Source organism: Pinus tabuliformis, chromosome 2_2 (genome assembly GCF_031772625.1).
Source record: "Pinus tabuliformis cultivar Carrire ecotype Pingquan chromosome 2_2, CPIR1, whole genome shotgun sequence".
In the NCBI taxonomy this organism is placed as follows: domain Eukaryota; kingdom Viridiplantae; phylum Streptophyta; class Pinopsida; order Pinales; family Pinaceae; genus Pinus; species Pinus tabuliformis.
The window spans coordinates 423,894,740-423,966,828 of record NC_142300.1 but is presented as its reverse complement, the minus strand read 5'-3'; positions in this window follow the sequence as shown (position 1 = coordinate 423,966,828).

The following is a 72,089-nucleotide window of genomic DNA, read 5'->3' as shown; positions in this document are numbered from 1 at the left end:
TCAAGAATGAATGAGAATAGAAATTACAATCGTTTGGCCGGAAGATTTGATAACCGCAGAAATTTCTTCAATGGACAATGCTTTTCTTGCCATAACTTTGGTCACAAAGCAGCTCAATGTGTTGCATATAAAACGATCATGACTAGAGAAGCTCAAAAACAAAGAAGTATGACCGGGATTACAAAAAGGACCTATAACAACTTTTTGGTTCTTGAAAATGAAGTTGAATGTTCTATTTGCAATAACTTTGGTCATGAAGATTCTGAATGCAGGAGCAGGTTTCAGCAGACAAAGGAACAAGCCTCAAGCACCAAACATGGAGAATAAAGGAACCACAAACAGAAAGATGTGGGATAGCATTTTATGCAGAGGGACAGGAAAATCTATGGTACATTGACAGTGGATGTTCGAAGCATATGACAGGTGATAAAGAAAAACTTGAATCATATTCTGCTCTAGAAAAAGGAAAGAAAGTTTCTTTTGGAAATGATACTCCTGCAACTATAAAAGGAAAAGGCACTGCTCAGTTAAAAGAAAAGGTCAAAGCTGGAAATGTTTTGTATGTTGATGGATTGAAACATAATCTTCTAAGTGTCAGCCAGATGTGTGATCAAAGAACCGAGGTGATATTCAGATCAAATGGATGTCTTGTTTGTGTTCTTGATACAGGTAAAACAGTGATCAAAGGTAAAAGAACTCCAAATAATCTATACATATTTGAAGAAGGACAACAACAATGCTATCTGAGCAAGGATGATGAGCACTGGTTATGGCACCGGAGGTTGGGGCATCTAAGCTTTTCACAAATAAGGAAAGCATGCAAATATCAGGCAGTTCGTGGTCTTCCAGATGTCAAAGTTCAAGACAACACCATATGCAAATCATGTCAGTTTGGAAAGCAAACCAGAACTACCTTTCTGGAAAAGGAAGGATCAGCTAGCATGCCTCTTGAGCTAGTACATACAGATACATGTGGTCCATTCAGGAAAAGGACACCTCGAGGAGAAGAATACTTGATATTATTCATTGTCGATTTCTCCAGGTTTGTCTGGTTAGGACTTATGAAGCACAAAGATGAAGCATTCCAAAAATTCAAATCCTTTAAAGCCTTGGTTGAAAATGAATCAGGATACAAAATTAAGTGTCTTAGATCCGACAGAGGTGGGGAGTTTACCTCAAATGAATTTTTCGATTTCTGTGAAGAACATGGGATAAGAAGAGAATTCTCTACAGCTAGAACTCCTCAGCAAAATGGAGTGGTGGAAAGAATGAACAGAACTGTCCAACAAATGGCTCGTGCTATGCTTGATGAATCTGGAACTCCCGCAACTTTCTGGGGTGAAGCAGCACATGCTGCGGTTATTATTCTCAACAAAACAAATGTCCGAGTGAACAGCACTCAAACCCCTCATGAGCTCTGGTATGGTGAGACTCCTTCCGTAAAGCACTTTAAAATCTTTGGGAGCAAATGCTATATTAAAAATACTGATGAGCAACTTGGCAAACTTGAACCTAGAGCAGATGAAGGCATCCTTCTTGGTTATTCTCCACACAGCAAAGCATACAAGTGCTATAATAAAAGACTTGGAAGAATTGTTGACAGCATTGATGTAGTGGTTGATGAGAAGGGATACATTCCTAGGCAAGTAAATCATGAAGATATCGAAGAAGATGAAGGCCATCCTCAAAGACAGAATGATGAAGAAGAAGAACCTCAAGAAGAACCAGAGGAGCAGATAAGGATAGAAGAGAAGATTGCATCCAGATATGTTCAGAAGAATCATCCAGAATCTCAGATTTTGGGATAGAAAGAAGCAGGTGTACAAACAAGAAGAACAATTGCAGAAGCTTCAAGCTATTTGGCATTACTCTCTTCCACTGAACCACAAAATGTGAAAGAGGCATGCAAAGATGAATGTTGGGTCAAAGCAATGGATGAAGAACTTGAGCAGATCGAAAAGAACAACACTTGGGAGCTGGTTCCTAGACCAAAGGATAAGAATGTTATAGGAACAAAATGGGTCTTCAAAAATAAATTGAATGAAAATGGAGAAGTAATTAGAAACAAGGCCAGACTTGTTTGTAAAGGGTATGCGCAGCAAGAAGGAATAGATTTTGAAGAAACTTTTGCTCCTGTTGCAAGACTTGAGGCCATCCGAATGTTCCTTGCTCTCTCAAGCTTTCAAAACTTCAAAGTATTTCAAATGGACGTGAAATCAGCCTTTCTGAATGGAGACTTGGAAGAAGAAGTATACATTGAGCAACCAGATGGTTTCATTCTTGGAAATGATCCAAATCTTGTATGCAGATTGAAAAAGGCTCTCTATGGCCTCAAACAAGCTCCAAGGGCTTGGTACTATCGTTTGGACAAATATCTTCATCAACAAGGTTTTTCAAAAGGATCAGCAGACAACAATCTTTATATAAAAGTTGAAAATGACAAATTGCTGATACTTGTTGTGTATGTAGATGACATTATCTTTGGCAGCAATGAAGAAGCTATGAGTCAAAGCTTTGCCTTGGTGATGCAGGAAGAATTCGAAATGTCCTTGCTGGGAGAACTGACATATTTTCTTGGTTTGCAAATCCAACAAAATGAAGGAGGAATCTTCTTGTCTCAAACCAAGTATCTCAAGCAAATTTTGAAGAAATATGGTATGGAAGAAGCAAAACCAGTATGTACACCCATGGTCACAGGATATAGCCTCAGTGCAAATGATGAATCAGCAACAGTACATCAACCAACCTACAGATCTATGATTGGAAGTCTACTTTATTTGACAGGTACCCGACCAGACATCATGCATGCAGTGGGAATAGTTGGAAGATTTCAGGCAAATCCAAAGGAAACTCATCTTCAGGCAGTAAAGAGAATCTTCAAATATCTTCAAGGGACTCAAAATTATGGCTTATGGTATCCTAGAGATACAGATCTCACACTTCATGCTTATACTGATGCAGATTGGGCCAGAAGCGTGGATGACAGGAAGAGCACAAGTGGTGGTGCATTCTTTATGGGTTCCAGATTAGTATCTTGGTTCAGCAAGAAACAGAGTTCGATTGCCTTGTCTACAGCTGAAGCAGAATATGTTGCTGCTGCATCTTGCTGCACTCAACTCCTTTGGATGATGCAGACCTTGCAGGATTTTCAAATCACTTGTACACCACCCATCTCCATCTTATGTGATAATACAAGTGCAATCAGCATTTCAAAGAACCCAGTCATGCATTCAAAAACCAAGCACATACCAATCAAGTATCACTTTCTCCGGGAACAAGTGCTTGAACAAAAGGTCAAGTTGGAGTATGTTCCTTCTAAGGAACAGGTTGCTGATATACTCACCAAACCATTGCCTAGGGAGACCTTTGAATACCTCAGGCAAAAGCTGGGGGTTGCTGATGCATCATATTGTTGTTGAATCTCTTTTGATTGTTGGTTGTACGCAAGGTTCATCTGAAGTATATGCCTACATGTGCTGGGTTGCGGATTGGTCAAAGATCGAATGACACAGGTTCAGGGGGAGCATATCATGCATTGTTAGCATTATGGAGGAAGTACATAAGGAGATCATGGATGCTGGTCTGAATATTGCTGCAATTCGTCTCTATCTCTTTCATGGTCATGGATTATGGTTCTTCTTTGCAGATCTGGTTTATAGTCAGGGGGAGCATGTTCTTAGGGGGAGCATAACCCTTTGCCCTTGATGTCAAAGGGGGAGAGTGATTGGTTGTTGTTGCCATCAAGTCCAAAGGGGGAGATTGTTGGCATTATGATACATATGTTGTACTTGATGGCAACCCACTCATCTCAGATAATAAATTATAGTGTAGAGAAACGTTCACGCACTTATATGCAGAGAAAAGTTTATTTCATGTAGAGAAAAGTTCACGCACTTTTATGCAGAGAAAAGTTTATTTCATGTAGAGAAAAAGTTCACGCACTTTCATGCAAGGAAAAGCGCGTATATGTTGGAGAAATTACCTTTGGTCCATGGTAGTTAGTCCTTGGTATTTGAACCTATGAGGAAAAGCGTGTATATGTTGGAGAACTTACCTTTGGTCCATGGTAGTTAGTCCTTGGTATTTGAACCTATGAGGAAAAGCGCGTATATGTTGGAGAACTTACCTTTGGTCCATGGTAGTTAGTCCTTGGTATTTGAACCTATGGTTTTGGACCATGGTACGCACTTTCATGCAAGGAAAAGCGCGTATATGTTGGAGAACTTACCTTTGGTCCATGGTAGTTAGTCCTCAGTTTTTGATCCTATGGTTTTTGCCTGTGGTATTGCATCCAAAAGTGTTGATCTCACGTACTTTCATGGTTGGTTCATGGTATTAGTCCAACAGTTTTTTGATCCTATGGTTTTGGCCCGTGGTATTGTGAGAGGCCTAAGACTATAAAAGAGGAAGGAGATCATTTGGCAAAGCATCTTCTGAATTATCCTATATCTGATAAAGTGCTAGATCTGGAATATTGTGATTGGGTTTTGGTGCAGATCTAGATCTGAATGAAGAAGGAACCTGAGCGTAAGGAGAAGGATAAGTTCTATTGATGGGTCAAAATCTTAAGGCTGGAATAGTGGTATCTCTATATGATTTTGATCTGTGATATGTGGCATACGCTTGATCTATAAATCTAATAATCTGGGTCTGAATTATTGATGCATGTTTTATTTTACACATGTTATGATCTGGGTATGTCTGATGTAACAACTGCAAAGTTATAAGGAAATATTTGCAGATCTATATGCGGGTTGGCTTTGGTGAAATCAGAGATTGATGATGCAAGTGTAGTTGATGGGTTTTTGATGTTCTTGGATCCAGTTTGAAAATTTATGAAAAGTGGTCCTTGAAAGAAAATAAGTAGAGAGTTGTAGCTCTCTGCAGGTTGCAGCCTGCGTACTGGTAAAGGACTGCACCAGTACAAAACCATTGTAAAAGGAGTTTCTAATTTGAAAGAAGATAGAGACATATTGCAGCAGGTGGTTTTCACCCACATTGGGTTTCCACCTTACATCTTGTGTTCTTTGGTGTGACTATCTGTTTTCTTTGTTCATGCTCATTATTTTATGGTACTGACATGCAAAAATAATTCAAAGAATAAATAAGGAAGATTTATTAAAAGAACTTGATAATACTGATTCACCCCCCTCTCAGTATTATTTCCAACATGTAGATGGTAAGCTATTAATTATTGTACTTTATGTCGATGATCTGATTTTGATAGGTGATGATCAGTTAATCAAGTCTTGCAAGAAGGATCTTGCAAGAGAGTTTGAGATGAAGGACATGGGCCTCATGCACTACTTTGTAGGCATGGAGGTGTGGCAGAGAGATGGGGAAGTATTTGTTTCTCAAGGCAAGTATGCCAATGAGATACTGAGGCGCTTCCACATGGATATGTGCAAGCCCATGGAGACTCCTCTAGCGGGTAACTGGAGGAAGGAGGATGCTACTTCAGGTGAGGTAGTCGCTACTACAGTTTATCGGCAGCTTGTGGGTTCACTGATGTGTCTAGTGAACACATGACCAGATTTGTGCTTTGCGGTGAACCAGAGTCAAGCTATGGTTCAGCCAACCAAGTTATTTTGGAAGGTGGCAAATCATGTGCTGAGATATCTCAGAGGCACTACACAGTATGGATTATGGTACTGGCGGATGGAGGGAGTGAAGCTCCAAGGCTTCACAAATGCAAATTGGGTAGGTAGTCCGTCAGATAGGAAGAGCACTTCTGGAGGGATCTTCAACCTTGGGTCAGCTGCAGTTTCTTGGTATAGCCGGAAAAAGAGATTAGTTCCACTTAGCTCAGCGGAGGCAGCATTCATGGCAGCGAGTTAGGCTGCATGTGTGGCCATCTAGATGCAGAAGATCCTAGTGGGATTGTTTGGTCAGATAATGGATTCGATGGTGATTTATTGTGATAATCAGAGTTCCATTAAACTCTTTGAGAATCCAGTGTTTCATGACAGGTCCAAGCATATAGATATCCGCTATCATCATCTACGAGATTGTGTGGTCAAGAGGATCATGATGTTGTGGTATATTTCGATCAAGGAACAGGATGCAAATATTTTGACAAAGTCATTGTCAAAGGGAATGTTTGAGTTCCATAGAGACAGGATCAGGGTTGCTGATAATGCCTTTCTTTTTGAGAGGGAGTGTTGAAAAGTGTGCAACAAGAAATGCTAAATTTAGAATGTTCTAAAAATAGACCTGCTAAAAATAGCATGTCTAAAAATAGCCTTTCTAAAAAGAGCAGTTTGGCCAGTGAGGTCATTGGCCACATTGGGTGAGAGGTGAAACTGCTAAAAATAGAAAGTTCTAAAAATAGCATTTCTAGGTCCCTTCCTATTTATAGCAGTCCCTAGTCTATCTATAGGAAGTAAAGTTAATTTTGGTCTTAACAGCAGTTGGAAATATTAATTAATTAATTCAGTTGAGTTAATTAGTTAAGGAAATTCGAATTTGAAGTCTTTGTGAGAATGCACATGATTTGTCTGACTGATTGAGGAATTTATCCTTAATTTCCTCCATTGATTGAGGGAATAAGTATGAGTTCTATAATGAGAGAATCAATTGACTTAGTTCTAACTAGTCAAGTCTAGTTAGATTATTTTAACAAGTTGTTAAAATAATAAAATATAGTTTGTTAATGCTTGCATGCATGTGACAACTATTATTTTAGATAACTGAGGATTCACTCATGGATAAGTGTTGCATGTCAGTTCTATCAGAGACCCAGTTGCGAACAGATGTGGGACAATGTACTATCAGATGCTTGACTATTTCTAGCAAGTAGTTTTTGCATGGTTGAGGAACTAGTGTCCTCAAGGATTGCGTAGTTGGACCATTGGTTAATTTGGTATGTTTGGAATTAATAGCATATGCTTTTGCTATTATTTCCTAAGCAAACTATGCAAGGACCATAGGTAAAGCCTATATAAATAGGGCTTGGTTGGTTCATGAGACATATCTTTCATAGTTCATTGAGAACTCAATAGCTTGAGAGCTAATTCTTTTTGTATTGTGAAGAGGATTTCCACTTGATTGATAATACATGGTTGGGGTTTTATACTGGTGCTTTCCCCTGGATATATCTTGTGTTAGTTGTGATTAATTCTCTTGATCAGTTATGCATGTTTCTACTTGATGTTGCTCATGAATTCGATTATGCTTCCGCTTAATGTTTTGTAGAAGTAGAACAAGTATTATGCTTTAGGACATTGCATATATCGGTTTGTTCTACAGGTGAAATTTCTATAGCTAAAACTCAAGAGATTGTGTTTGAGCCTATCTACCAGCAAAGCATTTTGAGCCTTTCCTTTTCCATTAATAAGGGTAACAGTTCCTTTTCCAGCAATTTTGGCATATCCACTTCCAAAGGATACATTTCCTTCCTTTTTGTTCAATGAGACAAACTTCCTTTTGTAACTTGTCATATGTTTGGAGCATCCACTCTAGAAACCAATGATTTTCATCACTGTCAGCACATAGAGCTAGGCCACATTTATATGTATTGGGATTCTCATTTTTTGATTCTCTTCTTTTGAGGGGGCAATTTTGTTCATTATGTCCAATATCATTACATAATAAACAAATGGGATCAAAATTGGACAATGGATCAAAAGAGTTATAGGTCTTGATTTTTCCTTGCCCTTTGAGACCATATGGTTTGTTTGTTTGATTCTTCAGTTTTGGTGTTTCATTCTTACGAGCCATGCATTGTTTAGCTTGATGACCAAAATTTTTACAATAATAAGAATGCCCAAAAAAGATATTTTTGTACCTGTTGTAATAGCCGTGATTTGAATCAACATTCTTTCTTGGAGTTACCCTCTCTTCATTCTTCGGATTTGAGATGGGCCTTTGATCAAATGATATTTCTTCTTTTGGGTTGTTGGAAAATATGTCATCATAGCTTTTCACATTATCCTTAGTACTTGATTATTGTCCTTTAAAACCCATCCCAGATTTGTCATGTTGAGGTTTTTGAGAACTTACGACAATGTCAAGTGTTTGAGAGATTTCCCAACTCTTTTTTACTTGCTCCAATTCCTTCCTCAGAGATGCTATTTCAGCTTCAAGATCTTCACAAATTTCTTCCTTTTCTTAGCTTATTTTTCAAGAGATATTCCCTTCTTTTTTCTACCTTGAGAGAAATGATTTTATCTCGTAATTTCTCATTTTCTTCAATGACACTCATTAACAATTCATCTACATTTCCTTATAGTCCTGAATCATCATCATTTGTGAATTCCATGAATAATTGTTCTTGGCTTCCAGCATAGTCATTTTCTTCATCTGATTCATCATTACCTCCTTTGCGATGAGGGAAATGATTAGTTGATGTCATTTTGATGAATACAAATTAATCTTCATCATACTCGTCTTGCTTAAAGAAGAAATTCTTCTTATTAAACCCTTTCCTTTTGTATACTATCCTCATAGAATCCTCCTCCTCATCACTATCATGCTTATGAGGACATTTTGTGGCATAATGACCTATTCTTCCACATTTGAAACAAATAAGAGGGTACTTACCTTTTAGCTTGGATCCTTTCTTTAGTCTTCATACAAATTGTGCCAATTTGGATTCAACATCGGTGTCATCATTGTTGGTATTCAATCCTTTCCCTCTTTTTGATTTTTAGGTCTTGAATGCTACATCTTTGGAACTTGGGATTCCTTTTCTCATCTCATAAGCAATGAGGATTCCATGAAGTTCATCCATCTTGAGAGTATCTAGGTCCTTAATTTATTCTATAGCACTTACCTTGGAGTCAAATCTATCAGGGAGAGATCTTAAGACCTTTTGAACAATAGTGTTTTCTTCAATCTTTTCTCCCAATCCTTTAAGAGAGTTGACCAATTCAACTACTCAGAGAAAGTATGATGCAATATCTTCTTCATCATCCATTTTCAGACTTTCAAATTTCCTTCTATGATTTTGAAGCTTTGCCTTCTAAATTTTGGAGTCCCCATCGTATAAGCTAACCAACTTATCCCATACTTCTTTGGTCGAGTCACAATTCATGAATTTTGTAAATTCAGAATCAGTGATTCTGCTAGTGATGGAATTTAAGGCTTTTGTATTTGCAATGTAAGCTTTTCTTTCATCTTGATCAGTTGGAAGAGTGGAAGGAGCAGTGTACCCATTCAAAACCGAATGCCAAACTTCAGGTCCAAGGGACATTAAGTAGTAGGACATTCTTTTTTTCCAAACAACAAAATTTGTGCCATCGAACAAAGGAACCCTTCCTGACACTTCTTTATTTTTCATTGTGACTAAGAATTCTTCTTCTAGCTATTAGGCTGATTATGAAGACGCTGGCTCTGATACCAAATTGTTGGAAATATTGAGAGTGGGGCGAATCAATATTTTCTTTCAATTGTTATTATTTCCAGTTAGATTTTTCACAATTTAATTAGGGAAACGTGTAAGAATAATTTTTATTGAGTATGAAAGAATAAATACAGTGTATGATAATTGCTCCCAAGCACCAACTTAGTTTCAATGAGGCTCCGACCTCTAGGGCTTCGACCCTATCTTATCCAAGGCTCCAACATTGCGTTTAGGAGCACCAACTCCAAGGACACCAATCTTGTTGTATTTCTTTAATAGAGAATATGAGAAGTTATTACTTGTCTGTCCATGACATAATTCTTCACTGTTCAATAAGTTTTCCAAAGAATTCACTGTTTAATTACTTCCAAGAGACTTTATAGGTCAATTAAAAAAAAAACTTCAGTGTTTAAACATTTTCCACATACTTCATTGTTCAATCATTCTGCTTCACTGTGTCATCCTAAATTTCGGGCTTCACTTAATTATCTTTGTTGAAGAGAAAGTTCTTCACCGTCCAAAGAAGGATTATGGAAAATACTATGTTACTATTCAACCAACAGTCTAGTCCTTGTTGTCTCTTTTTAGAATGCTGAGAGACACCCTTACAACTTGATAACTATGAGATAAAAATGATATACCCAAATCACAGTCTGAGGTTGAATCACTGTTTTTGTCTTACTACAGAAAAATCCGAGTTATTTAGATAATCCCTGGTCTGTGTATAACAAATTATTTAGCAACAAAGATTAGTGTATAGTCATTGCAATTTCAGTATATAAAAGGATCATTGTTATGTATTAAATTCGAGAAGCAGTTTTGTAACAAGCTCGAGAAAACCAATCTGAGAATGAAACTGTAGTGAAGTCAATCTGGAACAATCACCACATCCAAAAAAATAGTCTCACCAATTGACATATAATGTTGTTCTCTCCCTGATAGTTCACTAGATGTGAACCTATAACTTCTTGTGTTATATGTTTGTTTCTTTTTAATCTAATTTGAGTATTTTCATTCTGTTTTCCAACAAATCGTATATATATACTATACCAATCATGATTTTTTTTATATAGCTAACAAGATGCTGGAATGGAGCCGACAGATGGTTTTGATGAAAACGATACATAATTCGTAATGGATGATTGTTGACGGTGATGTGTGGGGATCATAACATAAAATGGATGCTAATATGAAGACCATTTTTATTTATGTGAGTTTAATATAAAGTTTTGTTATATCATATATAAATATAACATATATTTTTTATATAAGTATATGTATATATATGTATATATATATATATGTCAAGTGATTACTGTCCTCTTTTTTTTGGTTTTATTTTGGTCCATCCCTCAAAGGTCAAGGCATATTTTTGAAGGATTTTTCATTAAGACCATTTCATCAAATTAGGGTTAGGGTTTTCTTTCAACAAAGGCTAGGGTTTAGTAAAGCTAGTGTTAGGGTTTCATAGTTTTAGGATTAGAGTAACATAGTCTAGTTTTAGGATTATCTATCACAAGAATATTTGCCAATTTGTCATCTCGATAATGCCATATTGACATCAATGACAACCTATATTAACAAGATAGCCTTTTTTGGGTATTTTGAAGTGATTGTAGTAGGTTTTAGAAGAATTTGAGCATTGTAAACACATATTTTTACACTTTTGAGTATAATAGAGAGGCCCAAGCCATTGGAAGATGGACAAAAAAAAATTAGCCCAAGAGGGGTGAACTCCTTTATCATGTGCATTTGTAATGTGTTTTTTATGATGTTCTATACATGTTTATGATGTTGTTCAGTTTTTGGTTTATGTTAAATTCGTCATAAAATTAACATAAAAACTCTTCATTTTACTTGCAAAAAAATTGATGAATCCTTAAGCACAATCAAAGAATTTTGTTTATAATATGAGCAATATTTTAGCACTACAAACTAATATTCTAAATCAAATCACATAGCCACCACCCAGAACCAAAGACAATGGGTGAAACAAACCTACAACAAGTGTAGAAATCACACTATATCCCAACGTCCCTAACAAAATGTGAGATCAACCTACTAGAGATAAGGATCACACTCTACTCTGTTAACACCCAGGTTGTTCCCTATGACTCCCAAGGGAATACGGCCGGGGTAACCACTAACCAATCTTTTGATCACTGTTTCTAGCCAAACTGTGATCAGAGAGGGCTCTCTCTTTATGATTTGTATTTGTTATGATAGTGTTTTTAGGCTAGGTATTATGCACAGGTTTTGTTTATGTTTTGGTTGAAGAGTTTCTTTCAGGTCTTGTGATATAATGTTCAAAGAGTCAAATATCATTGGGCAATGGAGTCTATGGCTACAGGTGTCTAGAAACCTTGAGGTGAATTGGTGAAACTTACAGGGCCATTTGGATACTTCATACAACAAAATTTTTGATTTATAACATGAACAGGTGAAAAAACCAGTGAAAGCAATTAAGAATTTTCACTAAAGTATTTAAGTATTTCCACCAAACTAGGTATGAGAAACGGATAGATGTCTCAAGGGCAAAACTTGAATCCCTGGGAATGTCTATCACTGCAAAAGATATAGTTTTAAAGTGCAGCAATTAAGAATTACACTTCATTCACTGTATCTGAAGAAAACATGGATAATAGCTCAGATTGAGTTCAGGGTAATCAGTGATTAAATCCTGGGACTATTCTTCTACTTTGCTATTAAGCGTAAAACATTTAAATAATAAAAGAGAACAAAAGACTCGAAAACATGTAACACAGAGATTTAAGAAAGACTTATTGTTTTATGAAACAGTCTGGAATCCTGCAACATTCACCATTCATCACAATGCATCAAGGTACGCCAAGCTTTGGAAATTCCATTCACCCTTTGTATTATTTCTCTGAGAATTTTACAGCAAGTGAGATCTCCAAAATGAAAATAACAACAACCCCTTAAGCTTATGTGCGGGGCGAATATATACATACGATTTTTACAAAAATATCTGAGTTCTAAGTTATCTCAGACTTAATGTTCTCACCAACTTTTGAGATATTATTATCAGAAATTTATTACAGCATTGAATACAAAATAAAGGCGTCTTGATGTTCTGTCAGAAGATATTTTGGCCTTTGGGAGCTGCTAAGTCGGTTGGGATACTTTGATCAAATGCTGGAGAACCCGACTTTATGGCTCGTGCGCTGTATTTTTGGTCTGCCACCTGTGATTGTGATTGCTGCTGTGGTGAGTAAATAGCCCTGCTGAGTTGGCTCAGCATCTGTCTTTTCCTTGTGGAGTTATCCACCAAAATTCTGCCTGTGCATGACTGCTCAAAAACTGGAGAAAATTAACGCTCATGGGTTCTGGCTTGATAAAATTATCTGTGTCAAATTCCTCCATACTTCCTGTGTGGGCAATTGGTGTTTTATGATTGCCTCCATAGTTTCATCTGCTTCTGTATACTTAAAGAAATTTGGTGGTGTATCAAACAGGTGATCAATTTCATTCATAATAAAAAACAGGTTATCCACCCTATCATACAAATTCTGCCCTGATGCTGGCCCTGTTTCTGCTGAGGTACTGGGCTGTTTTGCAATTTGTGCTGCAGCATGGGCATCAACCCTTTTGATGTAATTTTCCAGGGTAAGCAGTCTTCCTACACTGCTTAATATGCTGGGGAGGCCTCTGTTTTGTAATGCCAGGAATCTGTCCAGGAATTTGTTGATTTCGGTCTGCATATCCTGTGTTCTCCTCTCCAGCGTTCCAACTAGGCTTCTTAGTGTCAGGACTCTTTTAACTACTGAGATTGTTTCAGTCCTGTTAGTAATTCCCATGGTAGCTAGTTGAGAGCTAGTTTTGTTATTTAAAATATTGATCATTCTGCTGGCAGCATCTGGCATGTGGCCAAGGCTTGCTCTAGCTCTGTGTATTTCCCTGTTTGCCTTTGTAATGAGTACTATTTGCTCATCCATAGTCTCAATATACTGCCACTGATTGGTGATGGACCGACCAATGTTACCCCAGAGGACTGCTTTTAACTCTGCTGTTACCTTTTCTAGTGTGAGCTCCTTTTCAAGTTCAGTTATCCTCTTCTTTAGAACTTTTATTTCTCTTTCCTTTGCAGCCTCACTCTGCTTGCTCTTATCAAGTCTTTCATTTACTTTAGTCAAAGATTTTTTGACTTCATCAAGCTCTTTCATTTGAGCCTCAAGAACTTGGATTTCGGCTTGCAGCCTCTGCATATCCAGACTAGGAGTCTGCTCTGTTGTTGGTGTAGCTGTTGCTGTAGTTGGTGCTGTAGGCCCTGTCTGTTGAGGAGGAGGAGTAGTTGTTGGAGGGGCTTCCTCAAGATTGATTATTTCAGGAGGAGGCTGGGAGGTTTGGCCCTCTTCTTTTTGCTTTAATGCTGTCTGTAGTGCTGCCTTTGCAGCTTCTGATTCTCCTAGCTTGTCTTGAGTCCGAACTAGCTCCTTGTACAGGGATATCATTAGATCTGTAGCATCCTTTTCCTGCCTTTGCTGGGCAACCTCATCTGTTTGTGGATGGATGGTAGCTGGGAGCTTGATTTTCTTTCTTAAGGCCGCCATGTCTGCATCCCTTAGCTTCAACAGTTCTTGGATACCTTTAACATCTTTAGGATCATGTCCTATTTCTATGATTACATCTTCCAAGGACTTGATTCTGTTGTCCTTGGCTTGTGATGATGCTCTCTCCAATTCCAGCTGAGAGGCTGTATTATCAAGGCTGCTCTTCAATTTGTAGTTTTCCAATGTTTCATCTGCCAAGGAGGCATACACCATTTCACCAGTTTGTTTATGCAATTCGATTTTATCCATAGGGTGTATGTCTTTAGCCAGGACCTCCATGTTGGTCCTTAGGTAATCCGAGGTAGATTGGGGATGCAGAGTTGTGGGCATGAAGTGACTCATGATCATTTTGCCTTCACTTACATCAAAGGCAGACATGAGTCTTTGCTGATTGGTGGGAGCCAGGTTCAGCAAATGATTGTACAGCTGTACTTTAATAGGATCACTCCTCCTTTTAATGTCAATAAATTGCTGTTTGATGCTTACCTGTCCTTCTTTGTGCTGGCTGGAGGAGCTGACCTCTCCTCCTATAGCTCTATCATGTTCATGCTGGAATGAACTGGCTGAAACTTCTCCGCTGGGTGGGCCCATGCCCATTGCTTGTCTAATTGCTATGTCATCCTCTGGAAAGTCATTTAATCTTTGTCTTTTCTCTCCCTGATTGATGGATGAAGTCAGGGGAGTCTCTCTATCTCTTTTCCTGGTTAAGTCCTCCTTTTGTGGGGTTTGGAGGACCGAGGTATCAAAAGTAGTTTCTGCCCCAGGAGGCACTATTTTCTGAGCCTGTTGCTCAGTGGAACTTGGAGCATCAATCACTTTTTCTTGCTGCAAGGGCTGCTGTTTATTATATTGTACCTCTTCTTGCTGCTGCCCTTGTTCCTGCTGCTCCATCTCTTCTTGCTGTTGTAGCAATGTCTCCACTTGTTCTTCTGTCAATGGAGGTGGCTGTTCCACCTGCTTCCCTTTATCTTTGCTTGCTGTCTGCGGTGCCTTCTCGGCAGTTTGCTGCTGTGTTGTTGATGATGTAGTAGCTGCTCCAAGCTGCTTTTTGTATGAGAGGGGAACCTGTCCACAAGTTTCTAAGTCAGCTTCCTTTTGCATATTTCTAGCCTCTCTCTCAAGTAGCTCTTCATTAGTAATCTCCTCCTCTAGGGTACCTTCTTCCCAATTTGATGCATTGGCATACTGTTCAATCTCAGGTTGTCTCTTGTGTGCATAGCTACCCAATTTGTATTTTATCCTCCTGAGGGAGACAAAATGATTGGGGTCATAGGGTATCCATTCAAAACTAGTTTGCAGTCTGAGGCCCTCCAGGATATTGTCTGCCTCCTTCCACCCCTCCTCTTTTCTGTTGTATAGGAAAGGACCCAGCTGGCTCCTTACTTTTAACTGTGACTTTTTGTTCTTGCTCTGAAAATGGAGGTAGTCTGAGTTCCCAAACTGTCTGAAATATTCCAAGGCAAAAAGCCTCATGGGGACATACCTTGGCAACCTAAAAGGGTACAACTCACAGCCATATATCCTGATGACTGTGTGGTTTTGGTAGAGGTACCAATTACCAATGCTGTAGGACTTATTCAAATGGAGAATTCTCCTCATGTCATCAGTTAGTCTAGGAGGAGGAGTACCATGCAATACTGTCATGGCTGGATAAATGAATAAGTCAATGAACTCAGAGTATGTGTAAGGGGATACAGAGGTATGATGAAAAACAGAGGTCCAGAACACAACTGACCTTGGACTTCCCTGGGCATTGAGTTGCTTCAAAGGAAAAGAGAATGTGGCTGGCTGATAAAACAAGAATAGGTGGTATATGTATGAGGTATACCTGAATAGTCTTTCCCTCTTCAAGTTCATAAACTGGTCATGGATTTTATCTGCAATGTATGTGGCATAATCATAATGTACAGCTGGGGGCTTACCAGGAGAGAATAGAGACAGCATTGCCATTATGCTTTCATCCACATCCTCCATTCCCTTGAATCCTAGGGCATAGCTGATCAAATCCACTAACATCCTGCCCAATTCATTCAAGTACTGATATCCAATAGGAGGAGTTCTGATGGATTCAGAGCCTGGTTTTACAAACAGCTGATTGATTTTAATGAGTTGGTCACTTGACAGCTTGCTCCCTCTCTTTATCAAATTCTGCATATGGAGGGGGGTCAATTGCTTGGCAGTATGGAAGTGCAGCATCTCATTTATACTCTCTGGGGTGATGTGGAACAGGACTGAGCCTGTGGGGCTGATGACAGCTCTTTGGTTTGGGTCATAGCATTCCTGGCAGCTGTAGACCAACTCTGGCATAGGATTTACCTGGGGGAGGTTGTAGATGGGCAAGTTTGAGTCCCAAATCCCAAAGATGTCTACTCCACTCAGGTGCTGGGCTTTCAACTCATTCATCATCTGGATATTATATTTGGAGCCCATAAGAAACCAGTCCAGCATTTGATAATCCATATCTCCCAGGGCTTTCCATGCCAATTCCTGGTGAGGAGCGTTGAGGGGCTTGATATTCAGAGCAATAGGAGTGTCCATGGTTTTCTTTAAGCTCAACAACTCTAAGTAAATGGCTCAAAAGGACCAACACAGAACAGAGGTGCTTTTGTAAAAACAGTGTTGAGTTTCAGGTATCAGAGCAGGAAATTATACAATAGCAATTGAAATACTGTTTATATCAGGAATCAAGGCTACTGTGTGGTCTCACTATGTTCTCTTCAATAGGTGAATTCTGCAAACAAGAGTCTTTCGGGAATGCGCAGGCAATACCTCTTTTTTAGTGAAAATACGGGCAACAAGGCTCAGCTGGCGTTTTTGGACTTCATAATTACAAATGGGGTATATGCAGAGGGAAATGGCCGGTGAAATTATGAGTTTTATCTTTTCTCTAGCCCTCTGAGTAATTTTACTTTCAACTGCAGGCGTATGGAGGATAGAAAACGAGAAATACCTGGTAATTTACGAACAGAGGTCGTGTACGCGTGCAAGGTTGATGCTGTGGAGGTCGCCTTGGTCAACTGAGCAGGTTGGCAGAGTTTTTAGGACGTAAACGGTCATGCAGAGAAAACAGTAGAGAAACGCGCAAAAAATGGGAAAAATAGGCGTTTTTTGGCTTAATATGGGCTTTTTTTATGATTTTGGCGCTTTTTAGTGATGACGTCAGCATGACGTCATTGGCGGGTCAAGGTCAAGTGACGTCAGCTGACGTCATCGGGTGACGTGGCGGTATGCTGTTGGTCCATGGGGGATGGTGCGGTGGCAGCCACGTCAACGGCGAGGTGGACGAATAACGGAGACAAGGACAAGCGGACATGACGTGGCGATGTACTACTGGAAAACAGTTGGCGGTTAGGACCGTAGCGGTTACGGTTAAGGCTAGCCGCTACGGTCTCTCGGGGCGGTTTAGGTACGGTCCCAGAAATGTCAGACCCGGCTCCGAGAGCCTTCATTGTGCGACGCGTGGACTGGCCCTGACGTGACGCAACGTCACTTTCTCGGGCGTTAACTGTCCGCTGCGGGGGCTGCTCCGATATTATTGTGGATCGTCGGATCCTCGGGACCTGATCCGACGGTGGGCGGAGCAACAACGTACTCGGAGTATATGCGCGGGCGGAAGACTTTGGGTTGTGGGTTTTTTGCAAGGTTTTCAATGTATTCGAGTTAGTATTGGACCCCCGCGCTAATGCTTGGAATAAAGGCTAAAAAGGGGGGTTTTGGACCTTGGCAATCTTTGCAGAGAGGGTTTATGGGTACAAAGGGGTTCTTATGGGGATTTTAATACAAATGAAGGTTTGAAAGGTAAGTTGGGCTTTTGCAAGGGGGAGTGGGGTGGGACAGGTTCACCAAAGTGACCAGAGGTCATTTTGGTTCCTTTTTTAAGAACATATGGCTATAATGCCAAAGGAAGGGGTATTTATAAGATTTGGGACTTTATACACCATAGTGTTAGTATTATTAGGGGAAGGGTAAGATAGGGGAGCTATATAGTAAAATTAGAGGTTAATATGAATGAGGGGAGCAAATGAAGGGGATCTTACTGAGTTTATCTGAAATTGATTTAGTTTAGAGACTAGATAAAAATAAAAGGTTTTTAGACAAGAAATGTGGCTTCTGAATGAACTAGAACCACCATAAAACCATGATCTCTCCATGAATCTTAGCTGAAAAAAGGGAATGTTAGTAATGGAGTGAAGGGGGAAAAGGAGGTTAGTCATGCTCCTTGCTGCAATTTGATGGAATTAACCACTTTGTCCATTGACAGATTTTGCCTTGGCAAAACACCTTTTGACATATGTGCAATGGTGAAAATACCCTTTCTGCAACCACAACTGCTTACCCAGCTATTTTCCTAGCATTTTTTGCTTCTCCTTGGAGGGTGCATTTGGACTTGCAAACCCTTACTTGCCTTTTCTTTTCTTTGGCTTTTTCTTTATTCTTTTCTATCTACTTCTACCCTTATCTCTTCCAAGGTCCCAGATTAGGCTGTTGGGATCCTTTTCTTCTCTACCTAAACTAGTTGTCTGCCAAGATTAAGCAGTTTGGACAGACTCCTTTCTCTATTCTATAACTCAAAATTGAAACATGGCATGATCTAGGTTAAACTGTTGAATCATCCACCAAAATTGAAATAAGGTCATCAATATTTGAAACACTTTACACACCTCTTGTTCTCTAGGAAATATGGGATCTTTGTGATATCAAAGCAGAGCATATTTGGACTTTCCTTGGCCAATCATGAAATATGAAACCTATTGGTATAGGTATCCAATAGTGGCTCCACATGGGGATGGTTTTTCTTTTGAAAGACCAAGAACAGCAGGTCAGACTGCCTTCTTCTTTGACTGCCCATCTCAATCTTTGAAATTTGCTGCAAAAATGTGTCAAAATTGTGTGCTTCTTTCTTGGAAGACCTCTGATTCTATTTGCCTCTTGCTGGTTGGTGAATCACTTGGAAAACTGTATTTTACAATCTAAAACAGAAAACTATATGTACATCCGCATATATACAATGAATCCTTAGTTTCTACTCATGGAAATAGTCAAAGTAGTGCTTCAGCATCCTGCCATTGACAGGACCTTCATCCAAGTCAGTTTCAGTCAGACTTTTAAGGAAGTAAGTGTTGTTACCTTGTACTGCTTGGACAGCAAATGGTCCTCTCCATAAAGAATCAAATTTCCCATGTTTCCCTTTCTCTTCTCTTCTTGCATCCCACTTTAAGACTTTGTCCCCCACATTGAAATCTTCTGCTTTGGTTCTTCTATCAAAGGCCTTTTTCAATTTTTCTTGTAATGTCTGCACTCTGCTGAAAACTTGTTCTCTGGTCTGCTATAAACAAATTATCTGATTGATCCTCCTTTGCATATCATTTGGCTCTGCTTGACTTTCTTGCAGAAGCTTCATAACAGGCACTCCTAGTGATGATGGAAACTTGGCCTCTAGTCCATAGACTAGCTCATATGGGCTGGTCCCAATTGATCTTTTTGTTGTTAGTCTATCTGCCCATAAAGCATTTACTAGTTTCTTATGCCAGTTCTTTTTGTTCTCTTCCAACACTTTCTTTATGATATTTATTAAACTTTTGTTTGATGATTCAGCAAGGCCATTTCCTTGAGGATAGTAAGCAGTAGAATGGCCCAAAGTTATGTGAAACTTATGGCAGAAGTTCACCATTTTCTTAGATCTGAAGGCAGCAGCGTTGTCTGTTATTATCTTGTCCGGACAGCCAAATCTAGCCAGTATATTGTTTTCCAAAAACTGAATAATTACTGAATCATTTGCTTGTCTGCATGGGGCAGCTTCAATCCACTTGGTGAAGTAGTCTGTTGCTGTTAGAATCCATCTGTGTTGCCCTGAAGATGAGGGATGAATTTCCCCAATGAAATCCAAGCCCCATTGTTGGAAAGGTCTTTCTGTTGCAATGGGCTTCAAAGGAAGTGGCAGCAACTGTCTTTTGCCTTCAAACAGTTGGCATTTGTGGCATGAGGTTGTAAATTTCTTAACATCAGAGAACATGGTGGGCCAGTAATAACCAGCCCTCAATATCTTGTCCACAGTGGACTTCCAGTACAAATGTCCACCACAGTCTCCAGCATGGAAATCTTGCATGATATTGTTAGTTTCATTCTCTATTAGACAGTGCAGCAGTATACCTTCATGGTTTTTCCAAAGTAAATTTCCATCTATCACACAAAATCTAGATGTTTTCATTTTTAGGAACCTACACTTAGTTCTGGACAGTCCTGGGGGAGCACACAGGTTTTGTAACACATAGCAGATATCAGAGTACCAAGGAGATTGTTCAAAGGCTACATTGATCTTTGGAGTCGCCAGCTCTGTTTCACTGTCCAGTTGATTGATATCTAAGGCTTGGAAATTTGCTTCTGTCATTAGTTTGGCCAAACCTTGCCCTTTTATCAGCTTTGTAGGTTTTATTTCGATGTCAAATTCTAGTATATTGGCAATCCATTTTCCTCTCCTGCCTTCTAAGTTTTCCTGGGTGAGAATGTCTTTGACAATAGGACTTGGTACATAAGCCACAACATGGGAGTAAAGGATGTAAATCCTAAAGTCTTTAATAGCTTTGATCAAGGCATAAGCTTGTTTCTCCATAATTTGGTACTTTAGAGGGGCATCTCTGAGAGCTCTGCTGAAAAAGGCAATAGGCTTCTCATTCCCTTGGTCATCTTTCTGTAATAAAACAGCAGCAATAGTATGCTGGGAGGCAAAAGAGAAAATGATAAAGTCTCTGTCAAACTGAGGATTAGTTAACACTGGGGTTCGAGTCAAGGCCAATTTTATACTTTCAAAGGCTTGTTTTGTTTCAACAGTCCATTTGACCTTTGAATCTTTCTTTAGCATATTGTTTAGTAATCTGATTAATTCTGCTAAATTTGGGATAAACCTTCTTAAAAAGTTGATTTTCCCTAAGAATCCTTGCAATTCCTTGACATTCCTTGGGTGAGGCATTTGTAGGATAGCTTGTATCCTATCTGGATCAATTCTTATGCCATCTTTTGAAATAATGTGTCCTAAGAGTTTCCCTTCTTCCAAGCCAAATAATGACTTCTTGGGGTTTAAGGAAATGCCATATTTCCTGCATGTTATGAAAATCTGTCTCAAATGTTTCAAGTGTTCTTGGTCAGATTTTGAAAAGGGTGTAAGATCATCTAAGTAAATGACCAAGAAGTCATGAATCTCTTTTGCAAAAGCAATGTCCATTGCTCTTTGAAACGTTGCCCCTGCATTTTTCAATCCAAAGGGCATTTTCACATACTTGAAAGTTCCCCATGGGGTTGTAAATGCAGTTTTGTCTTGGTCATCAGGGTGTACTAGGATCTGATTGAAGCCTGAGAATCCATCAAGCAATGATATCCTTGAAGCCCCTACTACTCTTTGAAGAATATGATCCATTTTGGGTAACGGGTAGTTATCTTTGAGTGATACTTGATTCAAATTCCTTAAGTCTACACAAAGTCTAATCTCACCGGTTTTCTTTCTTGTAGGGACCAAATTTGAAATCCACTCAGAGAACCTGATTGGTGCTATGATACCAGCTTTGAACATTTTATGTAATTCTTTTTCAATAGAAGGAAGGAGCACAGGATTGATCCTTCTCAATTTCTGTTTGAATGGTTTTTGATTAGGCTTGAGGGGAATGGTGTGCTGGATGACAGAAGTATCATAGGACTTTAGATCCTCATATCCCCAAGCAAAAACATCTTGAAATTCTTTAAAGAGATCAATGTATTTGGGCTTTTGATCAGGGGGCAAAGAAGCAGATAGTTTTATTATTTTGGGCTTGTCAATAGTACCAATGTTGCATTCTTCAACTGCTGCATCCAATGGCTGCATCTTTGGCTTCCTAGGGACATCATTTGAATCAAAAATGTCCTCTAGTGGGGTAAGGCCTACTGGAAGGAAATTGTCTTTGAGTTGTATGATTTCAACTTCAGCGTTGCTCATCTCTTCACAGTCAATTTGGTGAATTTGCTGAATGTTTTCATTGCTGAAAATGGTTGGACTCAGTAATTGTTTTGCTGTTCTAGGTGACATTGGGTGAGCAGACTGTTGAAACTGTATTTGTGATGGACTTGCTCCATCAAGTATTTGTGATTGACTTGCTGATTCAAGTATTTGTGATTGACTTGCTCCATCAATATCAATATTTAATCCTGTGAACTCTTGTTGCAAGGTTAAAAAATTGTTTATTTGCATGTCATCCTCAAATACTTGCCATTCTTTGACATTGTTTGGAATAGAAGGTCTGTATTTGACCTCGGCTGTGAAACAGTTATTGGGTTCTAGTGGGAATTTGAAGGTGCTGGCAAATGTTGCCAAGCTGTGTGCATGGAGATTGTGGCCCCTTGAAATTTTTGTGATAACAAACTCAGAGAAGGTCTCTAATATTTCAATTACAGCAGACCTGTAGGACCTCAATCTTTTGTCATTGGTGACAAAATTTCCTTTCACTTGTTGAATTACTAGATCAGAGTCTCCCATGATGGAGAGTCTAGGTGCTTGTAATGACTTTGCTAGTTTGAGGCCTAGCAACAGAGCTTCGTATTCTGCCATGTTGTTAGTGCATCTAAAATTCAATCTATAAGCCCTGCCTTCTGCATAATCTTTCTCTTTGTTATGTATCCACACTCCAGCTCCTGCCCCTAACTTGTTAACTGAGCCATCAAATTCTAGGACCCACAGGATATCTTGCTGAAAAGGAGGTTTAACAATCTGTTCATGGGATGGCCATGTAAGCCGGAGTTGGGGTTTCTTCTCCCCCTTGTTTTCTAGGACAATTTCATCACTTGTTTGACCGTCTTTGACAACTAGAGGAGGGATAATGTGTATCGTTGGGCTGATTGATGTTTGGCAGGTACTACTTGTTTGATCAATGTTTTGTTCTTGTATGAGTGTTTCGGTCCTAATGTCATTGTTTGAGAGGCCTGCGCTGTCATTGAAGAGGATGAAGGAGTCTATGTCCGAATGGACAACATATATTGGAAAATTTTGAGGCTTTTCTTCACTGCTGACCATATACTTCATGAGTGTTTCCCTATAAAGTCTTTTTGGTTGCCCGAAGACAGAGATAGTGGCATATGACATGTCTAATTGCAGGGAACCTTGGAGCTTGGCTCCCCATGATCTTGATAACAGCATCCCATACTTGGGTGGGATATCAGCGACTACAACATCCATTAGAATGGTTTTGTTGGGATATTGAACCAGAGACACACATAAATCTTTTATTAGGCCTAAACATTTGACTTGGCTAGAATCAAAAGAAAACAGGTCTTTGTATGGTCTTGTTATATCCAAGTTCAATCTTTCCATGACTGCTTTTGGCATAAGGTTGTGAGAGGCGCCTGAGTCGAACATTGCATTATGCAGTATTTTATCATGAACACGCAGGCTGACATAAAAAGGTAAGACCCCTGTGACTATTGTTTTTCCATCTACCTCTGGGCCAAACAGTAATTCTGGAGTGTCATCTAGCACATTTACATCATCTTTGCTAGTAGTGAGTTGAAGGGATTTCTTGATCTGTTGCTTATAGATGTCATGCTTGGCTAGCTCTGAGAGAGGAATTGCTATTTTTAGCTTGCCAATCTCTGTGCCTAGGTCAAAAGGTTTGTCAACTTGGGTTTTAGAGTCACGGATAACAGTCTTTTCTTTGTTCATTAAATCTTGTTGTTGGATTTCATCTTGACTTTGAGACCTGCCTCTTTTACTCATGTCTTGAGGGGTAAAATTTGAATCAGGGTGAGAGGACGAAGTTGCCATGGGCTGTTGTAGTGGGGACAGTAGTTCAGTAACCTCCTCAACTACAATTTCTTCTGCAGGCAAGTTTATTTTGTCATTAGGTTCTGTGACCATGGTTTCTTTAGACCTCTGTTTATCCTTTATCTTGTCGGGCTGATTTACATTCACAGTCCTACTCCTCAGTTTATACTGTTTATGGACTTCATAGACAGCAGTATCATATCCTTGTTTAAAGTCAAAGGATTCTCCTGATTTAGTTTGGAATGTTTTGCTTTCATCCTCCTCATGGTCTTCTTGTGTTAAGAAAACATGGCTTTTACCATCCAGGCCCATTAAGTTAATTTCAGGATCTTCATTGAGCTGATTGGCTGTGGAAGTTTCTGCATAGTTTTCTTGAAAAGGGGGTCTAATGTCTTGGTCAGCACTTGTCTTTCCTATATTTGGGTTTTGAGTTCTCCTAAAATTCGGATTTCTAGGAGGGTTGCTTTGTGATGCCTCCCATGATGATTTTCTTTCAACTGATTCCACTCTTTCACCCAATCTCTTCATACTGTTTAGTATTGCATCCAGCTTTTGATCAAGACCCGAGGGTTCTTCTTTGAAGGTAGTCCTTTTCTCCAACTTTGCCCTATTTCTTTTGGCAATTAGGTTGGCCTCTACTGTGACAGCAACCCTTTGAGCATCTGCAAGGGTTGGAGGATCTCTTTCTTTCAACTGATAAGCCATATCAGGATCAAAACCGTCAGGGAATTTATATAGGGCCAAATCAAGAGGGGGCCTTAAGTTCTGTGGGATAGCATTATATACATTGTTAAACCTAGCACAATATTCCAAAACTGTTTCTTGGGGACCTCTCTTAATAGTATCATATTCACCAAGTATGTGGAGTGGGTCTTTCTTTTTCTCCCATCTATTGGTAAACTCTTGGTACAGGTCCTCAGGGGTTGCAATGGAGTTTGCATTTAGGGATCTAAACCAAGTTCTAACATCCCCAGTTAAGCTTTGAACAAAAATTCTCATCCTGACACTGTTATCATCTATTTCATAGGTCTCAAAGTGGTCTTGCATCTTCTTAGCATGCTGGACAGCTGTCAAAGGGCCATGGGAGTCAAAAAATGAGATTTTGGTCTGGTAGTCTTGGGGTAGAGCTGGAGCATTAGCTGGTATCTGCAGAGGTGCATACCTGTTAGCCATGTTTATGAAGTTTAGAGGGTTAATAGGAAGAAATGGAACAACAGGGATTATTGGTGTAACGGGGTTAGTGGTATGGGTAACAAGCGGGGAACTGGTTGAAAGAGTATGTGCAGATGGTGAAGATGGGAGAGGAGGGCTTTGAGGTGTTGATGGTGAACTAGGGGAACTAGGGGTGGACCGGAAAAGGACTTTGCAAGGAGTGGGAATGAGGATAGTTTGATCTGAACTTATATTTGAATCAGCAGGTTTCTCCTGCTTTTGCTGTCTCCTTATGTTCTTTGGAATGATATTTGGATTATCAACAATGATAGGTTGATTAGGGTCAGGGTTTGCCCTAGTGTGCCTTTGGTTTCTTTTGGGAGCCAGCTTCTAAATATTCTTTTGAATTTGTACAAGAAGTTTATATATGCAAGGACTGGATGAAAATTTTGGAATGGCTATATATGTTTCAAAGCTAGGATGAAGATTCCCTAATTAGCTCTTCCCTAAAGCTGTCCCTGTATTACAGAAACAGTCCTAAGGCCTCTTGGCTAGTTTCAGGCTTGATGGTATCTTTGGAAGATAGATAGTAATTGAAAAATCTTTAAGAAGTCCCCAGCGGAGTCGCCAATTATGTTAACACCCAGGTTGTTCCCTATGACTCCCAAGGGAATACGGCCGGGGTAACCACTAACCAATCTTTTGATCACTGTTTCTAGCCAAACTGTGATCAGAGAGGGCTCTCTCTTTATGATTTGTATTTGTTATGATAGTGTTTTTAGGCTAGGTATTATGCACAGGTTTTGTTTATGTTTTGGTTGAAGAGTTTCTTTCAGGTCTTGTGATATAATGTTCAAAGAGTCAAATATCATTGGGCAATGGAGTCTATGGCTACAGGTGTCTAGAAACCTTGAGGTGAATTGGTGAAACTTACAGGGCCATTTGGATACTTCATACAACAAAATTTTTGATTTATAACATGAACAGGTGAAAAAACCAGTGAAAGCAATTAAGAATTTTCACTAAAGTATTTAAGTATTTCCACCAAACTAGGTATGAGAAACGGATAGATGTCTCAAGGGCAAAACTTGAATCCCTGGGAATGTCTATCACTGCAAAAGATATAGTTTTAAAGTGCAGCAATTAAGAATTACACTTCATTCACTGTATCTGAAGAAAACATGGATAATAGCTCAGATTGAGTTCAGGGTAATCAGTGATTAAATCCTGGGACTATTCTTCTACTTTGCTATTAAGCGTAAAACATTTAAATAATAAAAGAGAACAAAAGACTCGAAAACATGTAACACAGAGATTTAAGAAAGACTTATTGTTTTATGAAACAGTCTGGAATCCTGCAACATTCACCATTCATCACAATGCATCAAGGTATGCCAAGCTTTGGAAATTCCATTCACCCTTTGTATTATTTCTCTGAGAATTTTACAGCAAGTGAGATCTCCAAAATGAAAATAACAACAACCCCTTAAGCTTATGTGCGGGGCGAATATATACATACGATTTTTACAAAAATATCTGAGTTCTAAGTTATCTCAGACTTAATGTTCTCACCAACTTTTGAGATATTATTATCAGAAATTTATTACAGCATTGAATACAAAATAAAGGCGTCTTGATGTTCTGTCAGAAGATATTTTGGCCTTTGGGAGCTGCTAAGTCGGTTGGGATACTTTGATCAAATGCTGGAGAACCCGACTTTATGGCTCGTGCGCTGTATTTTTGGTCTGCCACCTGTGATTGTGATTGCTGCTGTGGTGAGTAAATAGCCCTGCTGAGTTGGCTCAGCATCTATCTTTTCCTTGTGGAGTTATCCACCAAAATTCTGCCTGTGCATGACTGCTCAAAAACTGGAGAAAATTAACGCTCATGGGTTCTGGCTTGATAAAATTATCTGTGTCAAATTCCTCCATACTTCCTGTGTGGGCAATTGGTGTTTTATGATTGCCTCCATAGTTTCATCTGCTTCTGTATACTTAAAGAAATTTGGTGGTGTATCAAACAGGTGATCAATTTCATTCATAATAAAAAACAGGTTATCCACCCTATCATACAAATTCTGCCCTGATGCTGGCCCTGTTTCTGCTGAGGTACTGGGCTGTTTTGCAATTTGTGCTGCAGCATGGGCATCAACCCTTTTGATGTAATTTTCCAGGGTAAGCAGTCTTCCTACACTGCTTAATATGCTGGGGAGGCCTCTGTTTTGTAATGCCAGGAATCTGTCCAGGAATTTGTTGATTTCGGTCTGCATATCCTGTGTTCTCCTCTCCAGCGTTCCAACTAGGCTTCTTAGTGTCAGGACTCTTTTAACTACTGAGATTGTTTCAGTCCTGTTAGTAATTCCCATGGTAGCTAGTTGAGAGCTAGTTTTGTTATTTAAAATATTGATCATTCTGCTGGCAGCATCTGGCATGTGGCCAAGGCTTGCTCTAGCTCTGTGTATTTCCCTGTTTGCCTTTGTAATGAGTACTATTTGCTCATCCATAGTCTCAATATACTGCCACTGATTGGTGATGGACCGACCAATGTTACCCCAGAGGACTGCTTTTAACTCTGCTGTTACCTTTTCTAGTGTGAGCTCCTTTTCAAGTTCAGTTATCCTCTTCTTTAGAACTTTTATTTCTCTTTCCTTTGCAGCCTCACTCTGCTTGCTCTTATCAAGTCTTTCATTTACTTTAGTCAAAGATTTTTTGACTTCATCAAGCTCTTTCATTTGAGCCTCAAGAACTTGGATTTCGGCTTGCAGCCTCTGCATATCCAGACTAGGAGTCTGCTCTGTTGTTGGTGTAGATGTTGCTGTAGTTGGTGCTGTAGGCCCTGTCTGTTGAGGAGGAGGAGTAGTTGTTGGAGGGGCTTCCTCAAGATTGATTATTTCAGGAGGAGGCTGGGAGGTTTGGCCCTCTTCTTTTTGCTTTAATGCTGTCTGTAGTGCTGCCTTTGCAGCTTCTGATTCTCCTAGCTTGTCTTGAGTCCGAACTAGCTCCTTGTACAGGGATATCATTAGATCTGTAGCATCCTTTTCCTGCCTTTGCTGGGCAACCTCATCTGTTTGTGGATGGATGGTAGCTGGGAGCTTGATTTTCTTTCTTAAGGCCGCCATGTCTGCATCCCTTAGCTTCAACAGTTCTTGGATACCTTTAACATCTTTAGGATCATGTCCTATTTCTATGATTACATCTTCCAAGGACTTGATTCTGTTGTCCTTGGCTTGTGATGATGCTCTCTCCAATTCCAGCTGAGAGGCTGTATTATCAAGGCTGCTCTTCAATTTGTAGTTTTCCAATGTTTCATCTGCCAAGGAGGCATACACCATTTCACCAGTTTGTTTATGCAATTCGATTTTATCCATAGGGTGTATGTCTTTAGCCAGGACCTCCATGTTGGTCCTTAGGTAATCCGAGGTAGATTGGGGATGCAGAGTTGTGGGCATGAAGTGACTCATGATCATTTTGCCTTCACTTACATCAAAGGCAGACATGAGTCTTTGCTGATTGGTGGGAGCCAGGTTCAGCAAATGATTGTACAGCTGTACTTTAATAGGATCACTCCTCCTTTTAATGTCAATAAATTGCTGTTTGATGCTTACCTGTCCTTCTTTGTGCTGGCTGGAGGAGCTGACCTCTCCTCCTATAGCTCTATCATGTTCATGCTGGAATGAACTGGCTGAAACTTCTCCGCTGGGTGGGCCCATGCCCATTGCTTGTCTAATTGCTATGTCATCCTCTGGAAAGTCATTTAATCTTTGTCTTTTCTCTCCCTGATTGATGGATGAAGTCAGGGGAGTCTCTCTATCTCTTTTCCTGGTTAAGTCCTCCTTTTGTGGGGTTTGGAGGACCGAGGTATCAAAAGTAGTTTCTGCCCCAGGAGGCACTATTTTCTGAGCCTGTTGCTCAGTGGAACTTGGAGCATCAATCACTTTTTCTTGCTGCAAGGGCTGCTGTTTATTATATTGTACCTCTTCTTGCTGCTGCCCTTGTTCCTACTGCTCCATGTCTTCTTGCTGTTGTAGCAATGTCTCCACTTGTTCTTCTGTCAATGGAGGTGGCTGTTCCACCTGCTTCCCTTTATCTTTGCTTGCTGTCTGCGGTGCCTTCTCGGCAGTTTGCTGCTGTGTTGTTGATGATGTAGTAGCTGCTCCAAGCTGCTTTTTGTATGAGAGGGGAACCTGTCCACAAGTTTCTAAGTCAGCTTCCTTTTGCATATTTCTAGCCTCTCTCTCAAGTAGCTCTTCATTAGTAATCTCCTCCTCTAGGGTACCTTCTTCCCAATTTGATGCATTGGCATACTGTTCAATCTCAGGTTGTCTCTTGTGTGCATAGCTACCCAATTTGTATTTTATCCTCCTGAGGGAGACAAAATGATTGGGGTCATAGGGTATCCATTCAAAACTAGTTTGCAGTCTGAGGCCCTCCAGGATATTGTCTGCCTCCTTCCACCCCTCCTCTTTTCTGTTGTATAGGAAAGGACCCAGCTGGCTCCTTACTTTTAACTGTGACTTTTTGTTCTTGCTCTGAAAATGGAGGTAGTCTGAGTTCCCAAACTGTCTGAAATATTCCAAGGCAAAAAGCCTCATGGGGACATACCTTGGCAACCTAAAAGGGTTCAACTCACAGCCATATATCCTGATGACTGTGTGGTTTTGGTAGAGGTACCAATTACCAATGCTGTAGGACTTATTCAAATGGAGAATTCTCCTCATGTCATCAGTTAGTCTAGGAGGAGGAGTACCATGCAATACTGTCATGGCTGGATAAATGAATAAGTCAATGAACTCAGAGTATGTGTAAGGGGATACAGAGGTATGATGAAAAACAGAGGTCCAGAACACAACTGACCTTGGACTTCCCTGGGCATTGAGTTGCTTCAAAGGAAAAGAGAATGTGGCTGGCTGATAAAACAAGAATAGGTGGTATATGTATGAGGTATACCTGAATAGTCTTTCCCTCTTCAAGTTCATAAACTGGTCATGGATTTTATCTGCAATGTATGTGGCATAATCATAATGTACAGCTGGGGGCTTACCAGGAGAGAATAGAGACAGCATTGCCATTATGCTTTCATCCACATCCTCCATTCCCTTGAATCCTAGGGCATAGCTGATCAAATCCACTAACATCCTGCCCAATTCATTCAAGTACTGATATCCAATAGGAGGAGTTCTGATGGATTCAGAGCCTGGTTTTACAAACAGCTGATTGATTTTAATGAGTTGGTCACTTGACAGCTTGCTCCCTCTCTTTATCAAATTCTGCATATGGAGGGGGGTCAATTGCTTGGCAGTATGGAAGTGCAGCATCTCATTTATACTCTCTGGGGTGATGTGGAACAGGACTGAGCCTGTGGGGCTGATGACAGCTCTTTGGTTTGGGTCATAGCATTCCTGGCAGCTGTAGACCAACTCTGGCATAGGATTTACCTGGGGGAGGTTGTAGATGGGCAAGTTTGAGTCCCAAATCCCCAAGATGTCTACTCCACTCAGGTGCTGGGCTTTCAACTCATTCATCATCTGGATATTATATTTGGAGCCCATAAGAAACCAGTCCAGCATTTGATAATCCATATCTCCCAGGGCTTTCCATGCCAATTCCTGGTGAGGAGCGTTGAGGGGCTTGATATTCAGAGCAATAGGAGTGTCCATGGTTTTCTTTAAGCTCAACAACTCTAAGTAAATGGCTCAAAAGGACCAACACAGAACAGAGGTGCTTTTGTAAAAACAGTGTTGAGTTTCAGGTATCAGAGCAGGAAATTATACAACAGCAATTGAAATACTGTTTATATCAGGAATCAAGGCTACTGTGTGGTCTCACTATGTTCTCTTCAATAGGTGAATTCTGCAAACAAGAGTCTTTCGGGAATGCGCAGGCAATACCTCTTTTTTAGTGAAAATACGGGCAACAAGGCTCAGCTGGCGTTTTTGGACTTCATAATTACAAATGGGGTATATGCAGAGGGAAATGGCCGGTGAAATTATGAGTTTTATCTTTTCTCTAGCCCTCTGAGTAATTTTACTTTCAACTGCAGGCGTATGGAGGATAGAAAACGAGAAATACCTGGTAATTTACGAACAGAGGTCGTGTACGCGTGCAAGGTTGATGCTGTGGAGGTCGCCTTGGTCAACTGAGCAGGTTGGCAGAGTTTTAGGACGTGAACGGTCATGCAGAGAAAACAGTAGAGAAACGCGCAAAAAATGGGAAAAATAGGCGTTTTTTGGCTTAATATGGGCTTTTTTTTATGATTTTGGCGCTTTTTAGTGATGACGTCAGCATGACGTCATTGGCGGGTCAAGGTCAAGTGACGTCAGCTGACGTCATCGGGTGACGTGGCGGTATGCTGTTGGTCCATGGGGGATGGTGCGGTGGCAGCCACGTCAACGGCGAGGTGGACGAATAACGGAGACAAGGACAAGCGGACATGACGTGGCGATGTACTACTGGAAAACAGTTGGCGGTTAGGACCGTAGCGGTTACGGTTAAGGCTAGCCGCTACGGTCTCTCGGGGCGGTTTAGGTACGGTCCCAGAAATGTCAGACCCGGCTCCGAGAGCCTTCATTGTGCGACGCGTGGACTGGCCCTGACGTGACGCAACGTCACTTTCTCGGGCGTTAACTGTCCGCTGCGGGGGCTGCTCCGATATTATTGTGGATCGTCGGATCCTCGGGACCTGATCCGACGGTGGGCGGAGCAACAACGTACTCGGAGTATATGCGCGGGCGGAAGACTTTGGGTTGTGGGTTTTTTGCAAGGTTTTCAATGTATTCGAGTTAGTATTGGACCCCCGCGCTAATGCTTGGAATAAAGGCTAAAAAGGGGGGTTTTGGACCTTGGCAATCTTTGCAGAGAGGGTTTATGGGTACAAAGGGGTTCTTATGGGGTTTTTAATACAAATGAAGGTTTGAAAGGTAAGTTGGGCTTTTGCAAGGGGGAGTGGGGTGGGACAGGTTCACCAAAGTGACCAGAGGTCATTTTGGTTCCTTTTTTAAGAACATATGGCTATAATGCCAAAGGAAGGGGTATTTATAAGATTTGGGACTTTATACACCATAGTGTTAGTATTATTAGGGGAAGGGTAAGATAGGGGAGCTATATAGTAAAATTAGAGGTTAATATGAATGAGGGGAGCAAATGAAGGGGATCTTACTGAGTTTATCTGAAATTGATTTAGTTTAGAGACTAGATAAAAATAAAAGGTTTTTAGACAAGAAATGTGGCTTCTGAATGAACTAGAACCACCATAAAACCATGATCTCTCCATGAATCTTAGCTGAAAAAAGGGAATGTTAGTAATGGAGTGAAGGGGGAAAAGGAGGTTAGTCATGCTCCTTGCTGCAATTTGATGGAATTAACCACTTTGTCCATTGACAGATTTTGCCTTGGCAAAACACCTTTTGACATATGTGCAATGGTGAAAATACCCTTTCTGCAACCACAACTGCTTACCCAGCTATTTTCCTAGCATTTTTTGCTTCTCCTTGGAGGGTGCATTTGGACTTGCAAACCCTTACTTGCCTTTTCTTTTCTTTGGCTTTTTCTTTATTCTTTTCTATCTACTTCTACCCTTATCTCTTCCAAGGTCCCAGATTAGGCTGTTGGGATCCTTTTCTTCTCTACCTAAACTAGTTGTCTGCCAAGATTAAGCAGTTTGGACAGACTCCTTTCTCTATTCTATAACTCAAAATTGAAACATGGCATGATCCAGGTTAAACTGTTGAATCATCCACCAAAATTGAAATAAGGTCATCAATATTTGAAACACTTTACACACCTCTTGTTCTCTAGGAAATATGGGATCTTTGTGATATCAAAGCAGAGCATATTTGGACTTTCCTTGGCCAATCATGAAATATGAAACCTATTGGTATAGGTATCCAACATACTCTATCGTCCCTGATCATCCATCTTAATCCTCAAGAGTCATATGGTAGAACACAAGTGCCCACCAACTTGGGCGAGATCCACTTACTGCAACAGGTAGGGATCACACTCTATATCCAAAGTCCCTAAACTTATTGGCCAGATGGGATAGGTTATGCCATAGAGTGGGAAGGATGCTAATTGTGGCATACTCTGGCTAAGGGAGATCTCATTTCTCAACATCCTATCAGTTAGAGGTATCTCATCCCCAAGAGCCATATAGCTCTATTCGTCACCCTAGGAGCTCAACCATGGGGGAAGAACACTACTCAATGTTCTTATAAACCTAGACCCTTATTCGAAAGGATCATCTCAACCAATCTAAGATTCTCTTTAAAGACCAAGAACTTCCCTTTTGTCAAAAGTTGGGTGAGGATGTCAACTATATGCTCATTTATCGAAATGTGGAGTCTCACGAATCCTCTCGGAACCATGTCATAGATGTAATGATATCTGATCTTGATATTCTTAGACTTGTCGTGAAACATAGGATTCTCTGAGAAATGAATCTCACTCTTGGTGTCACAATAGATGATTGTTGTGTCCAGAACCTACTCAAATAACTCTCCAAAGAGCTTCCTCAACTAAAATGCTTCATAAATCATAAGGCTAATTGTAATATACTTGACCTCAACAGTGCTAAGGGCTGTGGATTTCTACTTCCTTCTCATCCATGATATCACAGAAGAACGCAGACTAAAAAAATCCAGAATTACTCATTTTGTTAATAACATTACTAGCCTAATTTTCATTTGTATATCCATGTAGTCTAATGTCTCCAGTGGCATATCTTAGTATAGGGTTAATAATCCCATGTAAATGTCTCAATACATGCTTGGCAGCAACCCAATGTACATGGTGAGGCTCAAACATAAAATGGCTCAAAGTGTTAATAGTGAAGCATATGTCAGGGCGAGTGTTCACGAGAGACATTAGAGCACCAACTAATTGTCTATACTCAAAAGGGTTTGCTAGGTTTGGTCCAACAACTTCTTCACACAGCTTCTTGAAATTCATAACCATAGGTGTAGGCAAGTACTTGCCCTCAACCATGCCCAATCTCTCTAGAAGTTTCACAACATATTTTCCTTGTGAAAGGAAAATATTGCTCGAATTTTTCCACACTTATAATCCCAAGAAATAATGCAACAAACTAAGATCTTCCATCTTGAATTCGGAAGCCAACTTCTGTTGGCATTATGGCACAGGTTTGGAGCTATGGCACAGGAGTTGTCCTTGATGGCAACTCTCTCCGGCGACAGATCTCAGTTCAGGCTTTTAGAATGAAGGAAAAGACATATAGCAGGTTAACCTAGACAAAGCCACATATACACGCGGGTTAGACATTACAAAGGCGCGTATGCGTATACACGCACTTTCACGCAAGGAAAAGCACGTATATGTTGGAGAATTTACTTTTGGTCCGTGGTAGTTAGTCCTTGGTGTTTGAACCTATGGTTTTGAACCATGGTATCTCGTCATAAGTGTTGATCACAAGTATTGGGTCCATGGTATTGTTTTATTATGGTTTTGGACCGTGGTATTTTGAAAGACCTAAGACTATAAAAGAGGAAGGAGATCATTTGGCAAAGGACAATCTAAATTAATTGAATATCTAATAAGTGCTAGATCTAAAATATTGGTGATTGGAGTTATGGTGTAGATCTGGATCTGAATGAAGGAGGAACCTTAGCACACAAAGAAGGATAAGTTCCATTGATGGGTCATAATCTTAAGGCTTGAATGATAGTATCTTTGTATGATTTTGATCTGTTATATGTGGCACAGGTTTGATCTATAAATCTCGGTTAATTACTGTCTGAATATTTGAAAGAGTGAATTATCCTTTATAGATCTGTACGCAGGTTCAGTGAAGCGAAGGTGCATATACACGCTATTTTGGTAAGGGAAATAAGCGTATACGCATGTTAGCTTTGACACAGAGGCATATACATGCAGGTTTCTGAATAGTGAATTAGTGTACATCTCTTGATTTATATTCTAGTTGCTTCGTTTATTGCTGCAGTGTTCTGGGGTCAGAATTAGCGTATGGTTACAGTTACTGTGTTTTGGGTACAACTGTCTGAGAAGTGTCTACTTGATTCTGTTATAATTGGTGAAAAGGAGATTGGTTGATGTAGAAATTCTTGATTGATGTGGATCCAGTCTGAAAATTTATGAAACATGGTCCCTGGAAGAAAGAGAAGGTTGTAGCCTTCTGTAGGCCAGCGCCTACGTACTAGTATCTTGGCTAGTGCAAGAGCTAAGGGGGTTGTAGCTCCCTTCCAGGAGAAGCTGGAGAACAAGAGAGGGTTGTAGCTCTCTGCAGGTTGAAACCTGCATACTGGTAAAGGACTGCACCAGTACATTGTAAAAGGAAGTTTTTAATTAAAAGAAGATAGAGACGAATTGTAGCAGGTGGTTTTCACCCACATTGGGTTTCCACCTTATATATTGTGTTCTTGTGTGTGATTGTCTTCTGCTCTGTTTTACTATTTCTGGTTACTGGTTATTTAATTCCAATACACAGATTAACAATCAACATCTGAAAGATAAAGTAAATTATAAGTTTGCATTGTATACGCGGGTTTCCTTCTACATAGTTGCGTATATACGCGGGTTTAATTAACTGAAGTAGCGTATATTATCTGGATTTGAAAAAGGGAATATTTGACTTGATAATACTGATTCACCCCCCTCTCAGTATTATTTCCAACAATTGGTATCAGAGCAGGTCCTTCTGAAGAAGCTTAATCGCTTGAAGGAAGATCCATCATCATGAGAAACTACGAGAGAGAAGCATCTATCAGGCCACCTATTTTTGATGGGACAAAATTCGTATATTAGAAGGTAAGAGTTACTGCCTATCTTCAATCTCTTGGTACAGAAGTCTGGGATATCATAGATACATGGTACACTTTTCCATCAGCAACTCCTAAAGATCCTGCTTAGAAGAAGAAATATGAAACAAATGCAGAGGCTGTCAATACCCTATTAGGATGTCTATCTCAATCAGAATTCGTCAAGGTTATGCAGTATAAATCCGCAAAATAAATACGGGACAAGATTGTTCTGAGCTATGAAGGAGATGAATAGGTAAAACGAGCAAAACTTCAAACTCTCAGAATTCAGTATGAAAATCTTAGAATGCACAATGATGAAAGTGTAGCTAACTATTTCCTACGTGTAGATGAGATTGTTAATTGTATGAAAAATTTGGGTGAAGAAATAAAAGAGGCTATTGTGGTTGAAAAGGTCCTAAGATCTTTGTCCCCTAGGTTTGAATCTAAAGTTTCTGCAATAGAAGAAAAAGAGAATCTACGAAACCTTACAATGTCACAGCTACACGGAATTCTGACTGCTTATAAAATGAGGAAAGGAGGACCATCAGACAGGAGAGAAGCTGCCTTCAAGGTTTCAGGCAAAGGAGATTACTATGAGTCAGGACATGTGTCAGAAGAAGAAGAAGAATCAAATTTTGTCAAAAACCTTCAACGGGGTGCTGGACAATTCTGAGGTAAGTTACCTTTCAAATGCTTTGCTTGTGGAAGAGTCGGTCACTATGCTACCAAATGTCCTCATAAGGATAAGATTGACAAAGGGAAGGAACTTGCTAGATGTAACAAGAAACAGAATGCAAATAAGAAAAGCTATTACACTCATGAAGATAGTGATGGACTTTTAAATAGTGACGAAGATGAATGAGGTAATAATTATAAACTTTTAATGGCTTTTGAAGATGATGACTACATGGATGCTATAGATGAATAAGGTCTTTATGAAGAGATTTCTAATCTCAAAATTTGTTTAGAAGAGAAAAATGTGATTATTGATTATGTGCAATGTCAACTGGCTAAAAGGGAAAAAAATCATGAAAAATTGGAATGTGAAATTGTTTGTCTTAGAAAAGAGATTGAGAAAACAAAAGCTCTTAATCTTAAATTTGTTAAAGGATCTCAAACTCTGGATGAGATTATCAATGTGCAACATTCTCCACTAATCAAGACAGGTCTGGGATATAATGGAGAAGCATCTCAAGCATCCACCTCCAAAAGTTATCTTGATGCAGCAAGGAGGAGCGAGCAAAGGCCTAATAGAAATCATCAAGTAAATCAGGGACGATATACCTCAAGAATGAACAAAGACTATCAAGAAAATCGGGGGCAATCTACCCTAAGGAAAAACAGAAGCCACAACCAGCCACAGGTAAAATCTTCCCAATTTGCCTCAAGAATGGATGTCAGTAGAAACTACAATCTGTTGGTTGATAGATTTGATAATCGCAGGAGTTTCTTCAATGGCCAATGTTTCTCTTGCCATAACTTTGGTTACAAAGCAGCTCAATGTGTTGCCTATAAGACAATCATGACTAGAGAAGCTCAAAAACAAAGAAGTATGACTGGAATCATGAAAAGGACCTATAACAACTTTTCCGCCCTTGAAAGTGAAATTGAATGTTCTAATTGTAATAACTTTGGTCATGAAGATTCTGAATGCAGGAGCAGGTTTCGGAAGACAACTCAGAAGGAACAAACCTCAAATGCCAGAACATGGAAAATTAAGGAACCACAACCAGAAAGAAGTGGGATTGCTTTATATTCAGAAGGATAGGAAAATCAATGGTACATCGATAGTGGATGTTCGAAGGATATGACAGGTGATAAAGAAAAACTTCAATCATATAGTGCTTTAGAAAAAGGAAAGAAAGTTTCTTTTGGAAATGATACCCCTGCAGTCATAAAAGGAAAAGGCATTGTTCAGTTGAAAGAAAAAGTCAAGGCTGGAAATGTTTTGTATGTTGATGGCTTGAAGCATAATCTACTGAGTGTTAGTCAGATGTGTGATCAAGGAACTAAGATAATATTTCGATCAAATGGATGTAGTGTTCGTGATCTTGATACAAGAAAAACAGTGATCAAAGGCATAAGAACTCCAAATAATTTATACAAATTTGAAGAAGGACAACAACAATGCTATTTGTGCAAGAATGATGAACACTGGTTATGGCATCAGAGGTTGGGGCATCTAAGATTTTCACAGATAAGGAAAGCATGAAAATACCAGGTAGTTCGTGGTCTTCCAGAAATCAGAATTCCAAACAATACAATATGCAAATCATGTAGGTTTGGTAAGAAAACCAGAACTAACTTCCCTTAGAAGGAAGGTTTAACTAGCAGGCCTCTTGAACTAGTCCATACAGATGTATGTGGTCCATCTACCAAAAGGTCACCTCGGGGAGAAGAATACTTTATATTATTCATTGACAACTTCTCCAGGATGGTTTGGATAGGACTTATGAAGCAAAAATATGAAGCCTTCGAAAAATTCAAATCTTTCAAAGCCTTGGTTGAAAACGAATCAGATCACAAAATTAAGTGCCTCAGGTCTGATAGAGGTGGGGAATTTACCTGAAATGAATTTTTTGATTTTTGTGAAGAACATGGAATAAGAAGGGAATTCTCTACAGCTAGGACTCCTCAACAAAATGGAGTAGTGGAAAGGATGAACAAAATGGTTCAACAAATGGCACGTGCTATGCTTGATGAGTCTGGAACTCCCACAAGCTTCTGGGGTGAAGCTGCATTTGCTACGGTTGTTATTCTCAACAAAACAAATGTCCGGGTAAGCAACACTCAAACTCCTCATGAGCTCTAGTATGGTGAGACTGCTTCGGTAAAACATTTCAAAATCTTTGGAAGCAAATGATATCTTAAGAATAATGATGAACATCTTGGCAAGTTTGAACCTAGAGTAGATGAAGGCATTCTCCTTGGTTATTGTCCTCACAGCAAAGCATACAAGTGTTACAACAAAAGACTTGGAAGAATAGTTGACAGTATTGATGTTGTGGTGGATGAAGAAGGAAACATTCCTAGGCAAGTAAATTATGAAAATATCGAAGAGGCTGAAGACCATCCTTCAAATCAGACTGATGATGAAGAAGAACCTCAAGGGGCACCAGAGGAACAGATAAGAATAGAAGAGAAGACTCCATCCAGGTATGTTCAGAAGAATCATCCAGAATCTCAAATTTTAGGGCAGAAAGAGGCAGGTATACAAACAAGAAGAACAATTGCAGAAGCCTCAAGCTATTTGGCATTGCTCTCCTCCACTGAACCACAAAATGTAAAAGAGGCATGCAAAGATGAATGCTGGGTCAAGGCAATGGATGAAGAACTTGAGCAGATTGAAAAGAATAACACTTGGGAGTTGGTTCCTAGACCAAAAGATAAGAATGTCATAGGGACCAAATGGATCTTCAAAAATAAGTTGAATGAAAATGGGCAAGTGATTAGAAACAAGGCCAGACTTGTCTGTAAAGGCTATGCTCAACAAGAAGGAATAGACTTTGAAGAAAATTTTGCTCCCATTGCTAGACTTGAGGCCATCAGAATGTTCCTTGCTCTCTCTAGCTTTCAGAAGTTCAAAGTATTTCAAATGGACATGAAATCAACCTTTCTGAATGGAGACTTATAGGAAGAGGTGTACATTGAGAAAACAAATGGTTTCATTCTTGGGAATGATCCAAATCTTGTATGCAGACTACAAAAGGCTCTTTATGGTCTTAAACAGGCTCCAAGGGCTTGGTACTATCGTTTGGACAAATATCTTCATCAACAAGGCTTTTCAAAGGGATCAACAGATAGCAAGCTTTATATAAAAATTGAAAATGACAAATTGCTAATACTTGTTGTGTATGTAGATGATATTATCTTTGGCAGCAATGAAGAAACTATGAGTCAAAACTTTGCCTTGATGATGTAGAAAGAATTTGAAATGTCATTACTTGGAGAGCTAACATATTTTCTTGGTCTACAAATCCAATAAAATAAAGGCGGTATCTTTTTGTCTCAAACCAAGTACCTCAAGTAGATTTTGAAGAAGTATGGCATGGAAGATTCAAAACCAGTATGTACCCCTATGGTTACAGGATGCAGCTTCAGTGCAAATGATGAATCAGCAGCAGTGCATCAACCAACCTATAGATCCATGATTGGAAGTCTACTTTATTTGACAGGTACCCAACCAGACATCATGCATGCAGTGGGAATGGTTGGAAGATTTCAAGAAAATCCTAAGGAAACTCATCTTCAGGTAGTTAATAGAATCTTCAAGTACCTTCAAGGAACTCAAAACTATGGCTTATGGTATCCTAGAGATACAGATCTCACACTTCATGCTTATACAGATGCAGATTAGGCCGGAAGCATGGATGACAGGAAGAGCACAAGTGGTGGTGCATTCTTTACAGGTTCGAGATTAGTATCTTGGTTCAGCAAGAAACAGAGTTCGATTGCTTTATCTACAGCTGAAGCGGAATATGTGGTTGCTGCATCTTGCTGCACTCAACTCCTTTGGATGATGTAGACCTTGCAGATTTTCAAATCACTTGTACACCACCTATCTCCATCTTATGTGATAATACAAGTGCAATCAGCATTTCAAAGGACCTAGTCATGCATTCAAAGACCAAGCACATACCGATCAAGTATCACTTTCTCCGGGAACAAGTGTTGGAACAAAAGGTCAAATTGGAGTATGTTCCTTCTAAGGAACAAGTTGCTGATATTCTCACCAAACCACTGCCCAAGGAAACTTTGGAATACCTCAAACAGAAGCTGGGAGTAGTTGATGCATCATCTTGCTGTTAAAACTTGTCTGTTTCAGAGAAAAATGGGTGTACGCGAGTTTCCTGAGGAGGATCCGCGTACATACGCTGGTTTCTGCAGAGACAGTCGCGTATATGGAGGTTTGATGGATATCAGTAGGGACAGGCTCTGGTTGAAGATATTTAGATATGGGTCTGACAGAGATCACCCAGCACAAGTTCAAGGGGAGCAGATAAACTTCTAATAATGCATTGTTGGCATTACCTTAGAAGCTTTTGGTTCTAGTCCACAGCTGTTGTTGGTTTCAAGTGGAACAAAGGCAGAGGGAGAACAGAAGGAAATCTTGGTTGCTGATCTAAATGGTGATTGACAAATGCTACTGATATCAGTTATTGGTGACTTTCATAAGTCTTGCTCTAGTTATTTCGTCTCTATGTCATGTATCTCTTTTAAGGTGTCAAGGTCATGTAATGGCCTATTTTGGTTTCCCAACTATGCCTGGGATGAAGATGTAATGTACTTGGTTGTCATATGTAAATTTCTGATGTATCCCCACTTGGTTGGGTGGATGATCCTCACTTAGTTGGGTGATGGATGTATGTTTTGAGTCTTTTGGTGATAGGAAGGTCTTTTATGATGTATATATCATGGTTATTCTTGAAGAACATCTTTTTGCAGATCTTGCCTACAGTCAGGGGGAGCATGGTCAACATAGCAGGGCAGAGATTTCAGCATGTACTCAGGGGGGAGCACAACCCTTTGCCCTTGATGACAAAGGGGGAGAATGACTTTGAGGATCTTGGGGTTGCCATCAAGTCCAAAGGGGGAGATTGTTGGCATTATGGCACATGTTTGGAGCTATGGCACAGGTGTTGTCCTTGATGGCAACTCTCTTTGGCGACAGATCTCATTTTAGACTTTCAGAATGAAGGAAAAGACATATACGCAGGTTAACCTAGACAAAGGCATGTATACACGTGGGTTAGACGTTACAAAGGCGCGTATGCGTATACACGCACTTTCACGCAAGGAAAAGCGTGTATATGTTGGAGAATTTACTTTTGGTCCATGGTAGTTAGTCCTTGGTATTTGAACCTATGGTTTTGGACCATGGTATCTCGTCAGAAGTGTTGATCCCAAGTATTGGGTCCATGGTATTGTTTTATTATGGTTTTGGACTGTGGTATTGTGAAAGACCTAAGACTATAAAAGAGGAAGGAGATCATTTGGCAAAGGAAGATCTGAATTAATTGAATATCTAATAAGTGCTAGATCTGAAATATTGGTGATTTGGGTTACGGTGCAGATCTGGATCTGAATGAAGGAGGAACCTTAGCGCACAAAGAAGGATAAGTTCCATTGATGGGTCATAATCTTAAGGCTTGAATGATAGTATCTTTGTATGACTTTGATCTGTTATATGTGGTGCAGGTTTGATCTATAAATTTGGGTTAATTACTGTCTCAATATTTGAAAGAGTGAATTATCCTTTATAGATCTGTACGCAGGTTTAGTGAAGCGAAGGCACATATATACGCTGTTTTGGTAAGGGAAAAAAGCATATATGCAAGTTGGCTTTGACACAGAGGTGTATACACACAGGTTTTTGAACAACGAAGTAGCGTACATCTCTTGATTTATATTCTAGTTGCTTCTGTTTATTGTTGCAGTGTTCTGGGGTCAGAATTAGTGTATGGTTACAATTACTGTGTTTTAGGTACAACTGTCAGAGAAGTGTCGACTTGATTCAGTTCTAATTGGTGAAAAGGAGATTGGTTGATGAAGAAATTATTGATTGACGTGGATCCAGTCTGAAAATTTATGAAACGTGGTCCGTGGAAGAAAGAGAAGGTTGTAGCCTTTTGTAGGCCAGCACCTACGTACTAGTATCTTGGCTAGTGCAATAGCTAAGGGGGTTTTAGCTCCCTTCTAGGAGAAGCTGGAGAATGAGAGAGGGTTGTAACTCTCTGTAGGTTGCAGCCTGCGTACTGGTAAAGGACTACACCAGTACGTTGTAAAAGTAAGTTTCTAATTAAAAGAAGATAGAGACGAATTGTAGCAGGTGGTTTTCACCCACATTGGGTTTCCACCTTATATCTTGTCTTCTTGTGTGTGATTGTCTTCTGCTCTGTTTTATTGTTTCTGGTTACTGGTTATTTAATTCTGATACACAGATTAACAATCAACATCTGAAAGATAAAGTAAATTATAAGTTTGCATTGTATATGTGGGTTTCCTTCTACATAGTTGCGTATATACGTGGGTTTAATTAACTAAAGTAGCGTATATTATTTGGATTTGAAAAAGGGAATATTTGACTTGATAATACTGATTCACCCCCCTCTCAGTATTATTTCCAACAACTTCCTCTTACATTCTAGAATGAGAGGGTTTTCACCTGTCATGAATAAGTCATCAACATATAATATCAAAATGAAAGGTATATTGTGGACCTTTTTAAAGTACAAGTTTGGATCAACATTTCTCCTTATGAATCCCAACTTTATCAAGTAACTATTGATACGATCATACCAAGCATGGGGGATTTGCTTCAATCGATATTCATGGGTCTTCCTGTCATGAACTTCAAATCCTGTAGGTTTTTCAACATACACTTATTCTTGTAACAAACCATGTAAGAAAGAGGTCTTCACATCCATTTGATGGAGAGTCCATCCTTGACTTACAACAAGGGCTACTGTTGAATGGATGGTTTTATATCAGGACATAGGAGAAAATATATCATTTTAATCTTGTCCCTCTTTTTGAGAGAATCCACAGGCTATGAACCTTGCCTTGTATTTTCCAATGCTTCCATCAACCCCATGCTTGGTCTTATGGAGCCATTTGGAGGTTACCATAGATATTCTTTTTAGTCTCGACACAATATCACATACATCATTTTTCATAATAGACTCATATTCTTCTACCATTGCATCCTTTTATACTTGTTCATTTGCTACTTATTCAAAGGTACTAGGTTTGGCATGAATCACCTTGCTTATAGCTACAACATAGGATTGGTACCTGCATGTCTTCTTGCTTTCCCTGAAATTTCCATGAGCAATGAAATGTTTCTCAGCATCTTGTAATGTCTCCTTGAGACAAAGTGGTCTTTTCCTTGTAGTGGGATTGCATGCAGGAGGGTCCAAAGGGTCCATAGGGTCCATGTGATCATCAATGATGTCATTTTCAAATTTAGGCACATAAGGACCTTGTATAATATCCATCTCATTACTCTTGTCATAAGGAGAAGGATGCAGAGTGAGGTCCCTTGATTTTCTAAGGGAAACATCCTCATCGAATGTTACATCCTTGTTAAATTCAACCTTCCTTTGACTAGAAATATATATTTTAAATTCTTTATAATCTTCATTATCTCCAAAAAATGTACCTTTCCTTCCTGTAGCTTCTAGCTTGATTCTTTTGTCCTTCGACACATGGAAAGATAGCCGAAAATTCGTAGATGACCAATATCAAGCTTGACACCTGTGAATACATCCCTAGGAGTCTTGTTTTCTAAAGCTTGATTAGGAAACATGTTTTAAACATATACTGTTGTGTTTTTTGCTTTAACCCAAAGGAAATTTTGCAGCTTTTAATCATGGAGCATGGTTCGGGAAGCTTCCACAATGGACCTTTTCTTTCTCTCATCCACTCCATTTTATTTGGGAGTGTAAGTCACAATAGTCTCCTTCTTGATTCATTCCTTCTTGCAAAAGTATATGAATTCATTTGAAATATATTCCTGACAGTTTTGATCTGTAATTTCTTCCCTATATGATATTGTACCAATGCCTTGAATTCCTTGAATATTTCATATGCCTTATCCTTGTGATTCAAATAGTAGATCTATGTCTTCCTTGGGTAATCATTGATAAAGGTGATGTAATAAAGAAGACCCCCAAGTGAATGCACAGGAATTGGACTACATATATCAGAATGAATGAGATGAAGAATTTCTTTCTTCTTGTTTTTACTAGAGGGGAAAGGTCCCCTTGTCTTGTTTCCACTTACACACCTAGGGCATACTCCATCATGTTGAGATTGAACATCGGGGATCTTGGAAACCAAATTATTTAATTTTGGAAGTGCATCATAGTGTAGATGGGCTAGCCTTTGGTGCCACAACTCACTTTGAAGATTTGTATTATGGACCATAGCTAGAAGGGGTCTTCCAGTGAGTTTATAGAGTCCTTCAAACCTAGTTTCCAATGTGAAGGAATTTCTCATGTAGGATTCAACAAGCAAAGTAAGTACTTTCCCTTTAATAAATGAAACCCTCATTCATTTATCCTCCAAGGAAGATATAGAAACGAAATTCTTCTTCAATCTCGACACATATAATACATCATGAAGCAAAATAGATTCCCCAAAATTCAAATGAAATTTTACAAAACCAACTCCCTTTATGGGATGAGTCATATTGTTTGTTGAGAAATGGAAACAAGAAATTCCATTTTAATTTGTCCTTGAATTAAATTGAGAATTAAAATTGAATTCTATTCTCATAGCAACTTGTAGATAGTTACTTAAGTTTAATTAACTTAATTAGCTTAGGAATTTTGAGTTGCAAGTATTTCTGTAGTCTTGTATATGTTCTCCCTAAGTTCTATAGGTCCAGTATGAGTTTAAATTGAGTTGGAAATTAGATCACTCAATTTACTGAATTAAGTTAAGTTAAATTAGTTCTAAATTGTTTTTGGAAATAATATAGGACTAACAGTAAGTTGGTGCATTAATGCATCCACTAGTGCTACTCCGGTTAACTGAAGATTCCCTCATAAGAAATTCAATATGTTCTCCCTTAGTTTTATTGGTCCAGTACGAGTTTAAATTGAGTTGGAAATTAGATCAGTTAAGTTCAGTTACAGTAGTTCTAAATTGTTTTTGGAAATAATAGAGGACTAACAACAATTTGGTTCGCTAATGTAGCCACTAGTGCTACTCCAGTTAATTGAAGATTCCCTCACAAGAAATCCATGCATGTCAGTTCAGAGAAAAACCCAGTTGAGACTAGACTGTAGGGACAATGTACTATCAGTGGTATTATTTATTGGAGTGTAAATATCATGCATTCATCAGATATTGATCCTATGTTTGAATTGCACAGTTTTGGAATCATGAATTCCCTTTAAATACAGGCTATTCATATTAGGAATTACACAAGAGATTAGGGGCTTGGAGAGCTGTAGAATTGGTAAGTATTGGCCAAGAGCTAGCTTATGCACTGAGAGAGTTGAGAATAATTGTGCGGAATTATTCTAGTGAGAACAAGCTTTGTATCTTAACTCATATTTATGATATATGCAATACAGATAGCGAGGTATTCAGTAGTGACTTTCCCCATATACATCTTGTGTTATGTGCCATTGATTTATCTTCTTCTTGTTCATATTGTTTTCATTGATCTATTGGTTTTTACTGGTTGAAAGTAGAAGTAGATTCTTGTCTTTTGCTTTAGTATATAACATGAGGTTGTGAATATATAGAATTTTCTACATGGTATTGGAGTTGAGAACAATATATTAGAGGAGATTTTGAAGTTTTGAGCTTTGGGTTACAGGTGAAATTTGAATTTTCAATACATAGTTTAGGATCAATAGATGGCATTATACAGTTTGCAGCTCGAGTATGCCTTGGAAGGAAGCTCAAATTTTATAGCCTGGAGGGATAAAATGGAGGTTGTGCTAGAGGATAATGGCTTGAAGGAATTCTTTAATCAAGAAATTCCTAAGCTAGTAGCTTCGGATGCACAAAATTTGGTTGAATTGAATAAGTATGTGGCAAAGGCGAGGCAGATAATCCTCGAGGGAGTTCGAGATCACATTGTCTCGACTCTCCATGGGAAGGAAACTCCGTTTGCTATGTGGAAAACATTGACGTACTTGTATCAAAACAACAGTGACCAAAGGAAATTGGCATTAAAGGACAAACTTCGAAAAATCAAAATGGAGAAAGGCGAGACTATTCCAAAATACTTCCAAGTTCACATGAAGATATAGAAACCAAATTATTCTTCAATCCTGACACATATAATACATCATGAATCAAAATAGATTCCCTAGAGTTCAAATGAAATTTGACAAAAGAAAATCCATTTACGGGATGAGTGGTATTGTCACCAAGAATAATGTTCAAATTTGTCTCCCTCTCTACCAAATTAGAGAGAACCTCCTTATATCCAGAAAAGTGATGAGAAGCCCAACTAGCTATCTGAAGAGTTTGGAGGAGATGAACTAGCTAACGCAGAAATAATAATATATTCGGATTGATTAGTTACATTGCCTTCATACTTGGAGTTCCTTGGCCTTTTTTGAGGATGATAGCTATCATCACGATCACCGTGGGAGACTATTTTTATTTCATTCCTTCTTTTATCATCTCTCCTTACATATGACCAATTGTCGTTGAAGCCATAGTTGTTGTAGGAAATTGAAGAGTTTTTCTTGGAGAATCTCTCTTTTTAGAAAAATATCGAGCAAAGTGAATCTTTTGATGACAATTGTAGCACTCAAAATATCTATCTCACCTTCTTGATTCCTTGGAATATTGATTGGGTTGAGGAAGTTTTCTTGATTTAGATGGTTTTCCCTTTATTTTCTTTGCATTCTTGTTCTTTCCCTAAGAAAAATAGGCATCGGGCTCTCCTTCATTAGATCCTTGAATTCCTCCTTTAGATATCATCCTTGATTCTTCTCAAGTGAGATTTCCAACAAGTTCATCAAAAGACGGCGAGTTGTTGTTATTTCTTATAGTAGTAATGAAGGTTTCCCAAATGGGAGGGAGACAAAAATATATATTCAAAATCAAAGTGCCCACATATCGCTAGACAATATGACTCCCAAAGAAGTATTCACTAGGAAGAAACCTATTGTCAATCATCTCTTAATCTTTGGGTGTCCCATATATATTTATATACCAAAGGACAAAAGGAAGAAGCTAGATCCCTCAGGCATGAGAGGAACATTTGTTAGCTATAGCAACTCCTTTAAGGCTTATAGAATCTACACTAAGGAAGGAAAACATATAGAAGTAAGTAGAGATTCCATATTTGATGAGAGTATCTCATTCGAGAAATCTAAGGAAATTCCCATGGACTCGATGATGAAGAACTTCTAGTATTTGAAGAAGAAGTTAATAGGGAAGAAGAAGAATATCATCATGAATATGAGGGTCCCAGTGAACCCATTCAACCTGTGGTCCTCCCCGAATCAAGAAAGAGACCAAATTGTTTGAAATATACACTAATTGATGTAGAAGGTCATGGGGCAGTGAAAGGATCATTTAGAGAAAGCAGGAAACCCAAGAGATATTTTGGGTATGTTTCATACATGACAATTAATAGAAGAAGAACCATTCACATTTGAAGATGTTGTTAATCATCAGGAATGGTTGGATACGATGAATGAAGAGTATCAATATATAATGAAGAATGTAGTTTGGGATATTGTACCTAGGCTTGAAGATAAATCTATGGTTAACTTCCAAATGGATCTATAAGATCAAACATGCCATAGATATAAGTATAGATAAGTATAAGGCAATATTTGTGGCTAGGGGATTCTCTCAACCAGAAGGCATTGACTATGAAGAGAAATTTTCTCCAACAACAAGATTGAGCCAAGAGGATCTTGTCAGATCAGTTGCACAGGTTCAGTTTCGTCATCATCATTCAGTGTCCAGTGTTGTCAGCTTCGACGGTGATGTTTATGGTTGAAGTTGTCTGGTAATGTATATGGTTTTCATCGTGATATGGTTGTCGACATGTGATTGTCGTCAGTTCCCTAGGATATTGTTTTTAGACGTGGGTTGGTCATCTGCCTTGCAGAGTTTGTTTGTCAACAAGGGTTTGTCTTCATGTGGGTTTGAATGTCACTTTGTGACAATTGATGTAAAAAGGGTTGTCTTTAGAACAAAATTATGTTAATATTAAAACCCTCAACCTAAGAACTTATGTTAATAAACATAAGTCTAAACCCTAACCTAAAACCTAAACCCACGTATTAAACAAACATTAAAATACATAACCCTATGTTAAAAAACTCTCTTGGGCTATTCAAACAAAACCATATTATAAAACCATTACAAAATATATTGAAAAAATATTGGATAAACATTACAATACCTTAACCCTAAGTTGAAAAACCCTCTCGAGCTATTTCATAACAAAAAACATTGCAAATAACACCACAGAGCTCTAACTGTGCAGGAGAAGATCACAGCGGTTACGAGCATATGTGAACAGGTAGAAGACCATAGACAGGGGGTCATCTCCATGGCTTGTCAGTCACGGCCAGGTGGGGGATAACCTTTAGGGTTAACGATATTAAGGCCTAACCGTAACGGATAACAATTGTGAGGTGTCGGGGTTGTGACATGTGAATAACAAGGTAACTACACATTCTAGCATAACCGCAGCAGATAAAACGTGCAAGGAACGGAATCGTCAGTGGTAGTTGTCACATGCTGTGGAAAGACTGCGCAGGTAGCAGGAACCGTCAGGGATCAGCCACCGGGTGGCAGCCTGCGGTTAGACCGCGACTGTTCACATGGTAGTAGTCAACCAACTCCGTGCTATTAGTTAAACCAGCAACCGATTATGCTATTATAAGGTCTATTTTGGGTTTTGGTTGTGTTTTGTCATTAAAACTAATTCAAATACCATGCATGTTAACCCTAAGGTGTTAAACAATGACAAGACCGAGAGCATATGAACCCTAATTGCAGCTCATTCATCCCAAACTCAACCTAAAAAGTTTAGAGTGAATCTGTAGGGTTATAAAAGGCAGTTTTGCTCATTGAAGAAGGGAGAGTGATTTTTGAGTTTTGCATGCAGATTCTGGAGGATATAGGTTGTATTGTTTTCAATGTAACAGGAGCATCGGGAGTCAGAATTGGGAACCGATACAGCCATTGGAAAGCTGGGTCAGAGAGATTTCTTATGAGAATGACCAGAAGTTCCTAAAAGCACATTCAATTTGGTCAAGTTTCTATGTAATCGACCTTCTCGTTCAATCCTAATAAAGTGGTCGCCCATCTTGAAAGCGGACCCTGATACGTAGTCCATAAAGGATGAACTCCATAATCAATCTTGTTGTCTGGTATCACTGTGTATTTGTTGTTTTCACTTCTATTTTTCATCTTGCTTATGTTTATCATCGGCCATAAAGTCTTTCTTCTCAATAAGTTCTAACAGTTTCATAACTTTAAGTTAACATTCAGTTCACTATTTTCATAATCAATTCTACTCCAGTTTAACATATGATCATTTCAAATCAAATATATGCAATGATTCTTTCATTGGTTTCTTTGGTAGCATTGATGGATGTCAAGACTGGATTTATGAATGGCACAATACATGAAGAAATATATATAGTGAACCCCTTGGGATTTGAAGTAAAGACGTGAAGGCATATGTTTGGAGATTGAAGAAAACATTATATGGCATCAAGTAAGCACCAATGGCATGGTATGCTAGAATGGATGTATACCTATAAATAATAGGCTTCACAAAAATTTATGTTGATCCAAACCTTTATATCAAGATTGTAGATGAAGAACTTGTAATAATTATTTTGTATGTAGATGATCTTCTCTTGACAGGTGTAGAACATCAAATTGAAGAATGTAAGAAGAAACTAGCAACAAAATTTGACATAAAGGATTTAGGGACGATGCATTACTCTTTGGGACTAGAATTCTGGCAAGGACCTCATGAAGTTTATTTGGGTAAAGCAAAGTACGTGATCAAGATGTTGAAGAGGTTTGACATGATGGACTGCAAAACAATGACCAATCCGATGATCACAAACTTGAAGAGACTAAGGAGTTCTAAATTCATCCCTATGGACCCTTTGAAGTATAGACAATTTATTGGCTCACTAATGTACTTGGTGAACACTCAAACATACATATGTTTTTCAGTAAACATTCTAGTCAATTCCAAGTGGAGCCAAAACATGACCATTGGATAAAAATAAAACATATACTAGGATATCTTTGAGGAACTATCCATTACTGCTTGAAATGTGATATGAGAAATGATGTCCACCTGATTGGATATACAGATTATGAATTCGGAAGTAGCGAGAAGGATGGAAGAAGCACTACAATAGGATGTTTCAGTTTGGGATCCTCTATGATCTCGTGGATTAGAAGAAAGAAAGACACAATTTCTTTGAGTAGTGCTGAGGGTGAGTATGTTATAGCCTATTAAGTAAGGAGAGAAGTGATCTCATTAAGGAAGTTGTTAACAATGATACATTCTAAGAACACCAGTTGTATACAATTGTCTAAGGATCCATTATTTCATGGAAATGAAAAGAATATAAACAAAACATATCACTATATTTAGGAGATAATAAAAAATTATGTGTTGTAGCTATAGTATATCTCCATTGATGAGTAGGTAGTTGACATATTGATGAAATCTCTTCCTGACAAGAAGATTATGTATTTGAGAGATAAGCTTGGCTTAGTTGATATATCCTCCCTAGTTGAGAGAGAGAGATAGGCACATTATTCTTGTCTTCACTTCGGAAGACATAACGGAGGATTGGGTAACCATCTGACATTTGATACTCTTTGAGGATGAGGTAGGGAATCCAAGACAAGAGTAATCATGGACCAATATTCTTTGAGGACTAGCTATCCAAGACAAGAATAGTCCATAGAATGTCATACTTAGTGAACACTCGAGTGGAGTATGTACCTTGAGAGACAATGATGATGGTGTCTATAAATCATTGGTCTCACCAACATTATGCTATGATCTTGTGGAGAGATAGAGTTGTTAGTCAAGGCCTTGTTATATAACAATGTTGGTTGATATGATGCTAGACAGATGGGTTACCAATCCTACTCTTATTATGATATATCTTCAGATTGAGAATGTCCATGTACCTCTTATGAATATGTCCATACATTATGAGCCATAACTCACTTGTATTTATCTCGTCATGTACTAGTGCTTGATCTAGTTTACTTATGAGTCTATATGGTCTTCCATCATGAATCCCAATAGCCCTATCATCATCTATACAAGATCCCTTGGAAAAAAAAAGTACTTTTCCATCAACAAAAGAAAGTTTACCTCTATATTATAAACAAGAAAATAGAGAAAAAATAAAATTTCAAACCTGGTACATAAAGAACATTGCACCTTGTTGCCAGATTCTAGGTCTATGGATGTCTTTCTGACTCCTTTGATTGCATAGTTGATATTGTATCCTAATTCAACCCTTTGAGACAACTTATTTTCTATAATGCTTGATAGATTCCCATGCTATTAGTCATGTGCCTTGATTCTCCATTATCTACCTAGGACATGTCATTATCATCTGCAAAGGAACCTGTCAAAGCAGCAAAATAAAAGAAATCATTTTCACATTTGGTATTCTTTTGTTTTCCATCTTTAACATTTATTACATAAGCGTATTGTTTCCCCTTTACATAAGAATAATAGAATAATAGAGATCACATCATGCAAAAGAAGACAAGATTTCCCTAGGGAAAACCCACTAAGGGGAGAAGCCAACAACCTTTTTCAATAGAGAAACTCTTCTTGTTCAATCAGAGACATACCTAGACATATGGTGAAACCTAGTATTATACTCCAAAAGTTAAGTCACCCAATCTGATCCTACAATTTGCTTTGATTATCTCACCCATAATTTAGACCTTCTTGTAATAGTCAGTTGCCCCATAAATTTTGGCCCTGCAACATTTTCTCGGTAACCTAAAACTTTTGGTCCAACAGTTGCCCTAGAAAAATGTGCACAATAGAGAGAGACATCCACACATGCGAGTTCTAAGAGAGAAAATAAGTATTTTGGCCTCCTCCTTCATCCTACTTCATCTTTCATTTCCTTTGATTTCTTTCCTAGAACTATCTTGTGTGAGAGAATGTGAATGCCTAAATGAAGGAGTTCAAGTTGCTTATATATAGTATTATATTTTAGGTGAATGGACATGTCTATTTTTAAGGGCTAACTTGAAGGGAAGATGACTTGTAACTTTTGGAGCCAAAATTTACATTTCAAAAATTCAAATTTTCATTTTTAAAAAGATTTACCAAATATATATTATGAATACCAACCATAGTTAAAAATTCAATACCACAATTCCATACATGAACAATACAAGATCTCTCACAATAGCATACAACTATCCCCAATCATCTCCCCACCCTCAATTTATTCTTCATCCTAAAAAAGGTCGAGGAGAATTACAATATTTGAGAATAAGTAAAGAGGATAAAAGAGTGAGAGATAGAAGAAGAAAAATTATGTTGGTTGAATGATGACAAGTCACTTTGTTGTCGACAGTGATGGTTGTGCTTCTACCTATTCTTAGGCTAGCTATTCGACTAAACCTATAGAATAGTCATCATTTAATGTTTTTTTCCCTCTCTTGGTACTTAAAATATGAATTCCTCTTCTTTATTTCCCCCCAGGGATTAGTTGGAACCCTCGGCCTCTAGTTATAGAATGTTGGATTGATGCTAAGGTACTAGTCCACATTTCAATGTGCTTAGCTCAATTGGAACTTGGGAGGAGGTGGAGTCAACTAGGTTGATGTTACCTTGATATGGGCTTCTCCAAAAGTGATTTTATAGATTACACGTCCAAGTGTTTGAAGATGTTGGTTGAATATTGAGTAATATTTCACATGCTATTATGATTGCACCTGCAAAGTTTTCATATCTACTAAATATTAAACTTTGTTGGCCACAAAACCTTGTTAAGTAAAATGTGCATCAGGCGTACCTTAATGTTCTAAATTTTTACATTGATATTTTGTAGGTACTCAATGGAGTTGTATGCTTCAATCTATGCTTTCTTTCCTTCCCTCAACCACTATCTTAATTTTTACATTAGTTTCACTTATAACTTCCATTTTTGCAAAATTTTATTTTCTAATGCAGTCCTAGCTTGAATTTCAAATATAATGTTTCATCACAATGACAAGTCCCAAAATAAACATTTGATGTGTCTACAGTTGGATGCATGTGTTTGATAGATAAATAATTAATTATTAAGAATTTTGGCAAGTGTGGCTACCCTATCCAAGGGTTTTTCCAAAATCTATTTGGATTTCATGGATGCTTTATATTTTTTATGGATGACAGTCAAAATCTCTTGGTTTCCTATTCTTTGGCCTATTTTTTTTTTTGGGAAGACCTTCTCTATTTTCACATTATGATCTACCAATTTGTAGACTAATTGTTGAATAACAGTAACTCGATCGTTAGTTTGAGCTAGAATGTCTAAACAATCTTTTTCTTCTAGTCTCATACTATCTAACCAGATGTCCTCTTATTTCTACTTCCGTTGTCTTTTCTTTCTGTTGTCCATCTCTTTATTCTTCCATCTCCTCCTACCTTCTTTTGTTTTATATTGTAGATCATAAAAAACAAGCCTATCAGATGCATAATTTAGATCATATGGGAGGGAAGCCAATTTTATCCCACACTTCTGGTTTTTTATAGTTTTCCTTATCCTTCTATTCAAGTGGCTTCTTCAATGATCCTAACCTTATTGTTTGGGAAGATGTATTGACCATGGTTTACTATGCCATTTTTTGTTGTATCTAGGGTGTGTTGTGTGTGTTCGTTATCTTTGGTTTGATATTTTCTAGAGTTACCTTATGAAGTTTGACTATAATTCCATGTTCTAACAATATTTCTTAGGTCTTGAATTGTTTCACATTTTTCATTTACTAACCACCATCTCCCCTACAACTCATGATAAAGTGATGGGTGGAATTTTTTTTGAAAGGTCAACACCAGTACTTGTTCTTTTTGTTTCTCACCTCCACTAGTCTAACCATGAGCCATATTTTTTGGTGGTTTTCTCCTTAGGGAACTCAACTGAGATGGAATTTTTTATTTTTGTGCTTCCTTGCCCTGTTTCACTGTCATATTTTGTTTAACAATTTCAATAAGAAAATATTTAACATTGCACAATGATTGTAAGATGTTTGGGTTGACTCATGATCCCAAAAATTTTCTTGTCTTCCTTGTCTTCATGGTAAATTTGCCTTTAAATATTGTTTCTTTGAACACCTACTTTGTTGTTTCACCCAAGAATTCTTGTAGTTTTGGATCAGGGTAATATTAGTTCATACTTATTTTCAATTCATCTTGACTTCCTATTGTTTTACTTTGATTGATTCTTTACTTTTCTTATTAGTTTCTTTGAAGACTATGGCAAGGGGATCAACAAATTGAACTTGAAAGGTACTATGTATTTTTTGGCTTCCCTTTCTTCCTCTTGTTATCCACGTGTGAGTTATATTAAGACTTTAGTATGGGATTCCCAATTAGCTACTCGTATGGATAAGATTGTATTTTTCTATTGACTTAAGTCAAAAAATTGTTGAGTCGAAGGCCAGTATGGAAGTTTAATGGGTTGAATGTCATTGGAGTCAATATATCAGACCTTTTTTGTGTCAAGGTCTAGTTGAATATGGGAAATGTTAGGAAACATGTGTCAAATTTGTTGGGATACTCTACATCTTTTCGACATGAGCTTTAATATGATCAACCAATTTTTAAATATTTCGTATGGGGAACTAAGGGGTTCTCAACCATCCATGTGCAAAAGTATTATAGTTTTTCATAATAAGACTTGCATCATAGATAAACCTATTAGTAGCGAGGGGAACCAAATAACCTTACCAAAATTTTGGCACTCTTGGAAATTGGTTTTCACCATGTCAGTGACATGGTCTACCCATTTTTATTTTTTCCTGATCTTTTCATTTGGTCAATGAGTTTGAGCATATTTAGTTTCACGCTAGACACTATACTAGCCACAATAGGAAAATATGAGACTGTAAAACAAGCCCATCTCAACTGGGGCTCTTCGACTTGACTGATAATTAAGCCATTGGAGTTTTTGATTGTTGTTCCACCTATAAATTCATTAATCTAGGCAGTCAGGTCAATTTCCTTTGTATTTTTCCTTGGTTTTCGTAGACCACTGTTGTTGTAGATGGTGGTGGCTATAATATTTAGTGGCTTATCCAATCATAGGGTGCCATCATGATGCTGAATGATAATGTAATTTGTGGCTTCCTCTTTCAAGCCTTGGAAGTCCAAGACCAGAGGTTCACCCAAGTAATTCCAAATGTTTGTTTGGTGGAGCACCTAGATATATGTGGTCCATTTCTTATTGACCACACACCATTTCTTGAAAGCAACAAAGTGTTCCTCCCTAGATGGTTCATCCATTCTGTCATATTTGATTTTATGGAGTTGAACCTCCAGTTGTTTATCGTAGTGATTTTATCAAATCATGCTTTGTTTCTCGTCTTTATGGGGGTCTCATTGACCTAGAAATGGAATTGCTTCCTTCTTAGCTTGAAATATTCTTCAAATTATTGTCCTTGTAGGAAATCAATAATTCATGAATATAAAATGGTTAGACTTGGGATGTATGGGACTATAGTGAGCTAAAATGTGGCACTTGGTGAAATTTGGAAGCAATAGTGTTTGATTGTAGTCGCATGCTTGGTTTTATAGTCATAGAATTAAGTGTGCCATTAGTCTCATCCATGTCCTACCATTGAATGTGTCTGATCACATTATTATCTCTTTCCATTACTCTAAGTTTGTGCATGTGCATGGCCATGATTTTTTTCGAGATTTGGAAGATGATTCACTTTTTTAAAATGTTGAGTCATCAAAAGTTTTGAAATGTGATGTGTTGTCTCCATTGGTTATGGCGTCCCAAATGGGTGTAGCCATTTGGTTAGTTTGAATTCTGACTTTTAGTATATCTTCTCTCTTATTGGTCAAGTCAGTTTCTTTTTTGAAGTATTCTCTTAATCTATGTTGTCGTTCTTTCCTCCTTTCATGATGTTGTGGATGTCAGTGTCTACTTGCATTTTTGTGTGATTTATTATTTAGGAATTTTCTTCTCCTCACTCCATTGGTTTGCATACTTGTTGATATGATTAGAAGTTTTTCTTCTTTGATGGTACTTATTTACTAACATGGTTGTTATTTTATAGTCTTTCTAATTACTAATGACAATCCTACTTATTATATCATTCTTAATGACTCAAAATAACTTAGAAAAAAAGTGTACACTTTATTCGATTAGGTAGAATGCAACAGTGTGGCTTTCAGACTACCCATGTTCTCAGAACCTTATAGAGGTTTTCATTAGTCTCATGGTAACATTGTCGTGATATACTTCTTTAATTGGGCACGGTTTATGAATGACTCAAATAACTACCCTTGATTTCTTAAAGAATGCATGTCTTCTATCACAAAGGGGCGAAGTCATGCAATTGATATTTCCTTAGTTTCCCCTTTACTATATTGTATAATAATGCTGAATGTCCCACTTTTGTATTTTTTGTTTACAAATTTCTATCATGCCATGCTTTTTGTTGATTTTTACTTTTTTATTAGTGTAGTGCATGCATTCTATCTTCCTATAGTTGTTGTATTTGGTGAATTCATCCCTTTTTGGCTTTGTTGTTATCATACTTTAGCACAATTTATATCCTTGCATCATTTTTTTTATAATGTAATGGTACTACTATTCCATAGACTAATTCAAATGGTGTTTGTCCAATCGATTATTTGTATGTCATTCAATATGCCTACAAGATTCCTAGGATTTTGTCAACCCAATCATCCCTATCGATATTGCATATTTTTTAAAGTCCTTTATGAAATACCTTGTTAAACTATTCTATTGCACCATTAGCCAATGGGTTGGTATGATGTTGATTTTCTATGCTCCATCATAAATTTTTGTAACATTGTTCTGATTGTAGCATTGAAGAAACATGTACCCTTGTCACTAATTAGAGTGATAGGACAAATAAATATTGTTACTATGTTTTTAAAATGAATTTTTTTATGAAATATCTTGTTAAATTATTCTATTGCACCATTAGCCAATGGGTTTGTATGATGTTGATTTTCTATGCTCCATCATAAATTTTTGTAACATTGTTCTGATTGTAGCATTGAAGAAACATGTACCCTTGTCACTAATTAGAGTGATAAGGGAAAATAAATATTGTTACTAGGTTTTTAAATTGAATTTTGTTGTTATTTTATTAGTACAATATTCGACTTCATCTCCTTCTTCGTACATTGTCAAGTACACTGTTGTAATGATATATTTTGCACTTGTTCTTGTTGAGAAATCTAGGGCATTCAGAGTTTAAAATATTTCTTTGCTTGATAATTACTTGTGATATATTTTTACTTCTTTAGCTTATAGTCCTCTCTTCATTATGTTATTATTGTGTTCTTTTCATCGGAAAATTACCAATATGCACAATAAAAGACAAGTGACACAGTACATAGGCTTCTCAACCAGGGTCAAAACCTCTCACCTCTTGGGAGGAAAACCCAATCAAAATTCTTCTTCTAGATCTTCAATTGATGAGTACCAAGACCATGACATAGACCCTTGACTCTAGTGTCCTCCCAAGAACCTTTCCAATATCCTTAATGCTTTGCCTCTTCCCTTCTACTTCCTTTCTTGATATCAAACTTTTCTTCTCGACTTCTTTTAGAGAAACTCAGTCTCTAGTCTTCACACTCCTCTTTCTCGACTTCCTCTAGAGAATCTTGGTCTCTAGGTATTCACTGGTCTCTTCTGGAGAAACTTTGTCTCTTCTAGAGAAACTTGGTCTCTTCTAGAGAAACTTGGTCTCTATAATTCTATCTCGGTCACCTACAAAAATCCTTCCTTTGTTGCACCAGAAGAAACCTCTCCTTCGTTGCCCCAAAAGAAAATTTTGGTACCCCAGAAGAATATTCCTTCTTCACTTTCCCAGGGGAACCTCCTTCTTCACTTGCCCTGAAAAATCCTCTTTCTCACTTCTTCACACTAATTTGTGCCCCTTGTCTTCGTACTTGCTTCTTTACCCTTTCTTTGTACTTCTTCTTGACCAAAAGCTTGTTGAGTTTCTTGCTACTAATGGAGGCCAAGTGTGGCTATTTATATACACCTCATCATATGTCCTTTAGGCCGATATGATTTCTAGAGGTTAGGACAACTTCTAATATGTTCTTTCATCATTGTAGGTCGACTTGAAGAGGATGAGTGACAAGTTCTTGGAGGATACTTTACATAGACAATATTGATATTCTACAAAGTGTAACATGACTTCATTACATGACAAACATTTATTACTAGATGAAAAATAAATCCTAAAGACTCTTAATGGGTGTCTTGAACCAAAAATAAAATCTCTTTCTCATGTAACCCATGAAGCGAATCAATATAATAATTTTATTTTTCTTCTTTACATATCATTACATAAAATCATAATTACATGTCATTATGAAGACCAAACCTAGTTACATTTTTCAACACTCTCTCTTAACTAGGGAGGTATTCATAATGGTACTTGACTCAAAAATAAAATCTCTTGCTCATGAAACCCATGAAGCAAGTCAATATAATAATTTTATTTTTCTTCTTTACATTATCATTACATAAAATCGTAATTACATGTCATTATGACGACCAAACCTAGTTACACTTTTCAACACTCTCTCTTAACTAGGGAGGTATTCATAATGGTACTTGGAATTTCTCAATATGAATAATTTCTCATAAGAAGAATTCAGATTGGTAACTCATTTTTATAGCATCATATCAACTAGAATTGTTACATAGAAAGGCCTTGACTAACAGATCCTTATCTCCATAATATCTGAGCTCAATTTTGGCGAGACCAATGATTTATAGACACCCTCATCATTGTCTCTCTCGAAACATATCCCACTCGCGTTCTCTCATGGTGTGTTCCATGAGGACTATTCTTATCTTGGACTCCCCATCCCTCAAATAATATTGGTCCTCCATGACTACTCTTCCATTGGATGCCCTATCTCATCCCTGAAGAGTTTTAGGCATCAAATGATTAGCTAATCCCTCATTCTGTCTTTCGAGTTGAAAACCATAATGTCATGTCTATATCTCCCTTTCAAATAGGGAGGCCATATTCCAATAAGGATTACATTCATTCCTACCAAAAAATAATGTACCTAAGCTCCCTATTGGCTTAGGAATTTTCAAGTTTTCTACCAAGTAAGAAAATTGTTTCCAGGCTCCCTCTTAACTAGGGACATACATCAGCTCCTCATGTGGAACAACTAGCTTCCCGAAGAACTCCTCTCTTATTTGATGTGATCAATTTCTTTTATCTTGGAATCTTCATCTTTTGGGGTCACCTTTATAGGGCATAGACCATCCATCACTTTTATCCATGACTTAGTAATGTCCTCACCTCATCAGAAAGTGATCCATCAAATTTTCTATATGGCCTTCGCTTTATGTCATTCTGCCTTCATGCCATATTTTCTGGAAGGATCTTACATCCTTCAATATGCTCCTCTTGGAAGTCATTCACATATCTTCCCTTAGGCAGTCCTACATAAGCCCATCTAGATATTAGTTCACAAATAAATGAACACTTAAATTAAACATTACCTTTGTGATGGTCTTTCATCATGACATCTTCTTGTAGGTATCAACATCCTGTAAGCAGATTGACACATTTCCTAAAGATATTCATTGTTAAGGGTCTCCATCTTTTTATGACTTCCATCAAGTCTTCATATCTTTCTGGGAGGCATTCTAGTCAAATATTCTTTGACTTTGGATTTTGAATGCCTTCTACCTTTGTTGCATATTATTTGATCTCCTCCTTATTTTCATACACTTCGTTCCTAGGATCTTCTAATCAGAGTTCCTCAATTGTATTCAACTTTCCTCATGATTCATATGATAACATATTATGTTGATTTCATCTAGTGTGACTTATGCTTTTTTGCAATCTTTCAGAGGAGGAGATCCTTTCTTCTCTTGATCATATTTCTTGAAATGGAAATAGTAATCCATATTATCAACAACCATATGACATGACTTTCATAATAATATATGTAAGCATACATACCTCATTTCCTTTTGGTCATACAAACTTCCTGTAGTAGCTTCATTTGAACAAAAGAAATTTATCATTTAGTTCTACTATATTTTTAATGTCATCCTACCATCATCCTTTAATTCCACAAGTTGGAATTCCAGATGAAACTCTTACCTTACTCTTGCCTTCCTTTCTAGATCGGTGAATCCTTTAATGAGAATTCCATCACATAAACTTAAGGATAATTCATATCCCTACCCAACACATGTTTATTTGTTTATTATTTTATGATAATTGCAATTTATGATGACCTCTACTTATTTCTATTTCAATGAGGTTTCCAAGAGCTCTTATTCTTTGTAGTCATAGAATTTCTTTCAGAAATTATTTCTGCTACTCATGCCATGAGCTCTTACTTCTAATGCTTCTATCACAATGCTACATTCTAATATGATGCACCCTATCTCATATACATTGCTTCTTATCTATAATTTACAAGTGAAAAGTACCTTCTAATGAAGAATATCATCTCAATCATAGTAGATATTTTTTACTTCTTCATTCTTACAATTCTTTGACTTAGGCTCTTTCACTTCTTTAGTAATGTGGGCTTCTTCCCTATTCCTCTTGTCCTTACTATGTTTATGAAAATCTCTATAGTGCCCAAGTTCTTAACATCCATAGAATCTTACGTCATCCATGTTCCTCCTTTTATTTTGAGGACCAAACTTTCCAAACTTCCCTTTCTTTCTTGAAATAGCAACATATGCTTGAATATGCTCATTTTGTTTGACATCAACGTTTTCCTTTATTTTGGTTTCTTCAATCTTTAAGAGTGACCATAGATCTTGAAATGGAGTAGTCTATTTCTTTCCATATAAACTTGAAGTGAAGTTACCCCATTCTTCAGGTAGAGAATTTAGTACCACTGTGGCCATCCCTCTATCAGACATGACTTCCCCCAGCTCTAGTAGTTGATCTCAAAATATCCTCAAAGTATGAGGCTATTCCATATTCCTTAGATATCTTCAGTTTGTAGAGTTCTTTCCTTAATGATATTACTTCTCGTGTACTTACAAGAAACAACTCTACCAATTTATCATCTATAGATTTTTCAGTTTCCAACTTAGAAACATATGGGATTAGAGAGTCTTTTATAGATTCTATAATAATCCTCTAGGCTCTCACTTCTCCCTTCATGAGTATAGAATGTTCTTGAGTATCTTCCTTTGGAAATTGGTTTATTGATCCCTTGATGTGATCCATGATCTCATTCACAATAAGATTTAGGTCTATCCTTTTCAACCATGCAAGGGAATTTGCAGCCCCAACAAATTTATTGCTTTCCTTGCAAGAAAACATTTTTTTATGATCAAATATAGTCATAGACTTACTTGAGAGATCGATTCTTTCTTCCTTGAATTATTTTGTCTTCCTTCTTTCTTGAAGATGGTTTCAAGACTCTTATTTGTGTAGATTTCTCTAATTTAGGGTTTTGAAGATCTTGACTTTGGTAGCCCTTGAATCTGCTATGATCCTTCTTTGATTCTTGATGTATTCTTGATTCGATGGATTGGAGTACTTGACTTATTTTGATTATTTTATTAAGCTTGATTCTCATGTGCCAACTTGTTTGAATGCCCCTTCTTGACTTCAACACCTAAGCTCTGATACCATGTTGAGAAATCTAGGACATTCAGAGTTTAAAAGATTTCTATGCTTGATAATTTCTTGTGATATAGTTTTATTTCTTTAGCTTATAATCTTCTCTTAATTATGTTATTATTGTGTTCTTTTCATCAAGGAAATTACCAACATGCACAATAAAATACAAGTGACACAATATATAGGCTTCTCAACCAGGGTCAAAACCTCTCACCTCTTGAGACGAAAACCCGATCAAAATTCTTCTTCTAGATATTCAATTGATGAGTACCAAGACCATGACACAGACCCTTGACTCTAGTATGATCCAAAGAACCTTGCCACTATCCTTGATGCTTTTTCTCTTCCCTTCGACTTCCTTTCTTGATCTTGAACTACTCTTCTCGTTTTCTTCTAGAGAAACTTGACCTCTATTCTTCACACTACTCTTTATATACTTCCTCTAGAGAACCTTGGTGTCTAGGTCTTCACTAGTCTCTTCGAGAGAAAATTGGTCTCTAGACTTCTATCTCGGTCACCTAAAAGAATCCTTCCTTTGCTGCTCCAGAAGAAACCTCTCCTCCTCTTGCCTAGAAGAAACATTTTCCTCACTGCCTAATGCTAGAAAACTGACATCCTTTAAAAATCCGATCTGGACCTATGAGTTATGGGTCCCCATATATAAGGGAAGCCTTTGCATTGGTGGATTTTAACAAAACCCAACCAATCACCAAACAATGGAATAACACAAAACCCACCAACGAACACTAGACCCACTCTGAACGCATACAGCCGAAACCCTTATAAAATAAATCCCAGTTCAATTCTTATCAGATCTACCTTTCCAACAAATATTATCGAATTAATTCTCTGTTGTTGATCTTACCCTTTCAATCCGACGGTTGATCAAACACACTTGATCCAAAGGTCAACAGTGACATCAGACGGGGATCATGCGCAATGTTTAACTGCCCTTACAGAGCCGATAAGGAATATAAATACTTGATTTATAAATTCTCGGGTTTGGTTTTGAAATTAAAGATCGATCACTTTATGACCCGATATCCATTGGATATAAGAGGCCATCAAATCTATGGTTTGCGAGACTTCAACTAGCACACAATTCAAAAATGGCTTAACTCCCGTAGTTGACTGTGACCTAAGAGTTGAATATGAGATTGACGGCTAGGAGTGAGTGCGGGGCTTTAGCCACGATTAAGAAATACATACACTCTTATCCCCGCAATTACTGATCACCGTCAGATCTGCCAGCCAACTGATGGTCCTGGCTTATTTTGGGGTTTCTTCACAAATTTAACAAGTTCCACCAAGACATGGTTCTTTCGCCAAGTTAGTCAGTCTCTAAACTATATACTCTGGTTTCTTAAAACATATCCAGGCTCTTAAATGTTCACTCTAATTACAGAGGATTCATCCTATGATCTATGAAACCAATCACATAACAAAAGATCATGCAAAACAAGCTTTGTACACAAACTCCTTTTGTTCATAGCAATCTTTACACAATGTACAAAACATCTCGTGCTCTGATTTGTTCTCTCTACACTATCTAACCTTTGTGTAACATACTCTCCCTACTCTATCACACTCAATACTGAATTACACAAAGAAATACACAATCCACATTGTATTCATATTGATAACTATTTACAGAAGAAATAGTCACACTCGATTGTTTTCAGTTCTCCCCTCGCTCATCCAAAAGATTACAATTTATACAAAATGTGGATTCATGAACCCATTTGATTCAGATCCAGAAATATCTCATTCTTCCCTAAAGAATCTTTTCACTCCACACTTTTCTCAAACAAATGCTAATTTAAGCTTTCACATCCCTCATATCCTATTCAAACCAGATAATCTAACTGCTTGGGCTGATCTCCACGTAGGGAGGATCAATTAGCCACTTATACCCTTTTCTGCTCAGATTTTGACAACAAATAAAACACTCTCATACATTTAAATTAATTAATCTCTTGTCTTCCAACCCTTTGTTAGCCACAACATGTGATCATACCATCACATTGCTGACTAGGTCTAAATCTCATGCATCAGACTCCCAAAGTTGAAAGTTTTCATGACCTCCTGGTCATGTGTTTCTTCTGCTAATCATCCAGTATCCCAAACTTTACTTTGTAACTAGTCATCACTTTCATCATATTGTTGATTCAATTCTTCTGCCACTGTCACTTTTGTTCTTCGAGGATTCCAAATCTTATGTTATTGTTGTCCACCTTCGTTGCCGATAAAAAATTATTTTCTTAATTTCTCTTCCTTGCTGTCCCTCTTCTTAATTGACTTCATCTTCCACACTTTCTCAACTTCCTCTTTAGAATTTGTTCTTACCTGAACTCCACTAACATCTGTCTGTTGTACATTCTCCCTTACCATAGAAATTATGAAATTTCTGTCCAATTCTTCTTCACCTTTATCATTTACAAACTGTTGCTTGTACTCTACAACTTCCCTTTCATTATCATTAAAGATAATCTTTCCCTTTATCTTATCAGGTTCATCTAATAACTTTTCCAGTAATTTGAATCTTCCCTCATCTCCAATAAGCATATCATTTGCATATGACTCCTCTTTCCTATATAAAACCGAATTTCTGCCATAATTATTAGATTTAAAGTTACTATGGATTTCTGTCTCCATAGATAACTCTACCATCAATTCCTTATACTGATCCTCTACAAAATTTATAAAACTGTCAATAAATTTCATTTGAGCACTTTCCTGTTCATTACAAAATATTCCTTGTTTTGACACAAAAATGTCATTCAACAATTCAAGAATTAAAATCTCCTGAAATATATCATTGTGAAGTATCCTTTCACCTTTTGTACAACTAATTAATGTTGTTTCATCTTCACCTACAACAAAAACAAAATTCTGGTTTTCTAAAGCTTCTTCATGGTTTACAGATTCATAAAAATAATCCACTTTAAAATCATAGAATTCCTGAACATTTTATTTGTCAGCATCATCATACATTCCTTCACATTTTCCAGACTGTCTGTATTTTCTACTAAAGATACTTCATTCTAGTTATCATCACAAATTTCCATTTGTTTATCTTTGGCTTCCTTAATCATGACAGTTTCCCTATCAATACCATCATTCTCAAAAGTATTAAATACATGCTCAAAATATCCTTCTATTTCAACTATTTCCTCAAAAAGTTTAACTTCTTCATCAACATGCATGAGCACATTGTCCAATTGTTGTTCATCGCCTATTAAACCTGAAAGTATACACATCATGTCAGTTTCAAAAATACAAAGCTCTTCATCTCAACTCTCATTGACCAGACCTTCATGCTCTGAACTATTCATATAGTTCACTAAGTTATTGAGAAATTATTCCTCAACATATCTGATTTCCTTTTTATCAAAGAAAACTTCTGGGATTGCAGCTTCTTGACATTGCTTGACTATTTCATCATAAGTATACATAACATCCCCCTGTCCTTCACAATTTTCTCCAGCACTCAGTTTATCCAAATAAGACAACAATGTCTCCTTCTCTTCTATGATAAGACTTTGATCTTTCAAATATTTCCTTGAATTAACTTCTTTAGCTGAGTTCTCCCTGTCAGCTTCGCTTCTCTTCTCTTCACAACCCTACAATGCATTAGATTCTCTCCCTCTATCCATTTTCCGTTGGTTTTCTATCCATGTTAATAGTCCTTCTAACATGATCCAATAAGTTTTCACTAAGAGAAGACACAACCATTTACTCATACCTTTTAATTTTCTCCACCAATCGAAGTCTGAAAGTCTTCCTGCACCTCCTTTTCTATTTTTCTTGTCTCTGCCTCTTTCACAGAGTCAAGTTCATTTGGCTGCATACCTAGAACTTTACATTCACACAAATAATTAATCCAAAAATTATGAGATTCTCTTACCTGTGAAGATGCTACCAGCACCTTTCTCTCATGCTGACCTGTGTAGATAATCTCTTTGTCACTATCATCACTATCATCAGTGTCTCCTTCCCTGAGGAGAGATCCTTTCTCTGGTTCACAAATGTATTCCACTCCTTCATCCTCAACTTTTCGAAGTATTAATTTCTCAACAAACAATTCTCTGACAAGCCACTTAACTCTCTTCCCCACATAAAATCTTTGTTTCCATTTTTCTTTGATTCCTTTTTGTATGAGCTTCTTCAAATGGTTGAGTTCTATCTTCATCTCAGCCAACTGTATGTCCATTTCTTATTTACTCATTCTTTTGAGTCTAACTGCTTTAGCACTCTTTTTCCTCTGCCTGTGACTTTTCTCTATACCCCTGTTATGATTGTCAATAGTCAATTCCATTTCTTCCTCTAGTGAACTTCCCTTGTTCACTAGTGAGCTCCAACTAGCTCTTTCTTTCATCTGTAGCAAGTCTCCTTCATGCCTCACCAAACTTTTCTGAGTTTAGTCTTTTGGCTTCTATTGGTTCTTTCCTTGAACCTTTCACTGACTAGCAATTCTACCCAACACTCCTCTTGCTAGAATTTTTATCTTTAAGACAACACTACCCACAATCACAATTATGGAGCTCCCTCAACAACTTCTACCCAATCGTAGTTGGAAGTTGTTCTCAGCTTCTCTTGAACACTCCTTGTTCTAGGCTGCTGCATCTTCAATTGCTCACTTCCTTCTTTCATCCAGTAATTTCATTTACTGTTGGGTATTGTCACCTTTACTCATCTGCGAGTTCTTCTTGCTTCATCTTCTTTAACATAGCTCATTTGCTATGACGCTGATACAATTCATTCTTCCTTCCAACAATTTCACTGCTTCCATTGACCTATACAATCTTATCTCAAGATACATCAAAGCACCTTTCAAACCTGCCAATTGTCCTTCAAAGATGTCTTAAAACTAATTCCCATTCCATCAGTTAAATCTTTGCCAAATGATTCATCTATTCACTATTTCATTTAAACTTCTCCACTCAAAAGACTCCATAAAATCAGTAACTATTCTTCATCTTACGATTAAGATTCAATTTCTTATGATTAAGATTCAATTTGTAATTCACCTATATTTACAAATTCATGACACACTACGAATTCCTTCTGATAATCTATTGTAAGCAAATCCTATCATGCTTTGCTAATTTCAAAATTAATTCCTTGTAGTGGTTCTTCTTTCAGATCTATCAAACCCAATCTTTGTTCTTTCAACCATCAATATCATTGTCTTCAACAATACTTTAAGCAATCCTTAACCATTAAAATTATTCAAATCATTTAAATGATTTCGGTCTGTTGTCACTGTAAATTTTCGATGTGCCAACAAGGGGAACTAACCCAATTGCAGACCCCGATTAAATCCACTTTTGTTTGGAGTGGCTAATTTTGACGGGTTTTAAAGGATCCCGTAAACTATTATAGGTGTTGAAATATTGCTTCCCAGAGGAAGACTTCAATTAAATCAACAAAATAAATAGCTAACCTATGTGCATCATGCCCTATCTATACTAATTCTACCTGCTTGTGTTAATCCTAACTATTCTAACCTATCCTGCAGGAGCATAATTAAAAGATATTAGACATCATATGTGGATTCCAAGTTCAAAATGAATCAATTACTGGGTTCACTGATGAACAAGGTTGTGTTTAAGCTCAATTGCAATCTAATTACTCATAAAGGAATATACATTCCATTTCATACAAATCAAACTTGCAACTGATGTTTAATATTGTCTCGAATAGGAGACCGCTCATGAATTGACCATGCTAACGAATTACATTCAAATAACAAAGAATAATCATAAATTGTATGTCATTACTGTCTACAAAAACAAAAACTATATCTCCTCATGCTAGCAATAATGCTCTCATTCCAAACATATAAGCCAAAACTATGAAAGGCCTCTTCTTGACTAAAACAGTCCTCTTTATTAGCATAATAAAATCGAACCCTATTCTGCCAAAAAAAATTCCTCCTTTCATATCGAGAGGCAATACTTATACAACAAGAGAATTGACCGCAGGTCTTCCACGACCTTTTCACCTTCCCTGTTCCTTTCAATATTAAAATTAAAATACACAAAATAAAATGGTTAATGAAACTGTTGACACGTTGAAGCCATTGTTGCTGGAGCATTTTATTTCCTAAAGAAAAATGAATGAAAGTCGATAGAAGGAGGGATGGCTACATGCCATCTCTTCACGCACGTATTAACTGAATGCTATTCCCTTTTATTTCCTAAAGGAAAATGAAGAAAATGCGCTCACCATCCAACATCTGGCTTGATTTAAGATGTATCTAGAGGTAATAATAACTTGATGGATCTGCACTATCAGGAGTACCTCTACTTAGCATAGAGTGTGCCTCCGCTATACAACGAAGTGGCTCCATATCCTTTTCTTACAGAGTATGTCCTTGCAACGTCTGCATCGGAGATGCAAAGGTATCATCTAGAATCCCCAAGGAAAAACAAGAACCTTTGTACCAAGATCTGTTTTCTTTTCTATTTGCTAAGAATCTTAGGATCTCCTGCCCCATTCTATCCCAAAAGCCACGACACATGGCAACAAAAATCTAGCTGGAAAAGCTATCATGTAGACGAGAGGTAGTGTCCATGCATTGATCATTTAAGGGTTGCATTCTTTCTGTAATTTCATTATCACCTCCCTTTCCCTTTGTGTCTTGAAGAATTCGTTTGAGTTTAGTTATACGTTGTCCATGTGTATTGTCTAAGAGTTTCTCTATAACAGCTTACAAGAAAGACTTATATTTAGATCTCAACATGACAATTATCCCATTCATTTTCTCTCCAAATACCATCTTCCTATCTCTAGTTGTAGGTGTAAGCAGGCAAGATGCCCAAGACCTGAGTTGGGTCTCAACTTTAGGATGCAACACATCAAGGATCCTCTTGATAATGTTCCCAAAGAAAGAACAATCCCAACTGACTGGGAACATTGTAAAGACATACAACATTTCCTTTGGTTAACTTTTACATGTACCGAAGGCCAAATTTCTTTGGCATCACACCATCTCTCAAAGAAATCAAGACCTTAGAATACTGTTTCTCCAATGCTCCCACCACTACATGTCTATGAATGTGATTCCATTTTCCAAATCAATCAAGCATTCGGGCCAGCGATTAACAATGACTTCGTACTCATTCAAAGTTTCTTTGCTGTGTTCACACATCTCTTCATCAGATTGTGAGGTAGAGTGTTTTGTGGTTGTTTCCACCTGTTGAACCTTATCAAACTCACACAAATCAATCAAATGAAGGCGTTTTTCTAGGATCCAAAGGGAAATGTACATATGAAACAAATCTTTTGAGTCCACACCTCCTTTTATTGGACAGGTATTCCAGGATGTAAGATCCTTTTGCAAGTCAACAGTTGCAATTAAAAGCTCTGTTACAGGAGTGGAAGGGCTAGAGGGAAGATAAAAAAGAAGAAATTGTCATAGTCTATTGCGTAGCTCCAAAATGTAAACGCCTTCTCTGTTACCTCTCATAAATTCCTCTCTTTTGGCCATGTGTCTCTTGCATATTTTCCTCGTAACCATTCCTGAGGCCCTTTACATCAGCTTTTCGAACTCGCTTTTCCTCTTCTGGTCCTCACCTGCAGAAATGATTAACATTAGCTATAATCATGGAAGATATGAAAACAACGCCCAAAACGAACCTTACCTTAATCAAAATTTCATAGGAATACAAACTCAATAAGTGGGGAACTTTAGGAATCTATCAGGCTCTAAATCTCAAGTGGACACGATAATCCTTATTTAGACACGACACGATGATGGCTCCAAACTTGCTAAGCGATGTTTAAGGGGAAACTGATGATTAAAAATGAAATAGATAGCCATGCGATGAAATGGTTAAAGTCTTTCGGCGTGATGGGGATGCATCTCTTTTGAATTTTGTTTTATTTTATTCACATTCGGTACTGTAAACTCAGAGCCCCCAAGGAATTTCCCTGAAATCTGGAGTTCAAGCATCAAGGGAAGTGATCACATGACGATATTGGACTCCTACTATCTTAGGCAAGGTTTTAATGCCGGACAAGATTCAACCTTCAGGAACCTTTAGGTTGATCCAACGGATTATAGAATTAAGCACTTCATGACATTCTTCAGGCATGCAAAGTCACATTTCCATTTTAATCTCAAAACACATTGCAACCATAATTATTAAACCATTAAACCATTCATCTTTGAAGACATAATTCCATCTGACAACTCCAATTATCATTCAGAGAAACGAAAGATCAAACTTCTTAGGGGACCCATTCAAATTTTCCCCAGAGAAGATTTTAATAGGGTGGTGGTTGTGGCCACAACAAATGGAAAACCACTGGGCGGACCAGTTACCTCTGTTGCCAAATAAACCTTGGATCAGTAGAACATCAGGAAGTTAAATATAAGCTTGGAAAGTGAACTGTATAGATGGATAGGCATGGGTTCCACTCAACATTATTCTCTTTTGGTAGGATAAAGACAAATAGCTCTACTTACCACCAGGGTTTCGACAGGCATTTTCCAAAGGTCATATTATGGGATTCATTAACCATCCTTTACCCACTTTTCCACTTTCAAAATCCTTTCGGGTCCATCACTTGTTTGTCAACACTTGTTTAGGTGTGTACTTCAGCTCTTTATCAATCCATCAGGCTTGATATATATATTAATATGGTCGTTTGTGCTTCATGTACTTTTTTTTTTGTCAGTGCTATACTTTCTTATGATCGAATGGAGCACAGTCATGGGTTACGCCATATTTTTAAACCACTTAAGCAAGGTTGGGGCTTGCTATGTCAGCCATACTCTGAGTCTGACAATAGTCCCTACTCCAACCATCTTCCCAAACAACCTGTCCTTCTATATTGGCACAAGGACTAGACATTATATATTCTTTTAAATAAGTCCTTCCAGTTTCGGGCACAAGGACTAGAGCATAATTAAATTCACCACATGATATATGATAGTGAGCTTAGCCCATGAAAGGAGGTTTACTTGTAGATGATAGATATTGGTAATTTTAGTGTGGTGGGTGGAACCAATGGAGAATAACTGAAAAGCTTATAAGCAAGTATAGGAAAGGTTTGGGTAGGACCTTTCAAAATACAGTATTCTGCCATGCCATTCCAGCTATGGTTATATATTTTCATTTTATAAGGATGTCCCTACATGCTTAGGTATCGAGGCTATCAACAGAGCCTACCTAGTTCCCAATAGTTGCCAATGAGTGGTTTCGATTCGAATTTTACCCCTGATTTTTCCAGTTCTCAAAAGCTCATCAAAGGTTCGTTTGACTTGCAAAGTAACAATGAATTTAGTATTTGCAGACTCATCAACAGGCTAGTGAGGGAAACAAAATGTTGAAGATGACAAGTGAGGGAAACCGAAAGAAAGATACAAAAGGCAAAAACGAAATTGAAAGGCCGAAATCAAATGGCTGAAAGAAACTAAAGTTCAAAAACAAAAGGAAGATAAAAATTTGCATAAAAACAAAAAATATATCACTAAGCTAACAGCAAATAAAATAAATAGCTCTACTTACCACCAGGGTTTCGACAGGCATTTTCCAAAGGTCATATTATGGGATTCATTGACCATCCTTTACCCACTTTTCCACTTTCAAAATCCTTTCGGGTCCATCACTTGTTTGTCAACACTTGTTTAGGTGTGTACTTCAGCTCTTTATCAATGCATCAGGCTTGATATATATATAAATATGGTCATTTGTGCTTCATGTGCTTTTTTTTTTTTTGTCAGTGCTATACTTTCTTATGATCGAATGGAGCACAGTCATGGGTTACGCCATATTTTTAAACCACTTAAGCAAGGTTGGGACTTGCTATGTCAGCCATACTCTGAGTTCGACAACAGTCCCTACTCCAACCATCTTCCCAAACAACCTGTCCTTCTATATTGGCACAAGGACTAGACATTATATATTCTTTTAAATAAGTCCTTCCAGTTTTGGGCACAAGGACTAGAGCATAATTAAATTCACCACATGATATATGACAGTGAGCTTAGCCCATGAAAGGAGGTTTACTTGTAGATGATAGATATTGGTAATTTTAGTGTGGTGGGCGGAACCAATGGAGAATAACTGAAAACCTTATAAGCAAGTATAGGAAAGGTCTGGGTAGGACCTT